At 26.8% G+C, this 72089-nt stretch overlaps 5 long non-coding RNA genes across 7 annotated transcripts; 3 read left to right on the plus strand and 2 right to left on the minus strand.

Annotated features, from left to right (window-relative positions):
• Positions 1-9459: 9459 nt before the first annotated feature.
• Positions 9460-15111, minus strand: LOC116415653 (uncharacterized). 3 transcript variants are annotated; one of them, XR_015292142.1, is made up of 5 exons: positions 15032-15085; positions 14649-14963; positions 14343-14549; positions 13323-14270; positions 9460-11974 (listed from the first exon to the last, which is right to left on the minus strand). It is a non-coding gene; the product is annotated as an uncharacterized LOC116415653 (long non-coding RNA). The 3 variants fall into 3 exon arrangements; XR_004226280.2 differs by having other exon boundaries at positions 14013-14270; positions 14649-15111; XR_015292140.1 differs by having other exon boundaries at positions 14649-15111.
• Positions 15112-16247: 1136 nt separating this feature from the next.
• Positions 16248-17817, plus strand: LOC147658758 (uncharacterized). The gene is made up of 2 exons (XR_015292143.1): positions 16248-16912; positions 17513-17817. It is a non-coding gene; the product is annotated as an uncharacterized LOC147658758 (long non-coding RNA).
• Positions 17818-20373: 2556 nt separating this feature from the next.
• On the plus strand, positions 20374-21299 carry LOC116415656 (uncharacterized). The gene is made up of 4 exons (XR_015292145.1): positions 20374-20640; positions 20742-20883; positions 20958-21022; positions 21097-21299. It is a non-coding gene; the product is annotated as an uncharacterized LOC116415656 (long non-coding RNA).
• A 241-nt stretch (positions 21300-21540) lies between these two features.
• On the plus strand, positions 21541-23069 carry LOC147658759 (uncharacterized). The gene is made up of 3 exons (XR_015292149.1): positions 21541-21754; positions 21901-22029; positions 22290-23069. It is a non-coding gene; the product is annotated as an uncharacterized LOC147658759 (long non-coding RNA).
• Positions 22644-26049, minus strand: LOC116415651 (uncharacterized). Its single transcript, XR_015292146.1, has 5 exons — positions 25912-26049; positions 25125-25380; positions 23946-24918; positions 23237-23482; positions 22644-23152 (listed from the first exon to the last, which is right to left on the minus strand). It is a non-coding gene; the product is annotated as an uncharacterized LOC116415651 (long non-coding RNA).
• Positions 26050-72089: the final 46040 nt, after the last annotated feature.

Raw genomic sequence — 72089 nt, forward strand, 5'->3', positions numbered from 1 at the left:
GCGGTTAAAATACTCCGAAATTTTTAAAAATCAAAAATATCTTTTCACTATTTTGAAGATATCGTCCACACCGTCAATGAGACAGAAACTGTTATATGATGGTTCGAAAGGCGAGCGTTTCTCGCTTGAAACGAGTTAAAAAAAACCTAAGTATGCCTACTAGAAGCTGAGATATAGCGGTTAAAATACTCCGAAATTTTTAAAAATCAAAAACACCTTTTCACAATTTTGAAGATAGCGTCCACACCGTTAGTGGGACAGAAACTGTTATATGATGGTTCGAAAGGCGAGTGTTTCTCGCTTGAAACCAGTTAAAAAAAACCTAAATATGCCTACTAGAAGCTGAGATATAGCGGTTAAAATACTCCGAAATTTTTAAAAATCAAAAATATCTTTTCACAATTTTGAAGATAGCGTCCACACCGTTAGTGGACAGACACTGTTATATGATGGTTCGAAAGGCGAGAGTTTCCTGCTTGAAACGAGTTAAAAAAAACCTAAGTACGCCTACGAGAAGCTGAGATACAACGGTTTAAATACTCCGAAATTTTTAAAAATCAAGAATAACTTTTCACTATTTCGAAGATTTAATAGATATAATGATTGTTTGATTCTTTTAAGGAATTATAACGTAAACGTGTGAACGTAACGAAAAATTATACGTAACTAAATTAATAATTTATCGAGAACAACTGAACCACGAATCTGACTCGTGTTGTGTTTGCGTTTATCCCGAATAAAATGTCACGAGCTAGGCTCATACTAATTGTTTGTAGCTCAAATTTCTTACCATCGAGTTTTACTCTTTGTTGTAAGACAAGGAGTTTAAATGTAACATTTGCAATAATATGTTTCGTGCCATAATTTTTGAAAAAATGTTAGTTTTTATCATCTGATACCAATACTCACTTAGAGTCAAGTTTTTCACCCGCGGCATTAACATGATGACCAAAAGTCTATTCATTTGATCGTTAAATGCATGTATTATGGATTTTGAAATTGTTCTTCGATCATGACAATAGCCATGACAAACATTTCATTTTGGAAATTTTCTAAATTCGAATTCAAATTTGAATTTAAATCTTGCTCTGTAAAAGTATTTTTGATCGTTTATTTTCCAAATTGTCCCAATATTAATGCTCTTTTTTATATCTTCCGAATCGGATGACGATAGAATGTATTGTTACGTTTCCTGTATTTCACCATTATGATCTTCACTCAAATCTGACGTTTCATCTATATCACTATCCTCTGTTGTAACAAATTCTTTAAAACTGACATATTTTTTATAGCTAAATAATATTATTCTTAATTAATAATATATAAAATTAAATTTTAAAATCCTTATAGGGCAAAATATATTTCAAATAGATAAATATTATGAATGTTTATTAATATATTTAATCATAAAAATTATGAATTTAAATATTTTTATATCATTGTAATTTTTAATTATGGTATAATTTTTAAAAAGTAACAAACTATGAAAATTCGCATGAATTGGAATTATACATGAAATTTATATTTATTTATGTTCCAAAATTCTGTTTCATAAACAATTATTAATTTTTTAATATAAGTTTGTAAAAATATTGAAAAGAAAAATAGTTAAATTATTTATATTTTTGCATTTTCAAATTAAAGAAATAATAAACATAAGAAAACTAACACTTAAAATATTTATATATTTCAAACGATTGATATATTTTTCTTTTATTTTTTTTTTTTTTTTAATATCAAATTTTAAACTTTTACATAGGTTATAATCAATTACTCATTATTTATTCATAGCAATGTTTTCGAATTATGCATTAAATTTCTTTATATTTTATATTGTATTTGTTAAAGCCGCAAGCTTTTGTACGACTTTGAATATTGCACGAATGGGGTGCTTAAACTGATATTACTGCTCTTACTACCGTAGAAACTATATAGTCGTTTTTCTTATGAGCGAACGAATTTTCTGAGTGAACGAATAGTGATACTTTAACTCTTTGCAGCTAACTGTGTGATTCTAACTGTGCTTTGATAAACTGTATCGTCGAGATCTATCTATCTGTCTTCTATGCCCACTCTAATTCGACCACCGTCTTCTATGGCTGCTCTAATTCGACTACCTTCTTCTCTGCTAGTTCTGATTCGACTACTATCTTCTATGACTGCTCTAGTTCGACTACTTTGACCGCGAATTTTGGTTTTTCTTCCAATTTCGTGAAAATGGACACAGAGAGGGATTAGAGGGACCAATCATCGTTTCGAAGGATGAGCCTTCACGAGGTCGCGTCGCAAATACAGCTCGTGAAGTGATCGCTGCTCTGGTATCTGTTCAAACTAAAATCTGTATAACGTTACGAAAATCATGCTCATAAATTACTGTTAGACTGTTGGCAGGAATTGTTGAAAGTAAAGCGGGTCTTAACAGTATTTTTAAATATATTATTAATTTATATGAATATTATTTACAAAAAATAAATTCAAAAGAGAAATTGTGTTAGAAAATAAATATACAATGACAGCAGAAAATAACATTAAACTTAAATAATTTTAATTTCGGAAATACATTATCTTTTATAATGGCATTCTATTTTGTTATATGATGGTATCATATATATTTATCATATATTTATAATATAAATTAATAATTTAGCACATCTGTTAATAATATTATTTAAACAATTTATTTTATATTCAGTTCTAGTAAATCAATTAATAAATACATGATATTAACAATGAACATGAATTTATTTGAAACATAAAGATTATTCATTATTTATTCATACCAATGTTTTTCAATTACGCATTAAATTTCTTTATATTTTATATTCTATCTTTAATATATTATTAATATATTCTATTTTTAAATATATTATTAATATATATGAACAGTATTTACAAAAATTAAATTCAAAAGTGAAATTGTATTAGAAAATAAATATACGTGATGGCAGAAATTGACACTTAAATTAAATAAAGTAAGTATGTATCTTAGCTTTTATAATAGCATTCGATTTATAGTATTATATATATATATATATACAATATATTTATAATATAAATTAATAATTTACACCTATTAATAATATTATTTCAACTTATGATACACTTGCATAATATTAATAATATTATTTCAATTTGTTTTATATTCAGTTCTAATAAATTAATTAACAAATATATGTATTGTGAATTTATTTACCAAATTAAATATTAGCAAATATATATTAGCTCTTATGATAGCATTCGATTTATAGTATTATATATATTTACAATATATCATATTGTTACAAATTAGTAATTTAGCATACCTATGTTAACAATATTATTTAACATAATTTGTTATATATTCAATTCTAATAAATTAATTATGGTACATATATGATATGGTACAATACACATGATACAATGGTATCATGAATTTATTTATCAAATAGATAATACTAATATTACTAGATATATATGATTATTTTTTATAAAAATATAAATTATTTCTCTATGAGCCGAATTTTTTCTTAAATATAAAAAAATTTATGCAACGAAAAATCAACAATTATAAATCTACATATGCAAATTTAAAAAAAATTTACTAGTTTAAGCAATTTTATTATAATTAATTCACTTTGTAATTTTGAAGTAACAACGGCTTATAATGTTTGCATTTTTGTGCAAAAGCTTAAGCGTGAAATTCCATAAAACAGTTTGCACTTGGCATTAAACATAGATATACGTTGCATTTTATTTTTGGAATTCCTTTACACCCCGATTTTTTGCAGCATCTTCTGTTGTCCGGAAAAATTGGCCAATGTGCTACTTCATCTTTTCGCACGTTTTGTATTGAAAGTATTGCATTTGATCTCCTTTTTCTTTTTTCTTCTAATTTTTTATCTACGAAAATCGGAACAGGATGCAATTTTTTCCTACTGATTCCTTTGTACTCCTGACAATCGAACAAAATGCAATGTCATTTTTAAATTCCAATAAATATTGACATTTGGGCCTATAAAATACGATGAACAATCTCTCTTATATAATAGCCACCATTAAATCTAATAGATGAAACATTATACAATAATATCATTTCCTTTGAATTTTTATTCGATACAACGCTATCAATAAATCGACCAAGTCTACTTCATCCATGTGTTGTATATATTTACTATATTTGGACGTTCAATTTTTCTTTTTATTTTTCTATTCCATCTCTTCACTACGTCTATTGACTCTGCTTTGCAAAATGTGCTCATTAAATGAACACTCTTGTTGTCGTACCACTTAATCGCATTTATAGTCACCTTGTCAAAACATGTAAAGAGTGCTTCGTAACTTCCTCTGCCTTCTAAACGTGTGTGCCTGCAGCCACTTTCAACTCTACTAACGAGGCAAACTAATCGTTTTGAGAAGCATCGCAGAAAGCATGTAGCTCCACGGTGGAGCCGTTGCTCACTGCACAGGGAATGGCAAAGTGTCTCAAGGATCCGAGTTCTGTTAAATAATCCCTGAATTGCGTATAAATATCTTGGGGTACTGATTCGTTCCCAGTTTCCAGAGCGCCTGAAATAGTAGCTTTGCGGGGAGAACTGCAGGACCCATCAACCCAAGAGGATCGAATATTCTCGCGGTTTCTGACAGAGTGGTCCGCTTCGTAATTCGGGTGGCCAGTGATTTAACTCGATAACTAACTGATCTGGAGCTGGTTCCCAGCGCAGACCGAGCGTACGAGGATCCTTCTCAGGTTGGGGGCCCACGATTCTGGACTCATCCGTGGTATTCCTGACAACTGAGGGTTCGTTAGAGGCCTATTTCTGCAAGTTCAAACCTGCTGCCTATAGGAGCGCCTGCAGATGCCTTTTGATCACGATTGCCTCTTTCACGGTGTCTGCAAGAAGTCAAGAGGTCATTCACGTAGAAGTCACGTATTATCGCCTCATTAGCCGCTGGATAGCTCGCTCTTCATTAGACTATATAGACTCATAGCTAAATAATATTATTCTTAATTAATAATATATAAAATTAAATCTCATTATAGGGCAAAATATATTTTTAATAAATAATTATTATGAATGTTTATTAATATATATATTTAATCATAAAAATTATCATGAATTTAAATATTTTTATATCATTATAATTTTTAAAAAATAACAAAACTATGAAAATTAGTATGGATTGAAACTATATGTGAAATTTACATTTATTTAATATCCTATGAACAATTAATAATTTTATAATATAAATTTGTAAAAATATTGAAGAGAAAAATAGTTAAATTATTTATACTTTTGCACTTTCAAATTAAAGAAATAATACGTAAGAAAACTAAAACATCAAATTTAATATCAAATTTTAAACTTTTATGTAGATTTAATCATTAAGATTATTCATTATTTTTTCATAGCAATGTTTCCAAACGCATTAAATATGTTTATATTTTCTATTGTATTTTTAAATATATTATTAATATATATGAATATTATTTTCAAGAGAGAAATTTTACAGGGGCAATAAGCTTTGACTCTTTTGGTCTTTTGATAGCATTCTCTCTTCCTTCTATCTTAGCTATGGAATATATAGCAGTTCTTACATCGTTTCCTTGTCATTCTTAAAGATCATATTTCATCAGAAAGTGGATAAAAGATTTCGGCGGAAGAAATTCATTTTCAACCTTCAAAAGAGCATCGATTATTCTTTTACGAAATTTCAGGATTCACACATTTTTACGAGCACCAAATGTAGACACTATGCATTCATTAATATAGTATCACAGATTAATTCTAGTGCTATCTTCCTGTACCATTTAATAGTTTTTCTTAATAACTATAATAGACTGACATTTGGAAAGATCGACTCCTTTCTTGGCTATTACATTATAGCTTAGAACATTCGATTTGTGTCCTCTGATAGTGATTTCTATATGGGATGGTATCATACATTCCTCTATTATTAATTCTTTCCCAGGTTTCATTACTTTCAGGAAGTTTCGGTTTATCTTTTTTTACAAATGTATTTATTTTGTGTAATGGAATATCGGAACAGACTTGATCGCCATCAGAAAAATACCAGTATTGAAAGATATCCAAAAATTGTTCTCGCGACATAGAATTTTTTATACGTTTATTCTTCGACCAATATAAGCGGATTTGGGGTACTTTAACGATATCCATTAACGAAATGCTTATAAATGTATGCATTTTATCTCTTGTTGTCTATTGTATTTTCTAAAAATTGATCAAAATGCTCGTGTCTCACATTCTTCATAATATTTGTTGGTTTCTGATACGACAAAGTCAACTATATCATCACTTAGAAATAACTTATAAATTGAAAAGAAATTCAATCATAATTGTTGGTTGATTGCAATGGTGAATAATAAATAAGAAATATATGGATTTAGCTGAAAGGATATATTTTGGTTATATTTGAAATTTGGATTTGTATCTACTTATTATCCATCTATTTAGTTGGGAATATACTAGATATTCCACTTACAAATGATGAATATTTTTCTCGATTTTTGATCTTGTTGATATGAAAGATGACAAATATTTTCTTATTTTTTTAACAACACCACAAACATTGATTTGCCTTGACTTCAAGTTTTCCAATAAATTCACGTTACATGGTAAAATATTATCAAAATAAATTGTGTGCTCTTTTCCATGAAGAAGAAGTAAGATATTCACAATTCCCAAGATTTTTTGTGATTTCATTTCCGATTTTGCCTGTATATAAATCAAATCTGTATCAATAATCAGATTTATCTGCTAGCATCCATACTTTATGTCTTTTTTTTTATTCGATTTTTCGGAAGATACTGCTTCAGTGTGCCACACTCTTTAAATTTTATCATTGATTGATCATGATTAAAATTTTTCTTAAAATTTTCTTGTATCTTATCCAAAAATGGATTTTATAGAATTTGTCATAATTAAGACTTTCTCTCTTTGGAATTAACATGTTATGATTCAAATGACTTAGAAGTCATTCGAAACAATTTACAGTCATTAATTGGCAGATGTATTTATTTCATGAATAAGATACAGTGTTCCAACTGTCTCTATAACTTGGGAGTTTGTTAATTCCCATTATAAAATTTGTTCCAATGAATGTGCGAATTTCTTTTTCATTAGTTGCTCAGCGTATAAATTTGTTTGAAAAACAATAATATTGACAATATCATCAGATATAAATTAACATCATGTGGAGATGGATTTGGAGGATCGGTAATGAATCGGACCAAAATGCGAGGAAAATATTTCTGCTGGAGTTACGAGTTACAAAACCATTTTATAGTTCTTTCAGATTCTTTCTTTCTTTTTTTTTTTTTTTTGAACTCATATGATTTTTTCCAAGTTATTTTCAAATTCATCCGAACTAGAAATTACTCGTAGTCGTCTTTTTATATTTGGAGTGAAAATTTCGTCATCATCAATTTCAGGATCTATCAATAATTTTTCATATTCTTGATCTGAAGGAATTTCTTCAAAAAAAACTTCATCTTGATTTTTGCTCGTCATTTTGAATCTAAAAGATAATAAATCAATGTAGTCAACAAAATAAAAAAAAACATTTTTATTACTTGGAATAAAAATTGCATAGTGGGATAGGTAAAATCCCACAATACTTTCATCGTTTATAAGAAAAATGAAATACTAAGCTTTTATTTTTATTATTAAACTTTTAATTTAAAAATAAACTTATCCCTCAAATACATAAAGGACAAATTTGTAGTAATGAGTAATCTTCACTTTCAACGAATGATTAGCTTCTATTAACAAGTTTGAATGTTGATCATTCAAAAAATATCATTTTGACATCTGTGTTGAATTACTGTATGAAATTATTAACTAGTTTAATGGATGAGGCTAATTTAAAACCTCTGTGCTTACTAGTAGCTTCTGTAATTTTTCAAGGTAAAAAAAATATCATGCATATTATTTGCGTATCAAAAAGTTGGGATACTTTTTATTCTGCCATGCCTTAAAGAGTTACTGGATCATCACTTCTTACGTTATTATTATTAATCCCCACATTGTTTCACCACGTTTCTCCTTTTTTTGTACGTAGTTTACAAACTCTTGTTGGATTTTTTTTTTTAATGGTCTAGAATCTATATGTTTCGAAAAATGACTTCAATGTTGCACGTGTAGTCGCGTTGATATATCTCCGTTCGATAATTGTCCTCGTCTTTTTTAATTTTGTAATAATAAGTTTTGTAATAATGCTTCGGCTATTTAAAGTCTATACTCGGTGTAATTGTGTTTCCATATTGTTCTTGTTGTACAGAATATATGAATTAAAAAGTGCCATATCACATATGTAAAAAAATATATTTTTGCTTTCAAGCATTTCTTCATAACAGAGAAGCACGCTAATATCTGATCTTAGCGATCAATATCAATCATTTCTCTGTTGTAATCAATAATACATTTTGGCTTGAAAGTAGAAGTTAGTTGACTTCCGTTTTGTTCACTCATTTCTACAGTTTGTAGTGCTTTGCAGAAATAATATGAACATTTCGTTTATCCGATATTTAGCTTCTCATTTTGCATTCCATATTTTTTCTATTGAAACGTACCGTCCCAATTTGTTCCATTTTCAACTAAAACAGTTAAAAACAGTTTCTGCGAAGAATACCATTATCAACAAGTATATCCTTCATGTAGTATTGACTTCGACAATTACATGACAATACTTTTAGATGTAAGAGAGATTTGTTTTATCATTATCTAAATATATTTTAAAATTACAGCATACTTATTGTTTTTGGCCCAAAATTCTTACCACCGAGTTTTATTCGTTGTTGCAGAACAAGAGATTTAAATGTAACATTTACAATAATATTATCATGCTATAATTTTTTTAAAAAATCTTAGTTTTTATCATCTGATCAGTCGATACGAATACTCATTTCGAATCAAGTTTTTCACTCACGGCATTAACGTTATGATGGCCAAAAATATATTCATTTGATCGTTAAATGCATGTATTATAGGTTTGAAATTGTTCTTCGATCATGATAATAGCCGTGAAAGTATTTCATCGAAATTCTCTAAATTTGAATTCGAATTTAAATCCTTCTCTTCAGTAAAAGTATTTTTGATCGTTTATTTTCCTAATTGTCCCATTATTAATGCTGTTTTATATCTTTGATGATGAATCAGATGATGATAAAATGCATTGGCATACGTTTCCTGTATTTCACTATTATAATCTTCACTGAAATCTAACGTTTCATCTCATTAGACGTAGCTAAATAATATTCTTAATTAGTAATATATAGAATGAAAATTAATATGGATTGGAATTATATATGAAATTTATTTATGTTCTAAAATTCTGTTCTATAAACAGTTATTAATTTTATGATATAAATTTGTAAAAATATTGAAGAATAATTAAATTATTTATACTTTTGCATTTTCAAATTAAAGAAATAATAAATAAGAAAACTAAAACATTTGAATAAACATTTAAAATATTTATTTATTTCAAATGATTAATATATTTTTCTTTTATTTTTTTAAATATCAAATTTTAAACTTTTATGTAGGTTATAATCATTAAGATTATTCATTATTTATTCATTCCAATGTTTTCCAATTATGCATTAAATTTCTTTATATTTTACATTGTATTTTTACATTATTAATTTATATGAATATTACAAAAATTTACAAAAAATAAATTCAAAAGAGAAATTGTATTAGAAAATAAATATACGTGATGGCAGAAATTGACGCTTAAATTAAATAAAGTAAGAATGTATCTTAGCTTTTATAATAGCATTCGATTTATAGTATTATATATATATACAATTATAATCTAAATTAATAATTTACAACTATTAATAATATTATTTCAACTTGTAATAACACACCTGCATTGAATAATATTAATAATATTATTTCAATTTGTTTTATATTCAATTCTAATAAATTAATTAACAAATATATGTATTGTGAATTTATTTACCAAATTAAATTTTAGTAATATATATTAGCTCTTATGATAGCATTCGATTTATAGTATTATATATATTTACAATATATCATATTGTTACAAATTAGTAATTTAGCATACCTATGTTAACAATATTATTTTAACATAATTTGTTATATATTCAATTCTAATAAATTAATTATGGTACATATATGGTGTGGTACAATACACATGATACAATGGTATCATGAATTTATTTATCAAATAGATAATACTAATATTACTAGATATATATGATTATTTTTTATAAAAATATAAATTATTTCTCTATGAGCCGAATTTTTTCTTAAATATAAAAAAATTTATGCAACGGAAAATCAACAATTACAAATCTACATATGCAAATTTAAAAAAAATTTACTTGTTTAAGCAATTTTATTATAATTAATTCACTTTGTAATTTTGAAGTAACAACGGCTTATAATGTTTGCATTTTTGTGCAAAAGCTTAAACGTGAAATTCCATAAAATAGTTTGCACTTGGCGTTAAACATAAATATACGTTGCATTTTATTTTTGGAATTCCTTTACATCCCCATTTTTTTCAGCATCTTCTGTTATCCGAAAAAATTGGCCAATGTGTTACTTCATCTTTTCGCACGTTTTGTATTGAAAATATTGCATTTGATATTCTTTTTGTTTTTTCTTCTAATTGCTTATCTACGAAAATTGAAACAGAATGCCACTTTTTCCTTTGTACTTATTCCACTTTTTCTACTTATTCCTTTGTACTCCTGACAAAATGCAATGTCAGTTTTAAATTATAAACTTTAATCAATAAAGTATATTGATATTAGGGGCTAGAATACGATGAACAATCTCTCTTATATAATTTATATATAATTTTGTATTGTATATTTTTACTATATTTCAATTTTTCTGTTCCATCTCCTCACTACGTCTATTGACTCTGCTTTGCAAAATGTGCTCATTAAATGAACAGTCTTGTTGTACCACTTAATCGCATTTATAGTGACCTTGTCAATGCATGTAAAGAGTGCTTCGTAACTTCCTCTGCCCTTAATTTTCATTACTTTATTTGATGAAAATTCATAGTTTTTTAGTCTGTTTGACTGTACAGTTACAACGCTCTAAATTCCCAAATTTTTCTAATTCAGTTACTAAAGGAACGTTTGAAAAACAATTTGTCAACATCTGATGGCCGACAATTGCGCTCATCATTAATTTTAATGCTCTCGCTTCAAAATTTTTTAAACCACCTTTGTGCAGTACGTTCGTTAATAGTTCCAGGTCTAAACGCCTCGATATCGCAAACCCGCAACTTTCCGATCTAGTTTAAACTGGAATAGGAAAATTGTTCGAATCTGTTTCTTGTTCATATTGTTTTCAACATCCTAAGGAAAACTAATTTGAAAATAAAATTAATATTTTTAAATCATAATTTCATAGAGCGAAAAATGCATTTTAAAATTATATTCGAAATCAATGCAATTTAACTTAAATAAAATAGAAAATAGAGCATTTAAAATCAAAAATCGTAAGAACTTTCTTTCCAACCCAATAAAAAAACAGCAACTAAATAATTGTTCAAGTTCATTCACTGAAACATCTATGGGTTTTGCTGGATCACACTGTAGTGCATATGTATTGATATAGTCAATTATATTATTTATAATTTCATTATCAAATAATTTTTGGAAATAGCTAACAGGTAAGTCCTTTGGGGGCCTTCAAAGCAATCTCCTTTCGAAAGGCAATGACAACTGTTGTATTCGTCTGGGATAATGATTGCGAAATAATATTTTGTGATCCTGAATTTTCCTCATCTGATGATGATTAAATAATTCATCGCCACTCTCAGTAATATTTATGTATCATCGGTAAGTACAATTTGGATAATCTTCATCGGACTCAGAATCTAATAAAAAATTTTCGGATCTATTACCGCTAATGCGTCCTCTTTTATTTTATTATTATTTATGTGATTTTGTATCCATATTTTGAGTATATGTTATATAAATCTGAAAATAGAAGAGAATACAAATATTATTCTAAATATACCGAAATTTACCCACATGTTCAAATACTAAACAGATGGTGTCCAGACATACAAATGGCTTAGGATGATGCTACAAAGATGTTTTTAAGTGAAAATTTCTATAACTATTTGCTTTGCACATTTAAAAATAATTCTAGACTATCAATATAATCTTTCTAGCTATGCCAGTCCAAATCAGCATCAATCTATTTGAAAGGAATTACTGCGGAATAGTTTCCTGAGAAAACAAAGAACTTATGAGCAGCGTAATCCGTCAGATTCATTCTAGGAAGCTTTGGATCAAGTGCCGCTCAACCAGGAGATTGGTCCATAGCGTACTTGTGTGCTCCATTGAAGACCCACACGCTCACGAGTTGAACATGGAGGAGGCTTCAGAGGACACTTGGGAAGAATCTTTAAAAACCGGCGAGAACTTCAAGAAGATCAGAACTATTTCAGAAACCATCAGCAGAACTACTTTAAGAACTATTTTAAGAAATACAAGAATCACAGGAGCACAGTTGACTATTTGAGAACCATATAAGAACATACAACATTTCAGAAACCATCAGCAGAACTATTTCAGAAGATACTTCAGGAACTACAAGTACAAGAATTCGCAGAACTCTTTGAACTTAAGATCTAGTGATAGTATGGACCATCATTGGCATATGGACTATCTCTCTGATCGTCTTGTTAATCCGAATTTGTAACTTTGAATCCTGTGATAGTGTATAGCATCATTGGATTATCTTTGATCGTTTAATGAATTGAACTTATCAATAGCAAACTTCGTAATAATTATTTATTATTATATTCCATAACTCCACGAACGGGTTGGAGATAACATCCATTCTATCTTGAAAGTCACAAAACTGTATCATATACAAATAGTAAAAATGATTATCGAAATGCAAACAAATAAGTTATTATTGATGTACAAACCTAGAACTATTATGTACTATTTTTTTTTTTTTTTTTTTTGTTTAGTAAATACCGACGGAAGCACAAATAATATCAATTGCACAAAATAATTATGTTGGTTTCTATCTGCAGGCATTTGATATTTCAAGTTGATGATGCTGACAACCGTCATCAATATTGTTATTGGTTAGCTCAGAGACATTATATAATTAAGATGTATACGTTATGTATATGTTTTGTGAAAAAACTAAAATTATTTGGTAAAATATTGATATATTAGCATGCGATCTGAAAGTTACACGGGTCCATAGAGAGATATTTTAATTTTTACCCAATCAATAATACTTTGATATAATAAATAGAAGTATTATATAATGTTAAATAAATAGGAAAAAAACTTTTTATACCATTTTAGACATTTTCTGGATAAATTCAGTGTGCTAAAAACCATATCAACATGATCCACAGAAATCATCTTGATGTTAATCTACAACACTTTCTGGTTTTAAGTTTGGCGATCTTGTAAGATAATTTCTTTGACCAGCTTCTATCATTTTAGATTCGTGATTCAATAACATCCACACATCTCGCCATCTCAATACCAATAAATTATCTGTATATCAGTATTCAAATTTTCTTTTTCTCGATTTCGATCGAGGATATTTCTTTTATTTTTGCATACTGTTCCAAACGCATTTGTTTTATATTTATATTTAATTGTATAATCTTTCCCAAGATATTGACGTAAAATGCTAAGAATATTGCATTTGTCGCGCATAGCCTGATTATTGTACCACATCTCACATAATATTATTTTTAATAAAGATTAAAAATAGAAGCGGACTGAGTATAGATCCTTGTGATACTCTAGCTTTGATTAACTTGAAATCTTTTATTGTCGATTTTAAACGAAAAGAAATATTTTTTCCATGTAGAAGTATAATAATTTGATTAGTGCCTTTATTGCTTCACAAGAACATCTCAAATTCTAGGAGTTTGTTGCACATTGAGCATGCATTCTAAGTCATGATGGGTCTCTGAATAATTTGGGATTGAAGATGATATCTATGAAAAAGCCATGCAGTCTTCATTATTACTTCGATTTTGTCAAAGATGTTGGCACAAGATGCTAGTTAGAGTGGAATATCTTTGCTAGAGAAACTGCTTTTTTAGCAAAGTTTACAATTTCTCTAAAGAAATCGTTAGTTTCTCTAATGGTATTTTCTTGACCAAGACCAAAAACTTCAGCTCGTAGAAATATAATGAGGATTGTTTCGGAAGAACTGATGTTGAATTATGAGAATTTGTTTCATTCCTGATTGTCCCTTGGAGTGCATCATTGTATAGTTTTCCATCTAAAATTATAGAATCATAAAATTTGGCCTATTTAATGCTGCAGGATTATTGATAATATTAATCATCGTTACAATATTGTCATCACTGATCCTTTAAGTTTCTGACATTCCTCCGATTCAGTTAAGTTTGTAGTTTGGAGCAGTTTGAGAAGTTAACTATTCACAGTTTGCACATTAAGGAGTATCTGGAGCTTTCACACAATTTTTAGTCATATGCTCTTCTCCAGACTTGACACATTTTGGTAACTTAAAATAGTTCTCAGAAGTATATCCTTATGCCTGGCAGTAGAAATATTGGATATAATTTTTATTCTTATAATATTTTTCTCAATAAACTTTGAAAACTTTGAAGTAAAGTAGAAAACTGATTTTTCTCACCTGGGCAAAAGTTGTATTTGCAGGAAAGTTAATTCGATAGATTGAACTGTTTCTGTTGGGCCTAAGTGCTATACAGTTTACAGAGTTGAGGTTATAGACTTTTAATTCTTCGGTTATAGTGTTTCGTTCTACCTGAAGCAGGCCCTTTAGTATCAATGAGAATTGCTCTTGGTTCGGGAGAACGAACGTGTGGAATTGAATCCCAACTTGGTTGAAAGTCATTTTTGCTTCAGAAAAGATTATTGAAGTGAACCTTATCTGTTTTTCTATGTTGTTTGAGATGAAAATTTTTCCCGATGGCTCTTTCTAATTAAGCTGTAAATTTAAATACGTCATTAGTTTTGATTTTGATATAAATGATCGGTTGTTATGGTTGTGATTACTGTTGATTTCTATTGTATCACTTTTTCCACTGTTAACTTAATATTGTACTAAAGTCACTTCTATTAGTCACTATGTCACTAGAATCATTTGGTTAAACGCAAAATTAATAAAGTCACTAGAAGTCAAAATGGTTTTAGACATTTAGATTGGTACATTTGGTATAATTGGTATAAAGTATATTTATACATATTATATTTATATATATATATATATATATATATATATATATATATATATATATCGCTATTTTGTGAGGTCGATTGGATCTCAAAATATTTTTTTATTGAGATACACTAATTCTTTTATAAAGAATTTAGAAAAAATACATAGAAGAAATTTATCGTGATGCGTCACATCCTCACACGACAATGGTAATATTATGATTTGGAATAGCATGGCAGTCTGGGAATTGGCTTTTATTAAACAATACGATGAATAAATTTCAATATCTTGATATTTTAAAAACAAATTTAACTACAAGTGTTACAAATATTAATTAATTTATTAAATAAATAAATGGAATAATATAAAGGAATAATCAAATTATATCAATAAAATGTCAATATCAATAGTTGAAAATTAATAGTATATATTTTAGAAAAATGATTATTAATTATTCGAGATAAAAAATTAAAAGAAAAAATGATCCAATTAATACTTGAAAATCATAAAATCCTGTGTGCTATGAAAAAAATTGAACCATAAATTCTATTATTAAATAAAACAGAAATAAAAATTTAAATATTAAATTAATTGTAAAATAAGTTTCTAAAATAATAGTTAAAATTAAATTTTTTTCTTAAATTTAAATTATTGTTAATTAGACACTAATGTAAGTAACTATAAATCCTGAGCAATATCGAGATTTTAAACATATAGAAAAGATTGTTAAGAATTTGTTGCTATAAAATAAACTGAATTCTCCACAATTTCCAGATTTTAATGTAATAGAGAATTTGTGAAAAATATTAGATTTAAAATTATGCAAAATAAAAATTACGAACAACGAAAATTTTAAAATCGAATTACTAAAAATATGAATAAATATTTCTTTTTCAACAACATATAAGTTGATTAAATGCCAATATGATTAGCTGCGATAATTAAAGTTAAGTGAACCAACAAAATATTAAATGTACGTAATTTTATTAATAAATGAAAATAAATCATTCTTAATTAATTATATATATTCACTTTTGATTTATATTTTTACAGATTTCCAGATTAATAAATAAATAAATGTATAAAGATATAATCAAATTACATCAATAATTATTTATTAAATTGAATTATGTTTTTTACTCTTAATTTCTATAATTTGTTTTTCAAATAATTTTTCAATAATGTAATATACATGTAATAATTGTTAAATAAATCCCGTGTTCTCAAGATGTATATTCATGATATGATAATAAAAAAGAAAACCAGCGTATATGATGGAGAAGAGAGAGAAAAAGGAAGAGCGAGAAAAGGAAAACAGGAGTGGATGCATGCTGGAGAGCACTCTGATATGTGACTACATTTTGTATTTTTTATATTTTTGAATCTATTCGATATTAAATTTTAATATTTTATGCCAAAGAAGAAAGGAATTACTAATCCTGCTATGTCTCAATCTCTGCTATACATCTCTGCTATACATGCACGCACGCCGCACGCATGGACACACACACACACATATATATATTTTTTAAATACCAGTGAAATTAAAATCTGAAATAAAATTAAATCTGATATTGGGAACAAATACTACAAAATTGGCATCAATGATAGAAACAAATTATAATATAAAAAAAAAAAAATAATGGAACAGTACAAAATATAATTAAAGGATACAACAAATGGCCAAAATAGATGAAAAGATAAATTAACAAAAGAAGGTGATTAGAATTTGCAAATTTATACTATTTCATAAATAGATATATTAATAAAAATGAAAAATTTTGAAATAGCATAATATTTAAATGAATGTAAATTTATTATTTTTAATTCTAATAGAAAAAAATGGATTCTGGAATATAAATGGATTCTAAACATTAATATTCAAATTTAAACACAGAAACGGCGGTGTAATAGTGTGGATATTAGAAATTTATTTGGAATTTATTGATATTTGATATATTATCAAAATATTTATCTCAACACTTTATAAAAAAACTTAATATCCATAATGCAAAAAAATTAAATTTAAAAGAATCATTTATCTTCCAGTACGATAACGATTTCAAATACAAAATGAAAAAAATAAAAAAATGAGTGTTATATAAAATGTTCTAAAATTACATATAGAAACATCCGTTAACTAAAGATTTCTGAAGTAATTTCAAGCAAAATTTTTCCACACAAATTTTTCACAGTTCCATACTGTGAACCCATGATTTTGTAAAATTACAATCGATAGAATTCCATATTTCTATAATTTTTTCTTTAAGCATTTGCTTTGAAGATATTTAAAATTTATTTAATTTTCTCTATTTCAGCCCATAAATTTTCGATGGAATTTATATCTGCGGTGGAGTATTTAACATATGGTATATATTAATTATATATACAATCCATTTTTTCATGATTCACACTGTATGTTCAGATAGTTAAAAGTAGTTGAAAGTAGAAGTCTTCCAACAATCCCAATTTATAACTTTGAGATTATAAAAATGCTCTCATTTAGTATCAGTATTTACATTTCTGGCTAAAATGTATGAAAATTATCAATAATGTATGAGTATTCGAATGCTTTTGTATTATGTGCGTATTTATAATAAATGTATTATAATTACTCCTTAAATTGGTGAATCATTTTCAATTTTTACTGACATAATCTTGAGATTTTATACATCTCTCATTGTCTTAAACAAATTTCTTGGACATGTATATTTCATTCATAAAAAATTGCAAATATAATAAAACTTTTGTTACTGTATATATACTTTTTAATGGATAAAAAAATATTTGTTATATTTAATACACTTGTAATAATAAATATATAGTATATATTTTATAAAAAAAAAAATTCAATATTTATAACGCGAAATTATTATCTGTTATCAACGAGTCGTATTTTCAAGAGCTTCGTCGGTTTCATTGTTTATATCGACTGTTTACATTGAAGCTGATACTACTAATAAATTACTAAACTATCCAGTTGTTAACTAGAGATGGTATATTTAATGGGTATAGAAAAAAAATCGAGAAAGATGATTTTGATAATCGTCGAAACTGTAGAATATTTCGAATGAGCCAAAACATGCTATCTTTCATTTCTCCAAATAGAACGAGTTAAAAACAGATTTTTCTAACAGAGTGAAATCAACATCGAAAGCTTTTATTGAATTGTTGAATCAATTGAAAGACAAATGGATTTGAGAAGTTTCGCTCGCGTTGCTCGACGCATCACGAAATCAAAGAAAGGAAGATTGAACGAGGAAGAAGCATTTCCACAATTAATAATGGATATCAGTGATAATCTTCGACGCAATCTTGAAAATTTTACTCTCATTCATTGAGTAATGCGATTATATAAGTGAGAAGCAAGTATGTCTTATGGTATTTTTAAACATGAGTTCCATTAGCATGGAGATAACAGAATTTTTCCTTCTCACGAAGAAAAAGATTTTTATATAATTTTTTAAGATTCTTGTTTTATTTTTATCATTTGTGATAATGTAGAAAATTTCATCTTGTGTTATTAGATCTATTCAATTCTTAATCTGGAATATTTTGTATGATTTTCACAGATTAGAGCTTGATGTGGCCTTAATGATACAAATAGTTAGAAGTAAAAATCAGTTTGTTTATCTTGATAAGATAAAAAGAAATCCAGATTGCTTTCCAACAATATCTTTTTTTTATTTTTTTGTTTCTTTTTTGTTTTGTTTTTACAATGAAACAGTTACTGTCGTTTCATAACTTCATTAGGTTTGTAGTTTTGTTTCAAATTATTTTTTCCTTATTTTTATTATAACAATCAAACAAGGAGTGATAATGTTATAATGAGCGACAAAGCGAGTAATGAAAATAAAATTATTCAAGTGAAAAGAAAACGAAAAAACAAGATAAGCAATAGTAAAAATGAAAGAGATTGAAATAAATACAACAAATAAGTACATGATTTTTTCAAACTTAATAATAAATAATAAATTTATTTAAGAGGAAAAATATATAAATATTGAAATTTATGTCTGTTTTAGATAATGCCTAATGGGGAGAGTTTTTTGGAAAATAAAAATCCTTTCTATTTGTACATATCGCCTTCTTTCGATTTTTGGTAACGAAAGATGATAATGCATGCATTCTAATTATTTTATTCATTAATAACAAAATTATAGATTTATTTGTAGTAGAAACAAACAGATATGTGCAACAAAAATTAAATCTGAATTAAATCACGCATCTGCGTGAATGCAAATTAATTCCGACAAAATAAAATAATTTTTGAGATTAATTTTGTGGATGGATCTTGTAAGACTAAATGCTTTAGCGAATTATTGGTCAAGAAATTGATTGTATAATTTTGATTTTGATTTACCTGGAAATCGAATTACATAGTAGCAACTATGTCGAAACAGATTCGAATTAAATTTTTTACAAATTTTTATTTTATTGATAACTCTATTATTATTGAAAGTGATCGTCTTGGAAAAATATTTCCAACAAAAAAATATCAAGAAAAAATATTCACATCAGGAAAAAACATTATTGAAATAATAATTCCGTGGCGTGAAAGATTCGTATTCAAGCAATACGTACTAAATGAAGGCCACAAATACAGTATAAAATTATTCGAATTCTTTTGAATCATATACATGATCGATGAGAATTTATTATGGAAAATCAGTTAATGGAATAATATATGCTTTTCAAGATCGAACACTGTATATCGATAATTTCTATGAATTAGCTATTTCATGTCTAAAACAGGAGAATCGCATAGTTGGAACAGTAAGGAACAAAAAAAGTTCATCCCGAAAGAGTAGGTTAAAAAAGGAGAGATGATATCTAAAGAAGATGAAAATAGTATCCTTGTATCCAAGTGAAGAGTTTCTAAAGACGTGAGAATTTTGTCAACATACTCCATCATGATATCAAGTACAAAAAATATAAACATCAATGCAGATTAACCGATAATCATGAGGAAAATTAAAATCTATAACAATTCTTGATTATAATACAGTGTTAAAGATAAATCCAAGATTCATGTGGTCAGATAGACTGAATTCTATTTTCAACAGCTTGAGTATTTTTAATAGTCTAACAATATTTTACAAGGTATCCTTCCATATTCTTAATCAAAATACAGATATACAACAATGGCTGCTTAATAAGTCACGCTTGCGCACCTGCTGTCTTGCGATGGATCACCATGAAAGCAGTCGCAAGTAAGGTGCGACTACGACGCCTATTCTTCAAAATCGCCCTTCAACGCGAATATTCGTTCCTTTAACCTTCTCTTAGTTTGAATTTTCATGAAAAATAATGATTGGAGAAAAACCAAGATCCGCCACAGTCTTCAGATCAGATCAGTTAGAGTCAATAAAATCAATCGTCAATAATTAAACTAAACCATCAAAATTCAAGCTCATAATATAAACGATTATACAGTCTTACAACAGTAAGTGGTCCTTTGAATAATATTTATCATTCAATTTTGGATTTTAACAAGAAGAACTTTTAAACTTTAGAAAAAAGTAATTTTTTTCAATTTTTTTCTAGAATGGAAAACTGCATCTTGTATCAAATGACTATTGAAGGCAAAATTATAACTCGATTGGAATTTTTAAATGATACAATTCAATCGATAACGAAAGAATGAATAGAAGGAGAACCAACAAGATTGTTGGGTGAAATGCAACAGGTATAAGAAAACTTCCTGGAAAAAGTTTGTATTTATGAAAAGATCAGGTACAATTTGTAATTTCTGTAACAAAGGATTACACGGTATATGGATTACTAACCATCGATGCTGAATAAATTATTTATGTGAATAACAATAAGTAAATATTAAACATTTCTAATAACTTTTCGGATAACTATAAATGTTTATAATAATATTTGAATTGTATTTCAGTGATGTACTGGCTACACGAATTACTTGTTTTATAGCAAGTAATCTTCCTAACGTTTGCTGCACATCATGGGATTGTCATTTAGTTTTGTATTTCATTATTAAAAATACATATAATTAATATGTATTAATATTACATATAATTAAAATGTATTTATGTATTATATTTATATAATATAGTATTATAATATAGTATTTACGTTTAATATTACGTGTTTTATGTCAAATTATAACCAAACGATAATTTTTATTTGCAAATATTGTTTATAAAAGAAATTTTCTATTTTTCCTAACGATTTTGAATAAATATTATTAATATATAAATGATTTTCAAATATTGAAATATAATTAGCATTAATTTATTCTCCCTTTATAATCGCAATATGAATTCCTTTTTGAATTTTGTAAATATCACTATTACTTTTTTTTTTATGATTTTTTTTTGTCAAGTTTTACCAAATTATATCAAATTGGTATTTTGCTTATACACAATCAAGCTATATTCTTCGCTTAATACAATTATTTCGGTACTAAAAGAATTAAGTAAAATATTAATAATCTAATATATCTCATATTCAACTATTAAAATTAAATGTGAAAAAAATGTCATAGTTAACGCAATATGCGAATAAAGCATGTTTTGCATATATGTTAAAAGATGGTAAGAATTTAAAAATATTTTATTTATATATACTTACCTCTTATAACTTGTTTGATGGATTAAATAGAGAAGTTCGAATACATTTTTCTTTAATCAACAACCTGATGTCTGGTTAAAAAAATTTTTTTTGTTTCCTCCGTGTATAGCGTTATCGAAAGAGACTAGAAAATATTCCATTAATACCTGAACAATCATAACAACATATTATAACAAGATGAGAGATATAGTTAGAAGAATTATTATTTTATGCCACACGTTTCGATTATGTCAAAGAGGTAAATGAAAGTTTCAAGATGCAATATCGATTAACATATAACATAAAAAGTATTACGAAAAACAGATTATGCTAGATTTAACGAGCGTATTTCGGAATATTATCATTCATTATAATAGTTGTTCCTAATTAAATTTGTGGAATTAATTAATCAAACTATTGAGAATTTAAAAACTGGTGACTGTGGAAGAAAAATTTCTAGAAAAATACAAACAGTTCTAGAGAGAAATCCAAATTTTAATGCTATATCAAAAATTGCAGACATGTTGAAAGACTAAAAAAGCTTGAAAAACAAATTGAAATATGACCTAATTACCTCTTGCGATGTAAAACAATCTTTTTTGGATATACAAATTAATATTAATTGATAAGTATCATCAATTTACAATCGATAACTTAGAGAAAGCTGTGGTAATTCATTGTAATTCGAATTAACAAATAAAAATAACAATATAAATCACCATGTTTCGTGCATATCCTGCAAATTTCCTATATATTTATTTACATATTTTTTGAATATTTGTTATTTTGACTTATATTTTATTTTCATAAACATTCGCAGTCTATTACCATAATTGAAATCAAAATTAACATAAAGAAGAAAATTAATCAAAATTAATCATTTCAATTCATATGTATTTAGATAAAACAGCTCATCAAAAAGTATGAATAATGCGATAAGAATCCAGTTTTATATAATTCGCGAAAATAAGCCAACAAAATGTATTATTATATTATGCCATTCAATAAAATCATTTTTAAATGCTACAGATTACAAAATCATGTAATCATGTAATCATTCTTGAGACTTTTCTATTTACAGAAGAATATAGACCATGTGGTCAAAATCCATGTGCAATTGTGAAAAAATTTAATTAACTTATATAATGATTAGAAATATTATTATTTATCTACATAAATAAATGCAATATATTTGCAATTTTTAAAATTATATCATGAATGTTATTCATGTATATTTTATATTTTTATACAATATTATATATGCTCCACATTATCAGTCATAAAGATTTTTTTCACATATGGCCTCTTCGTTTTTTTCAATTATAATAACGTTGGATTTTTTCCCTTCAAGCAGTAAAAATTGAACGGGAAATTTTTATATGCTATGAAAATTTTGGAATCATTAGATTAATTTTTTTAATATATTAAAAATATTTTACAAAATTAATATTTTTTAATATACTTACTTAGTTTCATTTAATAGTTTCTATTTTTTATGAATCCAAAGTATCAGTCCATTTTCATCGAATCATTCTTAGTAAATGTATTTGTTATATGTGATTATCATTGTCGTCGTGACAATTTTGCAATCACTATGTTGCATCGAATTTTATCTTTTACATTCCACATTAATGCAATCAAATGCATATTGAATTTGGTATTTTAATTATTCCATGTGAATTCTACTAATAAACAATATTTTTCATTGCATCCTAAAAAAGAAATCACGTTAAATGTCTGGTAAATGATTACACATTTAAGAAGAGCAAGTCCTATCAATCATGTTTTAAACATTTCATTTATAAATTGCTATATTGATTGAAGTGTAATGATGTATTATTGTGCATAAAATAGATAGAATAACGTTTGTGATATAACTATAATTTATAAAAAAAAAAAATAAGCGCACCATCGCATATGGATTTTTATAACATCAGAACACTTTCTGTGTGTCGAGTATACTAGAAAAAATATTTGAAAAAGTATTCTCATCCAATAAGTAATACGCTCCAAAAATATCGTCGAATAATATAGTCATTCCATTGAAATACTCAAACATGGCAATTTTAAAAGATTGTTGCCTTCATCTCGAATTAATCACATGTGATTAAATGATATATATTAAAATTTGAATAATTATCTTAATATCTCAATAGCATAGAAAGAATTCTTCACCTTGGTTTACAAGTTATTTGCTTCATATTGTGTTTGTAAATATTCCAATTCTTTTATAAATGATGGAATAATTTTGTCTAGGATACATCTTCAAATTTCACTTCTCTTACATGTTTTATAGATATATTTTTTGTGATATCTGATTTGGAAATCTCATTTGAGCATACCATGTTGAAAAAATGCCAATTAGGAAATGAGCAAAAGTTGAAACGAGTTAAAGAAAGCGTCTAGAATTTAATAATGCGTTTCGATAATGCAAATAATATTGTTGCTCGAACATAAACAATTTCTTGCCTGGATCTGGCTTCGCATATATCTATTCGATTCAATAACCGCCGAAATTAAAGAAAAAGATTACGTAATGAAATGTCACGATATTTCCTTGTTTGTGAGAAAATATCCGTATTTTTGCAACATTTGATACAGCTAATCTTATTATTCGCAATCATAAAATTGGTATTATTGATTCAAATATATTCTAATACGAATTTTTGGATTTGATTTAAAACTGCAATGAATAATTTGATAATCATAGTATCGACGACCATTGAAAAACATACATAATTATATACGTTATATAAATTATAAATGGATGCATAATTAGTCATCGAGGCATATATGTTCAATATTGTTTCTCCTTTATATAAAATCCACAATAATCAATGCTGCAGTTGTAAAGGAAGGCATCTGATGAATAATTTTCAAAATTGTTGTCACGTGATGATATTTCTGGCATTATTAGCAAGATGATATCTTCTGGTTGCATTTTATAAAAAATCGTCACGAAATATGTCTTCTTCAACAATTTGTTATATAAAAACTTTGTTCCATTTTCTAGATCGCGGATTTCTTGATTGGAAATCAAAATTCGTTGTCTGACATAATCAGCCATTAATGATCCTCCTTCTTAATGATAATTTTCCTTGAAATGGAGGCAATATGCGATAATTCTTCTTCATAACATTGAAAAAAGCTGTAAAATAAATTGTTCTTATAATGTTCTTATAAATATTGTTCTGATGAATTCATAAAAAAAAAAAAAAATATTGACGAGACAAATGCATATTTTAATTTTATTTGCTTTGAAAATTAATTTAATTTCTTCAATGAATTTTCTTCTCTGGTATGAACAATTATAAACCGATGCGAAAAATTTATATTTCTTAAAATAATACCAACCTATCTTCGATTCATTAACATGCATTAAAACATAAAATATTATTTATCTATGTTTCAATATATATATATTATTTCTTTTTTGAATTTTATTTGAATTATTTTTAAATACTTTTCCTTCTACGTAACAATATTCGATTTTTCTATTAACATTATAAATACTGTTGCTTTTCTTCCATTTATACTTTTATCTTATACTATACTCTTCAATAATTTGCGAAATTTGTTGGATATTTTCTATTGAAAATATATTTTTTTCCTAAAAGCGATTAATAATTTTAAAGCCACTGGCGTAGATACAATAACGTTTCAATATAGAAATTATAAAAGAGAAATTCGATTTTCTATTTTCCTTTATCTTTTTTATATCCTAGAAATGTTAATTTTTTATCTTTTCTGAATTTAAAATCTTCGAATTCTATTAATTGATTTAATATATATGTCAATGTAATATGCAAATTGGCATTCTGTTCAATATCAAGAAGAAGTTGATTCTTTCTTGCTTACTTTTTGATCCAAAGTTTCGTAGCCTCGCTACGAATCTTTTGCCCTTCTTTTTTACATACCTTTTAAATACATACCTTTATATTTAACTTAATAATAACTAATAATGAAATAAAACTATGGCAAAAATGATTAAAAAAAAAACATTATTACCATGTTCTAATATTATATATCTCAATATTAATGCTTGAAAAAATCAGAAAAAATAAAAAAGTAAAACAAAAACTAAAATACATAAACAATACAAAACAAATACAATACAAATACAAAAACTAAAATTACTTACTAGGGAATAAATTGTGAAATGATTTGATTAAATTAAAGAATATACAGCAAAAGAATAATAAAGGAAATAGAGATAAACTATGTTATATATGTACGTCGTGCCGATGTTTTCGTTCTACTGAGCTGGGCTCACTGTGTCGCGTCTCACGGCGGTTCAAAAAAAAGGACGGACAAAACAGAATCGACACAGCGATCACGTCCAGTGACTTAATTTATGTATAAATACAGTGGCGGTATATTTTGAATAAACAATTCTGTATTTGGTCTTCTCCATATATAATTTCGCCATTCCAGTTAAAAATATTAAATTTAAACTCATAAAAAAATATCAAACTCTTCTTTTGATTTTGCTTTCTTCTTGCTACTCTACCATGAAAATTATTATTTCCTAAGATTCTTCGACATGATTAGGAATGAACGTCTGTCAAATATTTCTGATATCATTTCTGATACCTGAAAGTGTAAATATAGATATAATAGGATTTTTTCCTCTTTTCAATTAATTTTCTTAATCGAAACGAGTTTTATTCACAATTGTTTTTGATTTTTTTATAATGTAATGTAACGTTTATAGAAAATGTAACGTTTAGATTTATTTTTGTTTACAATTTTTGCTATCTTATGATTTGATTATGTACGATTTTCCATCCTTATGCAGCCAAAGCATAATTTCTCATTCACACTTTTGTGTTTCAGACAATGTCTAATTCGTTTCAATGTCGAAAAGAAAAATAAAAAAAAATCATGTAGAAGAAGAAACCTGTTACCAGGCTTATACAAATTTGGATAAATAGTGATGAGAAAGAGAAATATAAATAGAATTGCATCGTCAGATTCAGATTCGAATATTGTTAAATACAATCATAGCAATCATGAATATAACAAAGATATTATTGAGAAAGGAAAGTTAATTATAACCGATTCAATTTAATGAATAGAATGAATTTGCTTTGTGATATCAATGATATGTTTGCTTTGTTCGTTGACGACGAAATCATAAACTTGCTTAGATATGCACAACAAAAGTTAAATAAATTTAAGATAATTCTATGTTCACGGATGCATAGATGGACATCAACTAATTCTGAAAAAATAAAAAAATTCTTGGGATTGATGTTGTGGATAGGATTTATAAAAGTAAATTCTGTAGCTAATTATTGGTCGAAAGGTATAATTTTCAATTAACGTGTATCATTTCGACAAACTGCAAAGAAAATATAAAAAAAGCAATAAATACTTTTTTAAAATCAAATTATCAAATTATTTAAATTATGCTCAAGCGAAGGATATATATGGATAATGAAAATTTACTTTAATAGGTCAATTGACTAGTTATTAGAGAAACAGGATAGATACATAATATATATCTACAGATTGCAAAGAAATTTTTCTACCAAGGATGAACATTATATATTGATAATTTTTATTATTAGCTATATTTAATTTAGTTATATCATGTCTAAACTGCAAAATTCAATAACAAAAAATTCATCCAAAAGCTATTCTTCATTGCAAACTAAGAAAAGGAGGAAAACGGGATTGTTGTATTTAAATGGAGAGATAGAGTGGAACATGAGAATCCACAAAATACGTTCCTATCATATTACCAAGTACAAAAAACATTCATAACATTCGTGCTGTTTCTATAAGCCAACAGTCATCCGCAAAATTGAAACTGTTCTTGAATACAATAAAGGAAAGTGTGGTATAGATTATTCAGACAAAATGTTTTTTTATGCTTTCACTACAATTAAGAATTAAATAGTATCGAAAATTTGGAATTCAACTTCTTCTGGAAATTTCAGTTGTAAATACTTTTTGGTTTATAAAATTGCAATAAAGAAGAATGTAAATATTAGAAGATTTAAAAAATTATTAATTGCAAAATTATTAGGAAAATATAACAAAATATAACCTTGTTTTTAACGAAGTCAGCATAATATCGCAGCATAATTTGAAAAAATGATTCTGGAATAAACATTAGACGCGCATGCAAACTATATTATATTGAGATAAGAAAACATCAAACTCGTGAACTGAAAATCGAGCTAAACATAAACATCGCGAGTGAGATTCCTTAACTGAAAATTAAGTCAAACGTAAATATCGCAAGTGAGACACGTGGAATGATTTTTTGTCAGTTAGAATTGTGATTTACTTCTTACGCCACGAGAAGATCACGATTCTTATAATCTATATTGCAAAACAAACGTGTTAGTGATGCTTTATTTTTTAAAGTAAGATTTAATAATTTTATTTTTTGAATAAATCTTTATAAAATGCAAGATATGTTTACATGGAAGCAATGATAACGAATTCAGTGATAACGACGTGTTTGTATCAATAAGAAAACGTCTAAAGCGTTTAATTATAAATGAGAATCGTTAAGAGAAAAATACTGTACTTTAATTTTTGAAGTAAAATTTAATAATTTTATTTTTTTAATAAATCCTGAAAATACAAGATACGAAACGTTTACATGGAAGCAATGATAATGAATCCAGTGATAATGACGTGTTTGTAATAATAATTCATAATAAGAAAATGTTTAATTATAGATGAGATTAGTGAAGAGGCAGAAAGTGAAAAACGCACCAATAATTTTAATAAAAAATATTCTGAAATTCATGGCATAAAAGCATTTATTTCAAATAATTTAAGTGAGATCCAGGACTATTAAAACTATTTTCTGTTATTATTTAACAAATTTTAGGGAAATACTTCTTACCGAAACAAATCCCTTCGCACGACAAGCGAAAAAAACGAAAGTGGACGACATTTGATACGAAATTTCATTTTGATGGTTCAAATAAAAAAATCAAAATATCCAAATGTATTCGTTTAAAAGAGCAGTAATAGAAATGCCAATATTCACAAACATAATGCCTTTTAAAATATTTTGACAAATTTCGAGATTATTACATTTTTCTAATAACAAAACTGCTGAAACGAAAAATTTACAGAAATTTGCACACCCAATAAATATATCATAGACGAATCCTTAAATATAAAGAATTGAAATATAAAGAATGTTTAGCATATAATTCAATCCGCGATTTGGATTAAAAATTTATAAATTGTGCGAGGAAAGTACTGGTTTAAAATATATACTGGCCAGGACGAAATTGATTAAAATGATAATCGGAGAATGTTGTGATGTCAAAATCTATAATAAAGAAGGTAAGTAACAAAGTGTATATTTTGTTTCTGGACAACTGATAGTCCTCACCTAACCTCTTTTTAAAATTACACCAGAAAAATACAAACGTTATCAAGACAATAATACGCAAGAATAAGAAAAATATTCCAGAAGACATTCAAAAGAATAGAATTTTGAAGAATGTGGATGGAAGAGTAATAATTTATTAGTTCTGAGATGGAAGGATAAGCGCGATATATATATATATATATATATATCAACGAAACATGAAAATATAGAAATGGTTGAACAGTCGGACAAAGAATTAAAAGAATGAAACCTATGAATATAACCTAAGAATATAACCTATAATGAAACCCAAACTCCTGGAACATAACAAGGGAATGCAATTGATGACCAAAAGTCATTAAAGGATATTGAAGACTTTTTTTTTACATGTCAGATATGGCTTTGTTCAATATTATGCATAAAACGATACACAATCGAAAAAGCGAGACATATGTTGAATACCAAATAAATGTAGCAAAAGTAATTTTACAAAATGTCCAATTACCGGACTACAAAATACGTGGAAAATTGAGGTGAAACACGTCTTCGACTCAATATTGCACAATATTGGGTCCATTTCCCAAAAAAATATCGATCCTCGAAAAAAAAAATCCAACAAGGACTACAAAATTTGTTATAAATATGAAACAAAACAAAAGTGGGAATGCACAAAGTGTAAAGTAGCTTTACATCTACTATGTTTTCGGAAGTATCATATATCATGCGGGATTATTAATTTTTAAAGTAAGTATTTTCCTATTAGGTACTGATTCAAGGTGAGCATCCCTTATAATTAAATTTCTTGTTTATAATATGTCATTTATTTTTAGGCATAGTATTATTAGATATTCCTTAGAACAAAGGCACAAGACTGTAATTTCTATTAAAGTATTGTTTATTTATGAAATATAGTTTTATAGTTAGTTTTCTGGCAAAAATCCAAGCGCAACAAAACAATCATATCCGCATAGTGTCGTCATGGATGATCTATTATATGAAAGCGATTTTTGTACAGTTGACAGTTATTAAATTAGTTTACTGTTAGCTAAAGAACTTTTGCAAAAAAAAAAAAATTTTTTATATGGGACTCTTCGAGCAAACAGATCATTGTTGCGAGTAGAAGCGAGAGTAAAACAAAAAAAGGGTAATATAATTGAACAAAATCGATATTAACAAAATTCCACAATATGTAAATTCCACAAGTGTTTCCTTATGAAGATCACTATCAGAGGACACAAATCTGTGCAAAAATCAAATGTTTTGAATGTAGCAGATAAGAAAGGAGTCGATTTTTCTGACTGAATGTCAGTCTACTATAGCTATTAAGGAAAGCCATTAAATGATACAGGAAGATAGCACTAGAATTAATCTATAGTATATATATATATATGTTAGTGAATGCTCATAAAAATGTGTGAATCTTGAAATTTCGTAGAAAAATAATTGATGCTCTTTTGAAAGTTGAAAATCAATATCTTCCGCCGAAATTTTTTATTCACATTCTGTTGAAATATGATGAATCTTCAAAAGGACAAGGAAATGATGTAAGAACTATCATTCCATAGCTAACAAAGAAGGAAGAAAGAATGAATAAACTTTGTTTCCCATGTTTTGCAAAGTTTCATAAATGAGTAAAATATTTCAATTATAATTATTATTAATTTTGATTATTTCGTTTGACGAACTTGCTTTTTTTTTTTTTATAATGAAAACTACTGTGAAAAGTAACAATTTAATTTAATCAACAGTATATATTATTATCTAGCTTATTTCCAGTTATCCAATTCAAAGTGAAATATAAAAATCACCGGTGGTTCACATCGCCAAGTGAAAGCATTATGAACCGCCGGTGCTATACGTCCGCTTGAACGTGTTAAACGCGCATGCAAATTATAATATTCAGATAAAAGACGTCAAACGGATCGATCAAAGACACGAGGAAATTTAAGGAAGATAATAACTTTTTGCTCAAATTGTCCTGATCAACCTGATCAGTTTTATACAGAATGCTTTGAATTTTTTAAATAACTTTTTTAATAAACCATTTTTGTATTTTTTTTTATAACAATTCAATAGTTTTATCATACCTTGTGAAATATCTACAAAGATCCTTCGTAAATAATCAAATAAGCGTCACCCAATGAGAACTTTTGCTGTTTCAAATTTGTTAATCTTTATTTAAATTAATTATTTTTGAACAGATTTTATCCCATCCTTTAAAATGATGAAAAATAAGACAAGAAGATATATTAACATATATCAGAATTATTCAGAGCTATCAGAAGATGAATAGATAAATTTAAATTTGGCACAAGAAAGACGTAATATTCAATACGTTCAAAGAAGATGATTCAACTGAATCTGGAAAAGATATCAAATTACATGGAATATTCATAATTTCATTACAATCATTCAGGAATAAAAAACATCAATTGGTTATTCGGCATCAGTTTTAGGTTTTTTTAAATTATTCTGTTCCAAAAATTCTATAAATTTCATTGTTGGCAAACAACAAACGATTATGGGAGTAGAGTTGATGAGAATGCTAATACGATAAATTCTCGAAACAAAAATTTAATTTTTGGCTTTTTTGCCATAAAATTATCAATGTCGCGAAATAAAAAATTGCGATATTACGAATACTAACGACTGTTGAAGAGCAAAATTTGTAAAGAAGTTACGAGTAGAGATCGATTTTTATATTTACTAAAAATTTTACGTTTTAATACTAATAAAGTGACAAATTATACGGGAAACTTGCGATATGCTTAGACAAAGTTTTCAGAAGATATTTCATTTTTTGGAAAATTTACGTATCGATGAGAGTTTATTCCTGTATAAAAAAAGATTGTCGTTTAAACAATACATTTCCTCTAAAAGAAACAGATTTGGGATCAAGTCATTTATTTTATGCGATACCTGGATTTATACAATATTTTATAATCTAATGAAGCATTGAATACCGTAAGCTGGGAAAGTGAAATTATTGGCAAATCAGGGACTATAGTCGTGCAATTATTGAAACCTTATTTAAATGAAGGTTTATACATCATACATGGATAATTGCTACACAAGTCTGGTCCTTTTTATCCTTTTACATAAAAATAGAATTAATGCTGGTGCAACAGTAAGGAAAAGGCGACATGCCAATTATATTCCACATCCAAAATAAATTAAAAAAGGATGAAGCGAGTTTTCGTTCCTCTTTTAATGGTATGACAAGAGAAAAGTATATGTGTTATCCACTTTTCACGCTGAAGAATTTGTTAACACGAAGTCATTATCGCACACAAGAAATGATAAAAAAAACCAAAGTCAATTATAATCGATTAATGGGAACTCTGGACAAAACGGACATGGTTATCAACACCATTTATTCACAACGAAAAAATATGAAGTGATATAAAAAATATTTTTTTCATTTAATAAATATATGGAACACTTATTGCTTATTTCACCTATTCGACAACTTTTAAATCATTATCTACAAGGAAATAACATTTCGAATAAATCAGGACAAATCAATCCACTTTGTCTTACTGGAAGACACTTTCCTTCATTTTATACAAATGAAAATACAAAATGAAAGAACCCCTTTACGAACTTTTGCGAAAGTTGTGTTCAAAAAATGACAGAAGAAGCGAATCGTGATAAAGTGTTTGTGATGTTGGCTTATGTTTCAAACAATATCATACCCAATACCATTATTAACAGTTATTATTACGATATTATTATATTCTGTGATGTTATTTAATTCCAAAATATAATTAAAAGTGAGTGTATTTAGAAGTTATAAATATCTCTTTTTGAAAAAAGTTTTTTTTCAGTCACCTTCTAACCATTGCATTGCAATGAGGCGTTGACGATCTTTTTCGAACACATTTTTGGCGCTGGTGTCGTAGAGAAATTGCCTATAATGAAAAGGTTAAACGGTGGTGGCAGTATAATAATATGGAATTGTTTCAATAACAATCAAGTTGAAAATTTAATAGCAGTGAATGAAAAACTTATTGCTGCAAAATATATAGAATTAGTTAAGGAAAATTTATTTTTTATGGAAAAATTCGGATCCGAAACATATGGCAAGAAGAGTTAAGCAACTTTTAGAAGAAAACGATATATCAGTATTTTCTTCTAGCCATGTAAAAGTTGATTTAAATTCCATCGAGCATCTATAGAACGAATTAGGAAGATAAATACCAAAAAACCAAATTGTCGCACAAACATTAACGAAATTAATAAATTACAATTAATAAACAGTAAGCCTAATCGCTTACTAGAAGTAATAAAAGCAAAAGTTATCAATTTTTATATTAATTATTTTAAAATTTTCTATATAGTTTATCACAGTGTTATACATAATTTACATGCAGCGTCCACTTAATTTCCGATATTAAAAAAAATGAAAAAATGTGCCGATTTTACTGTTACGTTACAAAATGAAATGTGTGAATTTTTATCGTAATGTGTGAAGACTATAATAAACATGTTTTTGCTACAAATTAGTATTGCATTGATACTTATCACAATATTTTTTATATATATTCTTTTGCAAATATAAACGTCAATTTAACATGTTCGTCGCCCAGCTTGATTCAGTTTCTGGCAGGGCCCAAATATTAATTTGGAAAGCCAAAACCAAAAATATCAACGATGTAATTCGAATAGATGCGTGATCTGTGAAAGTTTGAACTATTTAGTTCCAGAGAGCAACAAGTTCTTTGGAAAGAGGGATTTGCGAGAGATCTCACTGCACTTATTTCAGATCAATCAGTCAATCAATACTTTTTCTGACAAAATATATCAGTGATTTTTTACCCTTAAAATGTTCTTTTAGTGATAAAGAATAGTGATAAAGAAATAGTGAGTTTTAAAAAAAAGATTATAAATAAAATTTCATCGAGTTCAATTCTTGGATGATGAGAAGTCATATGCGAGTGAAGATCTTAACAAGATGTTAGAAGAGCTTGCTACAGACGAAGAAGAGGAAATACTGATGATTCTTTGGACAATATACTGTGGAGTTTACTAACAAACAACAGTCATTTCCGTTCACTGGAAAAAGTGGATTTCCTTCTGTTGGATTTACCATCTGACATGAGTGAAGTTTTTTCATTATTCTTGGATGAAAAAGTAATAAGCGTTTTAGTCACAGAAATTGATAGATATGGTGAACAAAGAGTGATACCTTTTGAAGTAGTTTTGTGCGTTTTGTGATCACAGATCTAGGTCTAGGTAACATTAAAAACATTGTTATGCAATGGCTAACACCGCTCTTTGTTTAGGAGATTATAGAAAAGACGCTGTACTGTTTGTTTACCATGCGATCTTTGTGTACACCCAGCCATCGCCCAGGTGTCGAATTTCTTTGTCCTTGAATCGTGTTGCATTGCCTGCGATGTTATTGGTTACTGGAGTGCCCCACCAAGAAACTGTGACCCTCCCAATTAGCTAGAAAGGAATTCAAACGAAGATGCGATTATTTGTATGGGAGACACTGTTTTAATAATCAGCGCTCAGCAGAGTTAACTGATATAATCTACAAGAAGAATGTATTATAATCGATTTCAATCACTATTTTCAAATTTGTATTTTGCAAACAACGAAATCATAAAAGAAAATAGTAGATTTAGTGGAAGAGTTTTACCATTGATTGACAGACAATTATCAAAATGTCTTTTCAGGTCAAGATATTGTAATCGACGAAGCGACTATGGTTCCTTGGAGGGAACGATTAGTATTCAGACAATACATAATCAAATTAAATCAATTAATACAAGTATAGAATCAACTATTCAAACTTTGTTTTACCGAAGGATACACATGGTCGAAAATGTATGCTGGTACAAGCGCAAAAAGGAAAGTTGGCATAGCCAAAGACGTCTGCATTGAACTTGCAGACAAATTGTTAAACGAAGGACGTACTTTGTTTGTGAACAACTTTTATACAAGTTACCAAATTTTTAAATATTAAGATACATGTTGTGGGAATTGTACGTTACAACAAAAAATTTATGTAAAATTTTGTTTTACTCACTGAAAAGAGATGAAATGATAGCACGGGAAGATCTCAACGTGTATTGTAATGCTAAAATGGATAGATGTTGGAAACATCATCAACAAAGCATCCGTCCAAGCTTGGATTCTATTCATCACGGTCGTCCTCAAAAAATGAAATCATTAGCGGTAATTGCATATAATAATGAAAAAACCGGCATCGATAAAAGCGACCAGATAATTGCAACAACATACGGAAAATCATCAAGTGGTATCGCAAATTATATTTTCTTTTAGGAACAACCATTGTAAATGCATATATTGTATATCAAAAAGCTACAAACAAAAAAATGGAGATAAGAAAATTCCGGGAACTTCTAATTAGAAAATGATTTTCCTCGGAAAATACTATTGCAAAAGAAAATGAAAAAAGCCTATGAGAAGAAATTGTCGAACGTCAGGAAGCGAGAAAAAGTGTTAAAATAATTACAATCAAATTGTCCAAAATCTTCACAAATGTGTTTAAATTATTTTATAATCAAATGTAATATTTTATCATAAATATAAATTAATAAAAAATATAAAATATAAAAATAAAATTTAGTTAGGGTATACTTGGATATATATCACATCTTAGTTTTCATTAATCACTTCTAACACCGATTCTGAGTCAGTTGTTCTCAGTGTCACTTTTACTTTTTCTTAGCTCCCTACTTAGTTCTTTTCAATCGTTCGAAGACGTTTTCAAAATCAATCTTAACTATTCTGGTTTGAATATAAGTGTCTAATTGGCTGTCCAATTTCAACAAGTTTTTTTCAATGCTTATTCCATTAAATTTCTTTTAAAATTCTGATTTAAAATCTTATTTTTCTTGAACAAGAAGACATGGATCAAATATAGTGACGTGACGTGGCGACAAACGTATTATTAAATAGCGATATGAATGTATACACAACAACGAAAATTAAAAAATTTGGAAGAATTGTATAGAAGAAGCGTGGAAATCAATATCCATAAATAAACGTATCAAATTGATTGATTCTATGCCATGGGGATGCTGTGATTCGACGAAAAAGACTAGCCACTAAATAAATACTGACTATTCATAAGTTTAAAGTGATATTTCATACAAGAATATGAAAATTTGTCACATATATGTAAGTAATTGTTCTTCCAAAATTACTATTCAATATAATAAATATTTACAAATTGGTTAAATTCTTGAAATAAATAAAAACTTCTCAAGCATATAATGGATTAAGATTCAGATTTCGAGAAAAGATGATTTCTATAATTTTTACCATCTTTTCAAGAGACTACTTTGGATTAATCATTAAAATATTACGTGTATGTAAGTATATGATCGCCACATCAAAATTATTACCAAAAATTGATTTTAGCAAGGAACTCGAATCTTCAATCGGAAAACACTTTCATCCCAAATTCCTTGGCGACCAGATTCGACTCCATTTTGAGGATGTAAAAATCTTCTCCAAGGAATCTTTTATAAAGACAGCAATCAAATTCCACACATATCCATCATCCAATGAAAAATCTGTTTCCGTTATTTTATAGAAATCCTCAACCATCAATTCTGAAACAATTATGGACGAAATAAAGAAAACGAATTTAAACTTAGATAATTGCATTCTCCTGAAAATAATAGGTATTTCACAAAATCATTTTTTCACCTGATAATAACTTGGATAAAATTGTGCTGGATGTGATCACTGGATTTGATGGACCATACATCTCGGGGAGCGACTTAAATGCCAAACATACTAACTGGAATAATTTTCATTAAATAATAATGGTAAAATCTTAGACGAGATCCTTTCTTAAAGAAACTTGGATTTTGTATCAAAATGTGCATCAAAAACGCACTTCAAAGAAAGTTCTTTTATCCATTTGATGGGATTGGAAAGGTGTAGTCTACCATGAACTCTTTCCTCAAGGTGAAACCATTAATTCTGCCAAATACTGCAATACAGCTTGATAAATTGAAAGTCACCATAGCAGAAAAATATCCAGAATTGGCGACGAAGCTTCGTTTTTCAATATGCAAATGTTGCATTGGCTGTAGGAGAAAAGCTGTTACAATTTGATTGGGATCCTCATCCTCCTCAGATCTTGTTCTATGTGACTTACTTGTTTCTGTCATTAAAAAATTTCATGATAAATAGTTCCAATCCATGAGCGCAATCCAAAAACGCATCTCATATTTTGCAAGTAAACTCCAACAATTTTGGAAAGAGAGAATAATAAGGATTCCTGAGAAATGATAGAAGAAGATGATAGAGCAGAACGATTCATATATAGCGCAATAAATCAACTTTAAACAACAAATATCGTGAATTCATTTTGTATCAAAAAAAGGAAAGAAACTTATGAGATATTTCAATACTTTCAATTTCATCAAATTTTCAAATTGGATTGACTAACCTCCTCTATCAGCAATAATAATAGCAATAGCAATAACCACAACGATAGTAATAGTTTCATTTCCCTTTCTTCCTCGAATGACAGCATTCCATTACATGAATACAGATCTTCAGAAGAGGTTTTCTCATTATTCAATTGGATCAGTTGGAAAGTGGCAATAATGATTGGATATGCCATAAGGTTGCTCTGACTATTGCACTATAGTGGCTAGGATAATCTACCATTAATTGGATTGAAAAAGGAACCAAATCTCTTTTCTTCTCTCTTCCTTACATCCACTTGGAAAATTGGATTTTTGAAAATTTTCTCCCAAGTTTGGATCATGCCTAAAAAAAAATCAAATTAAAGTATCATGTCTCTATAACATATTAATTGTTTTTCACTTATAATTTAGAACCGTCACACACTTCGTGTTTGAACACGGACTTTGTCTGTAAAAAAAAAAAAGCATCTTTATATAAACTTAACATTATTATCTATAAAAAAAATATTGACATGGAAAACATGGATTTGAATTAAATAATAAAAAATAATAATAATAAATTCTTTTGACGTGCATTAACGAATTGTTCTAAAATCAGCCATCACAGCAAAGAATCATATTAATCTTATATCAAGTCGACAAGCTTCGAAGACTTCATGTATTCGAAATAATATTTTACAAATTGTGTTTTAATGTAATTAAGCATTTTCGCTTCTTAAAATATTTTATAAATAATAAAATGGCAAAAAGAAACAAATATATCATGAAATTAAAAGTAACGATGACGAATTTTATTTCTTTGAACACTGATTTTGATACAAAAAGTGATAACTGTTGTTTTGAAAATATTTATAGCTATTCTGACAGTGACATAGTTCCAGTGAAGCGACGAGTGATGGAATTAGATGCTATTTAACTGGTACCATTCAAAGAAACAGAAAATATATATTTCAGATGTGAAAAAACCAGCTGTAACAAAAAATAATAATAATATTGCTGCCTATCGATCAGTGATATTTTATTATTATTAAAAAGGATAAAAGAATAGTTATTAAGCAGCTACGAGTATGAAAACTATACGAAAAAGATTAAAAGAAAGTAACATCGTCGACATTAGCAAGCCAAAAGTTATTATATATTACAATTTAAATATGTCGATAACGTTGACCAATATGCAAGTTCACATTGTTTTTTGAAAAAATCATGTAAACGGTGAAGAAATATGCACGATCAATAGTTACATCTTATATAAAGATGTCAGTTAGAAGAGAAAACAAGATGCCTATATCACATTTTATATTTGTCCGGAAATTGGATGGAACAACTTGATTTTCGTGATGGGACATCTTCAAAATCAGGAAGATCATTAGATAAAGAGAAAACATTTATAAAACTACATATATACTGTGAAGATGTCAAATTAATTATTTTTGTGGCACACGTTCTCGAAAACTAGGGCTTCGTTGGAAAGTCCTTCAAAAGATACCACACAATGGAGAATTATAAAATATAATGTTTACATAAAATTAAAACACATTATTGTGTTACATATATAAAAAAGATAAATTTTCTTTTTCCTTCACAATCTTGCATATTATGTATTATTGTTCGTTCAACGAAAATTAATTCTAATCTATTTATAAACTTAGTATGAAGAGTCAATGTATCTATATCTCTGTTATCAGATTATTCGTGTTTATTCTCTTCTCATTCTGAGTTGCATAAAATACTTTTTGATTTCTTGTTTCTTTTCAAAAATCAGAAAGAGAGATTTATTTATTATTTCGATCTAGACAATCTTATAATGGAGCAATTCAGTTACATTCGAGTTGATGAGAAAAATTCTAGTTTAAAAGAAAAAAGAATAAAGTTTATTCTACGGATTGGAGTAATGTATTTTTCTCGTCTTTTTTTTTTTTTTTTTTTTTACGACAAAGAAAAACATATATAAAATTATAAGATTAAACAGACAATTCTTGATCTATTATTTTTCAAATATAAAATTTTATAAAAAATTAAGTAACTTTTTAACGAAAAAATTATCCTTTTAATTTTTTATAGATATATGAAAAATAATAATCAAATTAGGACATATTATTAAAGACAAGTGACGAAATGGAGCGTATCGAATATCATTCTCGCTCCTGTTTCTTTCTAGCTCTGCACAGTACATCATTAAATATTATTTAATTTTACTGTAAATTTTACAATATACAGTTTATATTAATTCATCTTCCATTTATGAGTGATGAATAAACTAAGATTTTTGATATTCTGATCCAAAAAAAATCGAAGTAATTGAAGTCAGAAAATTTTACCTCTCATGGATACGAATTATTATGAAAATTATTATTTTCTTTCAATGAATACTTTATTCGAAATTTTACATATTCGAAAAGAATCGATGCACGATGGTGTTCAATAAACTAAAAAAATAAGATAATAAAAATAATATTTTAACAAAGAAAAAAATGGATGCTGAAAATTTATATTTACACTTTCCATATTCGAATGAAGTAACGTTATTAACGTCTTGAGAATAACAATGCTCTTCTCATATGTGCTGAGTAAATATTGAATGCACAGTAATATCAAATATTTTAACAAACGTACAACATAAAATATCATGGCCAATATGAAACTAGAGCTGATCGATCGTCATCGAAATTAATAATTATATCGATTAAAAGCAAAACTTAGAGTTATCATTGTGAAAATAAATCTAAAAAATTAATAAAATCTCAAATTGTAATAATACGAAACAGTGATGGGCAAAATTTTAACAATTGAAGTTAAGAATGAAGTTACTTCGAAAAAAAATTATTGTTCGAAGCATCGAATAATTGTTGTAAACTATAATGCTGAACGACTCGAAGAGCGATCAACTATAGCTACGAATAAAAATTTCTAAAAATATAATCTATGACTTCGACTCGAATTTTATCGAAAGTATCGAATAAGTCAGAAACAAAAGAAATTATATTTACGTTATAAATGAAATTAATATTTTAATTATATAAATAATGAGTAATTTTCATTTGAAACGGATGAACCAATAAAAAAATTTCTTGGTGATTATTTAAAATCCGAACCGAACTTAGAATATAGAAAACATGGAATGCAATGTATATTTATAATAATACATATTATAATATATATTTAAAGTAAAAATGATATCGATATTCATTGTAATTTTGACTACCAAGAGTCATTTTTTTAAATTTTTATATTTCGTGATACTTGCTGATACTTAATTAGCTCATTCATTATGCGTCTTAATTGCCTGCCATTATATTAAAGAGAATTGGAGACAAGAAAAATGACGAAAACTAAAACCGGAGAATTTTTAATACGAAAAAATGTTAACTTTTATAATATATCCAGAAATCATCAAAGTCAGTGAGGATACAATTATTTCTTAATAATTAGCATTATTTTTTACTTGGATTTGGAAATGAAAAACAAATAATGAATAAAATGCATTTTTATTGATGCACACGACTATATTTAATGCGATTATATAGATGATTATAGTGACGCAGTGGATAAAACAAGATAATCACTTATCAATTGTTCATCATCTGCTCTTTGATTTCCTAACCTAAATATTGAAGACATAGACTCTATCCTTTCCAGACGTAGAAAATTACTATGACGATTATACAAATTGGAGAACTGAACAAATAATCAAACAAGACTTGGGAGAATTTAATTTAACACGATTGATTGTACGAACTAACAAACCATTACTCAAATTGTACAAATTGACAATAAGAATAAACGATCCAACTACTTCTAACCTAGAAAAAGTCCAATTCAATTATAAACGAAATGTTGGATCATTATTACGTTTATATATTTTCTGCCTCAAAACCAATCAAGAAACGAGTTTCGAAAGGATATTAAAATATCCTTTCACCAGAACACAAGCTAAAAGACTTGATTAAAATTTTTATTAGAGACAAACAAAATGATTGGGATGAAAACTTCAAATTGATTTGTATGGGTTCTAATACATCAAACCACTTTTGGATACAAAGCCAACATGTTTTCAACTATCCCAGCTACACTTATTAACATTAAAAAATAACTCTTTAAACTCTGGAAAAAACGACATAATTACATTCAACAAGCTAAGATATTAGAAAACAGTATTTAATTAAGTTAAGAGAAACTATATGCGGTGGTCTTATTTTTCAGACTACTTGTTCCAATTTTAATCAATGCAAAACTTCATTATCTTAAATACAAATCCAAATGGACCAATTAGAATTCGTACACCGTATCAAAGACGTTAGAAAAACACTTACCAAATCCTTGGATATATATATATATATATATACATATATATATATATATATATATAAATATATATCATTCATTAGGTATCCATTGTACAGATGTAATAATATTTGATCTTTTACAGAAACGTATACCAAAGAATACCTGTATCATGTTGCCTCATATCATGCAGATTGAAATCAACAATCTAAGGAAATTAAAAGTATGAATACCACCTGGCTACCAGGCTATACCAACCCCAGAGATCAATCCAATCGACCTGGAAGAAACGAACATCATTCAAATACAAGATCTCCTCAAAGAAACGTACGTGTTGAGTGATCAAAACGAATCTAAGAAGAAAAAGGAATTGTGACATGATAAGATATGATAATCACTTATCGATTATTCATCATCCTGTTCATTATACATTAATTTCAAAAGAAATATCCCATTACCAAAATTTTATAATGGTTTAAATACCTGTCCCAAAATAAGAATGATGATTTCTTCTTATAAATATCGCGATCATTCCAAAGACTCTGTACGATTCTCATTTATTCTTAATAAAATTTACATCCAATCATATTTCTATTGTTCCCCTTCTATGAAAGTCGACACTTGGAAATATTAATCATCGAATCAAGAGTTTAACTCGATTTCTTACGCTTATGATTAATCGAATTAATCATTGGTTTACCAATTGTCTTGTCCAACTCAGAATTCAAGTGAATAAATCTTACGAATCCTCACGAATTTCCACGTGACACTGTCTCAGAGGCACCATCCTATGATCAAGAAGATTTATCACACACGATTAATTCCTGATAATCATCAGTTCTTGGTATTTGTTTCTTCGTATTCAGGAATTTCCTCGAATTTGAGGAGTTATATTGCAAGTGGAGAGACTGATCACGATCTTCTTCATCAAAAATTAAAGAAAATCACATCTAATTAACTCTTCTCTTGTAAACACGTACTCTGATCATTGGATACGACAAATAAATAGTTTTGTTGTAATAAATTGTGCTCAGATCAACTGACTGACATTGTCGTTAAGAAAATACAACTTCTAAGCGCTTGAATATACACCATTCGAATTTTTCAATTTTTCCAACGTGTAAAAAAGTGTAGATAATTTATTTGATTAAGGAAGAGTGTTCATCATTCACTTAGTTATATTGTAAATGAACTAGTCTAAAATAGTAGTGCTTATGCTATTTCTTCATTTTACCAAAATGTGTTTTCAAACACGTTAAATGAAAAAAGTGATATAGACCACTTTTTATAAATGGTAAATATTTCTCCATTGAGAGAGGAGAAATCAACAGTAAAAAAAAATAGTTCTAATATGTATTAGGAAATTATAGATCACATTAATATCCAACTTTCATTCTCATTTAAAACGAATTCCACCTAAGAGAATTTGAAGAATACGAAATTCAAGTAAAACACTTTTTATAAATGGTAAATATTTCTCCATTGAGAGAGGAGAAATCAACAGTAAAAAAAAAATAGTTCTAATATGTATTAGAAAATTATAGATCACATTAATATCCAACTTTCATTCTCATTTAAAACGAATTCCACCTAAGAGAATTTGAAGAATATTCAAGTAAAACAAAAATAATGATATTGAAAGTCCTGGTATATTAAACAATATCATTCAAAGTGATACCATTCTCATCGATGAAAAATCAGAATTTCAAAAGCTCATTGGGATGTTAGCTCAGTATAGGTACCGTTAATGATCCTAAATGCAAATGTGATGAGAAAAATGAAACTTTAGACCAAGTATTTTGGCGATGTTTCCTGTATAATGAGCCTAGAGAAATTTATTAAAAATTTGCAAAAGGAAGGATTTCAACTGTCTTTAGACGTTGACTCTTTGTTCGAGCCAAACATTAAAGCGTGTATATCCATGTTAACATTTCTCAATAGTTGCAATCTCAGGAATATAAACGCTTTCATGTATTATCACTCGTGTACTGTGATTATTGTATTTCCATGCTGAAATAAATCTTCTAGGAGATATAAAGGTTGGGTTCATTGTTCCAATGAATCACAGAACATTAAGTAGAAGAATAAATGCCAAGTTTTTTTGCAACAAAGTCAATAATACGAGAAAATTTAAAAAACATAAAATTTATTTGTACAACAGTAGATATTTGATCAGGAAGAAAAACGAAGCTTTTTCAGCTATAAATAACATATTGAATTATAGGAATGCATTCTTTTGAAAGAACTGTAAAACATATGTACATATTTTTATTTATTTTCTATTTAAATTCACGAAAGATAATCGCTATTATTACTGAAAATTTTTTCAAAAGTGTTCGAAATATTTGACATGAACAGGACATCAATGAATAAAATATACCAGAAGAAGGAAACAAAGAAGAAAAAACAAAAGAACCAGTGGAAGAAGAATCTTAAGAACGTTTCTTAATTTTCTTCTTCCACGATATTTTCCTTCAGCTCATACATTAATTTTGTGATTTTGAACACGATGCAAAGCATCCAAAGAAATGAAACACTTCCACAAATACAAAATAATGTAATAGAGAAACATAATACATTATGGCAGCAGAAAGACCAAAGTCTGCTGAATGTATCGAAAAAGTTATTTTAAATCTTAAAAATCGTTTTAAATATGTGTTAGAAAAATAGTGTAAATTTGAAGAACATTTAAAATGTCACCAATCACCAAGCAATAGATATATTGCAAGCTGAAAAACATGTATTTTACGGCTTATTATTGTCATGTATTTTAACAGCAAGGAGAAAATTAAGGAATTCGATTAACGAAAATATGTTGTAAATAAATAAAAATAATTTGTCGATTCCTCTTACAAAGTGTGGAGACTGGTGTAAGGAATTTTTCACTCTCGAAAGAGACGAGATAGACGCAATAGCAATATCACACCCTCGATTTAAAAATAAGTGATTCGAGTGAATTAGAATTACATGAACAAAAAAATAGTAACGAACAAATTTAAAGAAAAAAGTAATTCAAGAATTAAGAAAAACATAAAATTCATCAACATCGACAAGTGGAAAAAAATTTAAAATGCTCGAAATCATGAGTTACGAGTCAATGACAACAGTGGATGGGGTCAGGAAGTGATCTTTTCTTTAATAAATAAATAATAAATTTTATATATTTTCATTTATATCTCTAATTTTTTGATATTTTACTTACAAATATTACAATATTTTATAGATCAGAAACATTGATTGGAAGAATATTTGGGGGTAAAAAAAATTTTTTATCAATACAACATAGTGCTGCCATCTTCAACGCCAGTTGAGCGATTTTTCTCGTATGCGACCATAATGCAAAAAGCAATATGACATGTTCGAGAAACGTGACATCTTAAAAACACTTGCGTTTTTAAAAATGTCGCAATAATAGGAAAAAAAATAAAGCTGATGAAATAGAGGAATAATTATTGGTAATATAAACTTCGTGCTAATTTTAATAATTTATATAATAATTTATATTTTTTTCTAAATCATTATATATATATAATATATAACAAATAGGAATTGATGGAGATGGCATATTTCAAGAGAGATATTAATATGAAAAAAGTTGTAAAAAAAAAAAAAAAATAATTGAAGAGATAGAAAAAAAAAGCAGACTAATACGGAAACGTGAACATAAAAATTAATATGAAAAAGGTAATATTGCTCTCATATTAATTTTTAATAATTTTTTTTATATTTTGTACTATGAAATGTTTATAATATTTTGTTTACAAAAATATTGGAAACAAGGCCTATCTATCTACTTCTAAGAAGAGTAAAAAAAAGATAAAAGACAAAGAAGATACAGAATGGCCACTGAAATAACTTGTTATAATTTGTTCACTTTCGATCTTTTTTATTTTCTTTTTTTTATAGGTTATACAGCATCCTTTGAAGATTAAAATGGCTACGTACGATGTCCAGCAACGAGAAAAACTCATTAAGTTTTTCTATTCCAATGAAAGATCAATTTTTGAATCTCAGAGAAAATATCGGCAACATTTTAATATCAGAGTATTTCCTAGCAATAACGTAATTCAGAACCAATTGAGAAAGAAGTAAATTAATCGAAAGAGATCCTAAGCGCATTGACACAATGATGAAAACTTAATTAAGACACTGTTGAGGATCCATCTGTCGTCGCTTTGCTCAACTAGACATCGTCAGAACATTACTTCAAAAGATTCTAAAATTGGATTTAAAAATGTTTCCATACAAGATCCAAACTTTATTATCCCAAGAAATTCACTCACTTGCGATACGCCATTCGATTTCAACATCTAGCCAGAGATAATAACAATTTTTTGAACAACTTGATAATGAACGATGAAACTCATTTTCATTTAAATGAGTACATCGAAAAATAAAGCTGTAAATTTTGAGGTACTGAGAATTTCAGAAAAATTATATCACTATCTCTAAAAATGCACATTTGGCTGAAAGATTATAGCTCCTATTTCTTTGAAAATAAGGAAGAAAAAATCAATGGAGCCTTGTATAGGACAATGCTTGAAAATTTTTTACAAATGATCGGAGCTATTGCGCATACTGTTAAAATGGATGGACTTCCTAGGAGAAATTTTTGATGAATAATTTAAAAAAAAAAAAAAATTGAATTTCTTTGATCTCTGTGTTCAAAAAGAAGATGAAACTACGAGGAGATGATAGAAGAAAAATATAAAAAATATAGAAAAAGAAAAGCAAACAGAAAAAAAATGTAACGACATAATGTAAATGAAATATAAAAATATAATGAAATGTAAAAATGTATTCCAATCGTAAATAAAATATATATAATTCCAAACTGAAGTTTAATTCATACTTAATTTTTTAAATTCATTAATAAATTAAATTTTTATTAATAATAGCTTTTAAATTAATTTTTATGTTTCTTTTCTTTTAGAATTCGAATATTGTCATTATACAAAATGCAGCAATCAAAGATATCTGAAGATCATTATTTATTTTTTCATCTAAAATAAAAAATATTATCTTATCTCCAACTTAAAAATTACTTCGTATTTACAATTAAAATATAAAAATATAATTAAAAAATTAATTTTATTCCTTACATATTACTTATTATTTAAAATAAAATTTTGAATAAAAATTTGTTTTTTCCAAATAAAATTTAATCATTATTATTTACAATTAAAATATTGGTTTTATTTATTATTTATGAAAAATAATAAATAAATAATTTTTTATTTTTGATTTATTCAATGTCTTCAATAAAGTTGAAATCACAATTGCATTAAATAACTTTTTTTCGTATTTATAGTTGACTCTTTGAATAGCTTTGGACAGTCAATTCGACGTTGACTTGTGATTATTCGAACATTTCGAATAACTTACGTAATTTTATTTGAAACTCATTACTTTTTTAACTCATTAATACTTCAAACACTACTATGAAATAATGCTCTGTATTGATACTTATAAAAATTTTGTGTAATAAAAATCTTCTGAGTCTATTAATTTCGTATTCCAAGCATAATTCATCAGCCTTTGCTCATGCTACAATGAATTATTAATTCAAAGACAGATACAGATGAAGAAGATATTCACAATTTGATACAAACTTATAAAAGCACAAATCCTCTTATTTTCATTTTTTTCCCTTTAATTTAGCCATCATTTTCGAAAAATGATCAAGAGATTTATGACCTGTTTATTCGAGAAAGATTCCTCGTATAGAAAATTTTTCATTATTTAAGCCTCAATTAAGTCAAAGATTTAAAGGATGTAAGATAATATGCTTCAAAATAACATTGTTTTTAAATAAATTTTGGCAATATTTGAACTTGTATACTTTTTAAGATACTTCAACTTTGCTGGAGCGCAATGTGATCACAAATTCAAGAATAAATATATTCCAGACATTGCTGACCAACATCATCCTACACTCGAAAAAATTTATGATAAACAGCTTCCAATTACATTTTTATATCAGATTCGAGGAGATATCGCAATTTAAATATCTTATTAATCATCGAAAAACCGCCATTGAACTGGATTTTTATTCATGAGCCTTCATCGAACAATAAGAAAAAACTTATATATTAATTAACACATTCGTGATGAACAAATCGTACTTCAAATTCATCTATTATGACATTGTGAGAAATTCGAATCTCGTATAGACAAGCTGCAATTATGATCCATTATTATGAGAAAATGCATCATCCAACCGAGTCAATCATTCACATTGAACATTGATCCTTCAAGATCTTTGGTGGATTTCAAGTAATTAGAAGGTTCAAGAAGACAATTGTGTCTGGCGTGACTCACGTGAGAAACGGGACGATGTTTTAGCAGATACAGGATTCCTGCAAACGTGTCTTAATAAACATTTCGAAAACCATTCAGTAAAAGTTTGTAGTAGAAAATAAATCACTTTTTTCCCAGTACATTCTGCGTCGAAACAGTGATCCATTAAAGGATTAATGGCAAACTGGAACGATGAACGTTCGACAATTAATAATGGCTGGCTAAAAAAATTTAAAAATTGCTGCGATGGAAGAATCACTTCAGTCGATTTCACTTCGAATGGAGCTGAACCAAAATGTATTGATTGGTAAATTTGAAGTTGTGCAAGATCAGCATAATGTTGATTTCGAAAACGTGTGCTTCGATATTATCGATAGAGTATTTATAAGAGAGTATAATATATTTTAATATAATGAGCTCAGAGTGGAATTTATTAAAATTTGAATAAGGAAGCATTTTCTCAATAGTTGTAATCTTAGAGTATAAGCACTTTCGTGTACTATCATTATTGTACTTTCTTGTTGAAATAAATCTCCTAGGAGATTTAAAGCTTGGGTGTTCCCCCAATGAATCACAGAACATTGGGTAGAAAAATAAATGCTACCAGTTTTTTGAAACAAAATTTGTACAACAGTAGATATTTGAAAATCAGGAAGAAAAACGAAGCTTCTTCCTGATATAAACAACGCATTGAATTATAGAAATTGGCCTTCTTTTGAGCACAACTGCAAAACATATATTCAGAATTCTATTTAAATTCACGAGAAAGATAATCGCTATTATTACTGATAATGCGACTAATTTTTCGAAAATATTCAAAATATTTGGCATAAGCAGCACATCAATGAATAAAATAGTAAATATACCAGACGAAGAAAGCGAAGAAGAAAAAGAATCGATGGAGAAGAAAAGAATGTTAAGAACGTCTTTTAATTTTCTTTTTTTCCACGATTTTTCTTCGTCGTTCAGCTCACACATTAAATTTGTGATTTTGAATACGATGCATGGCATCCAAAGAAATGAAACACTTTCACAAATACAAAATAATGTAATAGAGAAATATAATACATTGTGGAAGGCAACAAGAAAGCAAGATCGTATATTCCTTCGAAAATTTCGAAAACATGCGCTTCGACATTATCGATGAAGTTTATGAATAGTTGCATAGGTGTTGTCAAATTCGTTGGTGAAATTGTCCAACAATATTTCAGTTTTCATGGCGGATTTGGAGAATGGATCTTTTTTCGCAACAATTTCGAATCGATAGTGAACTCTTACAAATATCAAGAGATTGCATTACGTAAAATTTGCACGAAGAAACAGTATTTCGCTGGCAATATCAGACGACAATTACTTTATCGCGTGGAAATTATTGCGTAAAAATAAACTCGTTGATCACAATGTGAATGAATTATTCGAATTATCTTCGATATCAATTTGGTGAATGCCTAATTGGAGTTGCAAATTCAAATTGGGCAATTGAGAATTTCATTCAAATTTCAGTTCAAAACAAGTCGTTATAAATATCTCAGAACTTTTTATTAAAACAAACTCGTTGATCACAATGTGAATGAGTTATTCGAATTATCTTTGATATCAATTTGATGAATGCCTAATTGGAGTTGTCATAAATTACCAATTCAAATTGAGCAATTGAGAATCTCATTCAAATTTCAATTCAAAACAAATCGTTATAAATATCTCAAAACTTTTTATTAAAACAAACTCGTTGATCACAATGTGAATGAATTATTCGAATTATCTTCAATATGATGAATGCTTAATTGGAGTTGCAAATTCAAATTGGGCAATTGAGAATTTCATTCAAATTTCAGTTCAAAACAAGTCGTTATAAATATCTCAGAACTTTTTATTGCGTGAAAATAAACTCGTTGATCACAATGTGAATGAGTTATTCGAATTATCTTCAATTTGATGAATGCTTAATTGAAGTTGCAAATTCAAATTGGGCAATTGAGAATCTCATTCAAGTTTCAATTCAAAACAAATGGTTATAAATATCTCAGAACTTTTTATTAAAACAAACTCGTTGATCACAATGTGAATGAGTTATTCGAATTATCTTTGATATCAATTTGATGAATGCCTAATTGGAGTTGTCATAAATTACCAATTCAAATTGAGCAATTGAGAATTTCATTCAAATTTCAATTCAAAACAAATCGTTATAAATATCTCAAAACTTTTTATTAAAACAAACTCGTTGATCACAATGTGAATGAATTATTCGAATTATCTTCAATTTGATGAATGCTTAATTGGAGTTGCAAATTCAAATTGGGCAATTGAGAATTTCATTCAAATTTCAGTTCAAAACAAGTCGTTATAAATATCTCAGAACTTTTTATTGCGTGAAAATAAACTCGTTGATCACAATGTGAATGAGTTATTCGAATTATCTTTGATATCAATTGAATGCTTAATTGGAGTTGCAAATTACCAATTTAAATTGGGCAATTGAAAATTTCATTCAAATTTCAATTCGAAACAAATCGTTATAAATATAATATCTTAGAATTTAAAGAGCATCAATTAAGTATTTCGAAGCCAATGTATTGCCATTCCACGTCTCACATTGGATCACAAAAACAGAGTGGAATTGCGATAAGTTGAGTTTTCTGATGCGCTCGAACGGATTTACTCGTAAATATACCCATGAATTTCTGATAATTCGAGAGACACAAATCTATTATATCGATTTTTTCAAAAAAGATTAGCCTGCCGTGTTTCGAATTAATGTTTTATTGCTAGCAAAATTGCTTCTTACGTCAACTTCATGAACGAATAATTGGATTGACTTCATCATAATTATATTGAATAAAATATAATTGATGGAAGATCGAATATACTTTATCATGTAAATTGCTTCGCGAAGTGAGTGGAAATTATGTTTCCTTCAAGGAAAATCTTGTCACGAGAAGTGGAATTATTTCAAGATTCGCATCTTCGATGGAATGATCCATGACTGATCGCTGTGAGACGAATGATTTTCACCATCGATCCATTATTTTTAAAACTGCCCGAAAAATAAATCTCAATTTGCACGATGATAATAAGGCAGAGAAATCAAGAATTTCCAAGCATTCGAGTTATAATGTAATACATAAAAAATTTTTGCAAAGTAAAATTAAAAAAAGGATAAATGTAGAACGAGAAGCTGCAATGGCATACTGGCATTGAAATGGAAAGATAAACGAGACGTTTATATTCTATCTTCAGAACACAGCTATAATTATCAAAATCAGACAAAAATCAATTCAATGGTACTTCGAAACCAAAATGTGTCATTGAGCACAACAAGGGAATGATTGGAATTGATCGGCAAGATCAAATGCCTGTGATGAAGAAATATGTGAAAGGATACCGAAAAAATTTCTTTTACCTGTTTGATATTGCTCTGTTCAACTTCTATATTTTATTTTACATTATTCAATAAAATAAATTCTAGCAAAAAACAAAGTTACGCTGAATATAGAATTGAAATAGCAGAATCAGATTAATAAAAAATATACCGTTACCAGAATGTAAACCAGAAAAGAATAGAGATTTACCAAAAAGATTGCAACAAACATTGGACCAAGAGTTACAAAGTTTGCATAAAAAAGCGTAGCGAAACAACGTGGAAGTGCAAAACATGTAAAGTTGCATTGCACGTTTTGGAAAATACCATACGATCGAAGATTATTAAATTTTTCTAAATTTTATCAAGATGTTAAAAATTCAAAATATGTGTTTATTCAGAAATTGCAATAAAAATGTTATTTTATGATATTTATTCGCTTCGAGATAATAAATTTTTCTTGTTCAATGATCATTTGATAGTAATTATTTATTAAACATATCGCAAAATAAAATTATTTTGTACTTTATATTGGGTTGTTCGGGTAAAAGTAATTCCGTTTTTTCACACGAGTGTCGCTAGTTGAATGTTCATCCAGCCAAACTTCATTCTAAACCGTGTTGTTATTATACATTTTAAGAATTGACATTTATTTATAGGAAAAATTTGTTTGATTCTGTACGATTGTGTGATAACAAAGATGCAAGAGCAAAAGCAGATTTTAATTTCTATATTTTTTTTTTTTTGTGTGTGATAATACATTCTTGGTTTATCCATGTATCACAATAATAAGTTGTTTCATGTCTTCCATCTGATTTGTTTCGGCAAGAACAAACCTTACAATCTTTTTTTGTTCCAGTTAAAATCACATGGAGCTTCCCATTTAATCGAATCTCATCATAATTAATAATTGACATCGAAGCTCGATCTCGCGGTTGTCGAAAATCTCAATCGATTCATTAAAATTTTTATAAATTGTAAATGGCTTTTCGTTCTTTTTTTTATTAACTTATAAAAAAATATAAGAATTAATCATCACCTCTTTAATTTTCTCTATCACTAATTCCTTCGTGAATACAATTAATCTCGTTTCTCAACAAGTTCAAAATTAAGTTCATCTTCACTTGAGCTAATTTCATTTTCGAAATCCATTTTTTTTTTTTTCTTCTAAACGAAACTATAATACGAAACTTTTGCACGATTGTCGAATCTGAACTAACGTTGCAGACATTGTCAGGGCCATAGTTTTGGAGGAATACCTCATCTCCATTTTGAAGAATAAGTTTATGACATCTTCTAATAAAAAAAAGATAAAGAACCTATTCGCAAACCAATACTCTTATTAACCTAAAATAACGAAATCCATAAATAAAGAGACTCTCGAGCATAAAGGGTTAAATCTCTAAACGAACGATTGTTGCATGTTGATTGCGAAATTATCATCAATAAATAATATTGTTCACTTACTGTTTAATGCACATGATACAACGGAACTCAAACATTTCAATGATTCAGTCATCTGCAGTTATGTCCAACTTCTCATCCTCTTTTAGTACAAATGTTGATTGTGAATCGTTCCTCGTTAAGAAGCGCAATAGAACGATAAAAAGTAGTTTGAAGTTCATGTTTATTTGCTTGTAATTAATTACAAAGACAATTCATTTAAAAATAAGCATGAATTTCGCAAGAGAAGTTCATTTTTAAATTGTTTGAGCAAATTTTTCTCACGTTCGGCAATAATTTTATGATTAAATTAAGACTTAAGATTCTAGGGAGTTAAATCAGCCAAGACATCTAATATGAGAAACTTCAGATTCGAAAAACTGTTGTTACGGGTTGAGACTTGTGTGAATTTTGAATCTTATTCGATCCTTCGATTCTTGGGAATTAAATTGGATGTTCAATGATCGATATAACATATCTTGACGTCATTGATGTCAAAATGAGTCGCTCGAGTTGGCTTCAGTTACTCCAAGCAAACGGTTGCACCAGCTCTAGGAATAAATAAATCAAAAAGCAGTATATTCATTTCTGCAATGGAGATGCTATTGCATTGTCAAAACGACTGATATTTGTATTCTATCGGTGAGATATTAAAAAAAAAAAAAAAAAACACATTGAAAAAAAGCACTGATGCGACTCAAAGACTACAATCATTGACAATTTTGAATAATTTGTAAGATCCTACCTCACGTAGAATAAGGAGTAATCGAATTTGGAGGTATTATATTTGGATATCTTGATCTTGTTTCAATATTGTGAAAAATCACAATAATTGTATTTAAAAGAAGTTATAAAATCATTATATATAACAAATTTTAATCAGTTTTAAATATTTTATTTTATACTGTAGGAATGTAGTTTAAGTAATACATGATATTTATTAGATATTTTGTTAGTAAATATAAAAAAATTATATATTTCTTTTCATTCACGTATCCATTGTAGTTTTGCAAATCTATTTTACTCGAATATCTTCGTTATTTCCGAATGAATATTATTCCATTTCGTTTCTGGAATATTCTATAGGATGCTTTTTTGATTTTGGACATTTTTTTCTGATTTCTCTATCTAAATCTCATAGTTTCTCTATGGAATTTAAATCAGCGATATAATAATTATTTTTATTTCGAATTTTTCCTCCTAACCCTTGTAAATAATTTTTACGTGTGTTGAACAGTTTATGGTATTATCATTATTACAAATGTAAAATTGTTGGCAATTATACGATATCCGGAAAAAATGGCATAATTTAAATATTCTTCTTTCTTTAGAATACCGTTTATTTTATATAAACTGATATAAACTGTTTTGATTAATTTTCCTTGTGGATCTGTCGTTCAGATCTAAATATTTCAATATATATTTTCCAATATATTTTTGTCTAATTCTGATTGTTTTTGTTTTATCTTGTTCTCGTTAACAAAGGTTTTTCTATGGCAATATACCCACGAAATCCTTTTGCGAGTCGACTCTTGCCACCAAAATATATTCGCATTCACTTTCATTTATTTCTGCTATTATCTCTGGAACTATCTCGTTTATTTCTTTTGTTCCAATGCTTTTTCAAACCTTTCAGTTTTATTTACCAACAAACAAGATGATCTTGCACAGAAAATTTTCTGTACAACGCATATACGATTTCAAAATTTGCATTTTATTTGCATTTCAATGCTTAATTCTTCCCTTCGTTCATTATTCTTGGCCACACACAACAATTAGGATTAATTTACAAATCTATATTCTTCATGGTGAAATTATTTTCAATATTATATTATATTAAAGAAATACTCTATTAAAGAAATTAAATTAAATATGCAAAAATATAGTGTAAACATGATATAAAAAATTTTTAATTATTTACAAAATTTAGTTATTATATTTAATATCGTTATATTGAATATATACTAACCGTATCAGATCCAATTAAATGACTGATTTCAAAATGTGATTCATGTTATAAATACTTATATTATTAAATTATATTATTTGATTAATCAATTTCTCTACTTTTTTTAATTTTTTCTTTTTTTATTAAGGAAAATTCATCGTCTGGTTTTGTTCATCACGACATTTACATTTCTTTCTAAACTTCTCTGCCTAGAATCTGAACTCAAATAAAGATCCAACTAGTTATAAATAAGATATTCAAGGTCAAAGTTAGTTAAATTAAATTTCACATCGATATTTGTAACAAAATCGAATGCATCGATGAGTGTAACATTAAAACATTGAAACACATATAACAATTAGTATAATTATATCAGTAGTATCTTTGTTGTAATAATTTAATTATAACTTTTCTTTTTAAAAGGATTAGAATTGAAGTCTTTGTGTAAGGAAAAATTAAAAAATTAGTAAAAATTGGTCAATTTATTTCTATGGTGAACTCTGAAACTATCTTTAATTCGAATTTTTTATTTGTAATCTGTGTTTATTCTAACGTACCTGCTTCTTTGCACGTTTCTTTGACATGCATTGAAAGAGAATGGTAATATATACAGAATATATGATATAAATTAAAAATTATAATTACTCTCTATCTGTGAATTATTAAATAAATTTGATTCCAATTAACCAAATAAATATGTCAATGTACAAAATGGTATATAACACGTGTTTTTAAGTATGCAAAGCAACATGCATTTGCATGAGTTTAATCATTAAATTCCAATATCTATTCATATTTCTCCAGCCTTTGTTTTCCCTCTCATAATTAAAAATTTGATATTTAGATCCTTGTCAAGAAAACCCTTTTTTTACATTTAAAAAATTTCTATAATTTTTCTTCTTCTCTTATATCTTTAGCAATGATCCTTTTTAGAAATTTCTATTTCAAAATAGACGAAATATATATCTGAAGACATAATATTATTGGCTTCAAAATTATAATATTATATTCAAAATTATTCCATTTGGTTCACAATTAGAGAATTTATATTATCGATAGTGATGGTTGTGGTACACGATACATTTCTAGATATAAAGTAGAAAATTTTTATTTCAGTTTTATAAATTATCTCATAATCACGCTATATTTAAAATATTAATTTCTAAATTAATTCTAGTTTACATTTTTTAGTTTTAATCGATACAGCAATATAATTCTTTTTTCTCGCAGTAGAAAATCAAGAAGTACAGAAATATTTAAATATAAAAAGATGACAAAAACAAAATATAGAAGATTAAGAAAAAATTGTTTTAAAATACAGTATTTATTACTGTAATGTATAATTCATTATCTATAAAAAATAATATAGTTATCTATTTATCGAAATAGATTAGATTTGCAAAACTTGATACAAAAAAAAAAAAAAAATTAAACGCAATCTAATGGAACACATCTATTTATCATATAATCACACATACACAAAATATTCCAAAATTTGGAAGATCCAGAAATTTTCGAGGTAATTTCAAGCAACATTTTCTTTTGCAAAAAATTTCGTTTCGGCTTTGTTAACAAATTATTAACAAAAAATCGAGCCACGACAGTAATGTTAGTTAATGTTGTCGATGGAGCATGAACAAATCCAAACAACGAACACGTCTCGAAGAAAATGTGTTGAATATAACAAATATTTAAAAGAATAAATAAATAAATATAACATTTTCAGACATTTTATAATGATTTTATATTTTTAAGAATTATTGGCAGATTATTTCTAGAAGATATCAAATTTAACGAAACATCTTCAAATCTACAGCAATCAAAATGATGCAATTTTTGTCCATTTTCTAATTCAACAAGTGAAACGAGCAGTTTTTAGATTGCCAATTCTTCAGATTGTTGATAAACCAAATAAATCGTCGTTCTAACAAAGTTGTAGTTTTAACAGATTCTTCATATACAAATAAATTGATAGCACAGAAACATATCGTGCTTTGTAAGCTGAACTCGAAGGGAGAAGAAAAAGAAGATTCCTTAGAGACAAATAACAACAATTTTAATAAATCTTTCTTTCTTTAAAACTCTTTGAAAGTGTTTAGAAGGATTGGACTTATTGTGAATGATATTATATACAAAGTGTCCCAAAAATGTTGCAACATTTACATACATTGAAGATTTCTAAAGTATTAATCGTTGTATCTTTGTTTTGAAATCCATTTACAATTGTTATGATAATACATCATATATACTCTGGATTAGATCATTCACCTCAATAATACATATTTTATAATAAGTGTTGAGAGGCTCGATAAACAATAATTGAAGACGAATAAAAGAATAAGAAATAAAAGTAATATCATTTTCTCATTTCAGATTTATATAGGACTTTTTTCATGTTCATGTTTTTACATGATCATTGTTACATCAAATCTTTATAAACCCATGATTCTGCTCCATTTGTATGAATTAAACGAAATAATCATCCTGAATTTATGTCTTTTATAATATTTGTAATTGATCAAAATGCAATATCAATATTTAGGCAGTAATGTATAGATAAAATAAATCCTGAAACAAAGTTTCAATATATAATTAATATTTATAGATTTGTGGGTAAATAAACTGTTGATATAATATTATTTTTAAAAAATCATTTGAACTAAAAAAATTTCTATATTTTTTCAATAAAGGAAAGTTTTGTTATTAGTAATAAAGTTATGATTAATATAAAAATTATTAGTAAAAATAAAACAATATTTGTATATAATATATATTAATAGAACATTTTCTAGATAATTTGATTACTAAAATTATTAAAATTAAAGATAAAATAATAAATTTAATTTTAATAAGTTTATTTAATAAAGAGATAAAATATGAAAATAAGTAATGAATTTATTGATTTAGGAATATATAATGAAATTGAAAGAGAAATTAAGAGTAAATAATAAGATAAATTAGAAGTAAAAAGAAGTATAATTATAATAATAAGAAACGAGAATATAAGTTTTGAAATATAAATTGGAATACATAAACGAATTAAAGGATCGTATCAAAGTTCAGTGATACAACATAATAATGCAAATATTATACTTCTTTGATTTTTACGTTTCGATTTTAATTCTAAGCTAAGCTCGTTCACTTCGAGAGTTGGCACAACTCTTCAAGTTCCCTCAAAAATGTTTAATTAATTTGCCAATATAATAACTCTATCATGAGTATGATATTAGGATACGAGAATTTTCCCATATAAAAGCTTCATTTGAAAACACACTTGTACAATTCAGAATAATTTAACGTTTCGAATTAACGTTTGGAATATTTTACAGATTGGAAGAACAAAGTCGTATTTACACATAAGAAAAGAAATTAACCTATGCTCAGAACCACCATGATCAATATCTGATTATAAAATACAATAATTGAAATATATAGCACTTTTTTCATTATTATTATTACTATTAGTTCATAGTAGTGGTAAAAATTTCTTTCTATCGTACAATGTGGATTTTCATCATGCCCACGTGAGTGAGTATTAAGTGAGTACTTCACCTCGTATTGAATATAACTTTCGTTTAATAATATTCGTTTAATAAAAATTGTATCTTCGAAACATTTTCTTCTCTACTTTTGTATAAAATAATGAAAATTTTGTTTTATTATATCATGTTTTACTCTTGCTGAACAGAAAAAATATCGAAGGAATCCATTTTCTATACATATTTATTATACAATTGATCAATTCTTTATCTTCTTTTTTTTTTCGTTCTTTTTTTCGAAATTAGGATTATTTCTATATTTTTATCAAAATATTTTTTTCATATTTTCCCACTTTAATCATATGCTTGGCTATGTGTTCATTAAAATGTTTTTCAATTCAGTGTTTTATAAGATGAAAAATATTTTGTACACGATATTCGTCTTTTTATTCGAGATTATAGATTTATAGGTCCTGTAACAAATCTAACATAAATTTTTTTGTTATAATGGTAAATGATGTAGTTAACTGTAATTGTATAAATTGACATTAAAAAATAACTAAAATAAATGTAATTTTGGAACATTATGGAAACATAATTAAAAAAATTAAAAATATTAATTAATAATTGAAAAATAGATACTGAAAAAATTATTATACGAATTATATTATATCTATCTGTAGAATGAATAGAAATTCTAGAACGATACATTTCTTGACGAAAATGTCTGATCATTTTCCTTTCTTTCTCATATATTTTATTAAATTTTATTCAATATCGACGTAATAAAATATATAAATAAGATTGTTAAAAAAGTAAATAATGTATGAATATGTATAAAAATTTTTGTCGCTTGCCTATTCTTGTGTTTTTATTTACAAAGGATAAACGAAAAGAGAATCATACAGAAAATTTTAGAACGATTAAAAAAATATTTTTTCTATTCTTTTTCACATTCTTTTTTATTAAATTTTTTATTACATCCAATTTTAACTACTAGCATTATTCCATATTAGAATTACAACGGTTTATTCGTTAATTTTCCCCCCGAAATTATTATCAAAAATGAATTTGTGAAGAATTAATTTTGACGATTTTTTCATTATTGTAAAGAATTGTAAAATTGTGGATTGATAAAGCGATTGAATATGTATATTGATATTTTGTTTATTGGTTTATCTTTTGTGAGTTAAAAATAATAAAAAAAAATTGAAGGATATAAAAAGAAAAATCCACGAATCATTTTAATTTTTACGAACGAAAGATAGAAATAAAAACGAAAGAAATTTCAAAAGTATATTTTACAATTTTACGTGTAATAAACGATACTTTAAAGAATAAAATGAATTTCTTTTTTAATGTATGTTTATTTGAAGTATTCGCACATTCGAAAAAAAATTTGTAATGAATTTGAGCATTTTATATTGTTTACAAACCAATTTTTCTTCAATTCGACGATTTGACAGTAAGAATAATTAAATATGAACGAGATAAAAGTAATCGTAGTCGACTTATTGATCAAAATTCACTGTATTTGGGTATAATTTCAAATTTGAACGATATTATCACTTTTATCAGAAAAGTTTTTCAAAATGTAGAAAATTTATTTTTCAACGCATGCATGCTTTTATGAATATTTATGAAATATTTATAACCTTTTTTATATCTGAAAGAATTATTCGAATGAGCATATCGTGCGAAGAAAAATACAATATTTTTAATACAAAATCTTATAGGAGATAGATTTTATCTTGAATTTTGACACATTGTAATTTCTCCTTGATTTAATTATTAATTCGAATCAAATATCATCGTACAATGGAATATCATGGAATTTCGATAGTGATTTGTTCGAGATAACTTAAAAAAAAAAAAAAAAAATAACAAATTACATGGATTTCATAATTTGCGTTATTAAATGATAAAATTCTTTCTATTCTCTAAAACGATAACGTAAACATTCTTACTGTATATCACATGTTAAATTACATCGAAATTCAGAAATTGTTATGCATTTAATCGAGTGTCTCATTCTATCCAATACAAACTTAAAATACTTGCATTATAATTCGTTAACGAAGCTTCGTCTAACATATCGTTTTTATATCTAAAATTCGTCTTTCAAATTATGAAATTATATCCTAATATGCATGCTATTTCTATCGTGGAGGCATTAAGCATATTGAAGTAAATGCAGTGGAAGGCAGTTTTAACAATATTAATACATCAGCTTTTGGTTTATTGAAGTTTTCGTTTCATTTCTTTGCTTTCAAGTACAATCTATGAACAATTGAAAAAGTTATGATGCAATTATAAATCACAATACTTAAATTTGAATCAAGACTGATAGAATAGAATTGTAATTGGAGTCGAAAACAAAATCAAAACGTGATTTATAATGTTCATGTTCACGAGTTATTGTAATTAAGACAAACGAAATTTACAAATTTCGATGTTTAAACACAGAGTGTGCCAAAAATGTAGAAATATCCATTAACTGAAAATTTCTAAAGTAATTTCAAGCAATCTCGAATTTGTTTCCAAAAAATACATGTGATATGATTTAACGAGTATTATTATTAATAATTATACTCATAATAATTGAATTATTGGCTCTTATCAGTCACATCAATTCAAAAAAAAAAAAAAAAAAAGGTACATATTTGCAACAGCTTCGAAGAAAATAGTTTTTAATAAAACTACTCCACTTAATTTGTTGTTAACATTAAATAAAATTTGCATATTTATTTAGTAAGAAATGAAGAACATTTACCATGTTCTTGAAACATGGAATGATATGGAAGACAAATATATCCAGAAAATCCAAGAAATTCTGCAAATTTTATATAAAGCAATGAAGGAAGAAACACGTTCCTTGCCTACATTTTCTTCCTACGAAATATAAACAAAAAAAAATTGTACTTTTGCATTACAATTTATTACTTATTTTTCTTATTAGAAATAATATTATTCCTTTGTTTTAAAAAGTAAAATGTGAAAAAAGCAAATGCTTCAACATATACTTTATTAAAAAGTTGTTCGAGAAATCGTCGAACATTAAAATGATAATATCATCGAACAGTAAAATTTCCAGGCAAGAAGTTCGTTGCATCATCTATTTACAAAATTACTATACTTTGCCGAACGAAATTCGTCGTTGACTTGAGTCAATACGATTTACAAGACGAATGTCCATTTTTCATCAGGAAGAAAATCGTCAACGTTCATTATTCTCTTTCAATGGGAGAAAAAGAAAGCGAGAAACATTTAAAAAGTGCGTTAAAACAGTAATCATATCGAATCGTTAATTTGTTTTCGAATTTTGTCAATTTGTGCTCGAGTAATTCACTTCGATCGAATTGGAAAAAAAAAAATACAAACTTCGCTTTGTTGACGAAACCGATTTATCAAGTTTGAAAGAACTTTCTCAAATAAAAAGCTTATCGCGGTGGAAGAGCCAGATTTTTAAAATTTGAAAATTTTGAAAATGAAGCTTTGATCGATAATTATAATAAAAGTTATAAAATTTCAGAGGAAAATAAACAAGATGAAATTGCAAAATGCAAGACATTTCTTTTGGACATAAGTTATTTTTTCGTATATTTTTATAAAAAAAAAAAAAATATCGAATATGAGCTCAGAAACTGTGTTACAAGCAATTATAAGAAAATGTATAAAATTTTTTTATCAAGTACCGTTGTTTCTTAATTCTGTTTATTTTGTATTTTTTTTTTTTTTATTCATATAAATTCACATAAATATAATGTGTCTTTATGAAGAAGAGATCGTCGAGAAGAATATATTTTTGTAGAACATCGAACGAAAAAACGTTCATTGTGTAATTAAACTCGACGTAAATTTTCTTTATTGACTTCCATCTTGTACATCAAATTCTTCAAACAATTTTAACTCATAGAAATCCAGCAAATAAAAATCTGGAGATCTATTGGATCTCATAACTGTTGATACAAGATCTTTCTTATATTACCACGCAAAAAACAGAAGAAGAGAAAAAGGTGTTGCCTCTTCAATATAGATATAGATATAATAATACATTTCTTCTCTCTCGTGTAATGTGACTTTGTTTGTGTAAATTATGCAATATTATAATATTATTCTTCATACTACATTTTCTTCGTATACAAAATATTATACAATTTTCGCCAGTTTATTAAATCTTATACTTTTTGCCAATTTTTTTCTTTTCTCTGTCTTCTTCTATTCTATTTCTCACGTTGGAAGAGAATATTTCTTCCTCTTGGGGAAGGAATTCTTTAGGAGTTCTCGACTTTCTTTGCATCACTTGATTGGTATCATGCGTTTATTAATCGTTAGAACATTTCTTCATTCGGTGTTCGACAAGAAAAACGCTCTGCATACACAACAATATAATATTCTTCTTTTTTATTCCAAATATATTTTATACATAGGTTTACAGATCTTGTAACGAATCTGTAAATGTTTATTACAGTTGTAACACATGAATGATGCGTAGTTAATTGCACTCGTGTTCCTTTTTCACATTTTAAATTTTTTATTTCATCCAATTTTAACCGTTATGATATTATTCCACAATTATTATAATTTCTTTTTCGAAATTATACGAGTTTGTGACAAATTAGTTAAATTTTCAACGATTGATAGCAGCGATTGAATATTCTTTTATCTTACAAGGCGCGAAAGAAACTATGTGAAATTATGAGAGGAGAGAACAAGTAAACGTAACATTTTGGTAATTCATGAAAAAAATCGAATGTAAAAAAAAATTCATAAATTTATTATGATTACAGCAGTTAGAATATAAAAATACTTCTCAAAAGAAATTGCAGAAATATACTTTTACAATTTTACTTTAAAGGAGGGAAAAGGAATTTCTTTTTTAATACGTGTTTCTATATAAAAAAATTTGCAATAAATGTAAACATTTTACGAATCAATCTATAAATTGATTACAATTTCTCAATTTCTTCAATTTAACGATCTGTGAGCAACTTGAAGAACGAGATAAAAGTAATAATCAGTTGATCTACCGATTAATTTGTGGGAATATGATTCAAATTACTTTGAATAGCATTACGTTTCGTTATATTTTTATCAGAAAATTTTGGTGGTGCAGTTTTTGCGAATATTTATAAACATTTACACGATGCGTATCTTTTTTTGTGCGAAGAAGAATTGTTTAAATGAGCAAGTTGTGTGAAAAAAAAAAAATACATTCAATCTTTCTAATTCAAAGTCTTACAAACTTCTTATGAACTTTTAATTTATGAGTTTTCAACAGGTAGAAAGATGAAGTTTAACTATCACTTTAAATCAAATATCATTCAATCATTGTACATTCGTTGTAATTTGTTCGTTTTTTCAAAGACGAAGTGCATGGAGATTTTGATTTGGGTAATTAAAAATGATAAAATTCTCTTTAAACGAATACTGCACATTAAATTATACTAAAATTCGATAATAACCATTTACGTATCCAAAATCGATTTTTATTATTTTATTACTGTCACACATCCAATCGAGTGCTCTCACTTTCTGTTGTCCTTCTAATGCAAACTTAAAATGCTCATAATGCTTATAAAGGCTTGTTTACAAAGCCTTGCATACGTGTATATTAATTTATTTTACAATTTTGATGTTTAGAATTCATTTTTCGAAGCTTTCACATTTTTGTAATTTAAAAAATTTCCTTTCTTTTTCTTTTTTTTTTTTTAAATTAACATTATTTTTAAAAATCTATCAATAATTATCAGAAATACTTTATCGTGTTGTAAGATTAAAAGTTGTATACTATACAACTTTGTTACATAATTTTCATTCAATTGACCGATTCGATCAAAATTGAAAATATCTTTATATTGATTTTTTTGATATGAAATATGATAATATTGTATAACAATATGAATTAAAAATAATTAATTATATTACACGATATATAATAATAATAGATTTAAGAACACACGAAAATAAAATTATACATTCGCTGCGCTTCTATCTTTGGCTATTCATCGGAGATGTCTACAAAAGAAGAGACAAACTGCAGAAGACGTCGAATATTTTTTGTTTATCGCTTGATGATTCCTTATTTGAAATAAAATTTATATTATTTCCTTCAAAAATAATTTTTCTCGACATTCATACCAATTCAAAAATGGATGAAATTTGTTGTATCCTTTGCAAAATTTTCTTAAATAATTTTGTCGTCAAGATCGAAAATATTTGTTGCGGATTTCAACTGCTTGCTTCAATTGTTGTCTGATAGAAAACAAGATTTATTATAATAATATTACAATAATAAATAAATAATTTGCGCGAAAAAGAAAAAAATCGCAGAAAGAACATTTTTATCGATGCAACACAAAATACGATTGCAATTTATAATTTTAAGAAAAGTGGTGGAAATTTTTATAAAAAATATTTAATTTTAATTGACGAATTTAATTATTATTATACGATTATTTTAGAAAGAAAGAAAATTTTTTGAATCATTGTGATAATAATGTCATGATTTGGACTAATATTGGTTATTATTTAAAATTTATAGTTTATAAATTAATAATAAAAACTATGTGCCACACATTAATGAACGAAGAAACAAAGACGAGAAATTGGTAATAAGTTTATATTTCAACAAAGTAATGCTTCAGTTCATACTATAAAGTGAAAAATGTATTTGCCACGGTAAAAAATTGTCAAAGAAAATTTGCAAGATCTGTGTATATACGATTTTATTAATTTTGTTGAAATATTACGAATAAATTAAAAAACTAGAAAAATTTAAATCAAAAAAAATATTCAAAAATTATATCAAATTTGATAAAACGATTGGCCGAAAATGTAAAATTAAAGAGGATTACCAAAATATTTAAAAAAATAGTAGTTTTTGAAAATTATGTTATTACTTTGTTCACGTTTTTCAATCATTGGAATTATAATTATGAATCTTTCAGCTCTGACAAAACCTAATTAAAGAATATTTTTACTACAACTATTTGGAATGAATTATATCATTCATATGATATAAAAAACTTTTTTTTTTTATATCAATATTACAAAATACAGAAAAATATAATGTTATTTTTTTTATATATAGTATCATCTATGTATCTCGAAACAAATTAGTAAAATCGAATAAGTATAAACAACAAAATAGGGATTCAACAAATGTTCAATATGTGAAATAAATTTGTTGTATTATTATTGCAATTTCAACGTTTCATCCTTGATTATGAATTCTCTCCTTTATTCTTTTCAATTCACGAATCGTTACTTTTTTTATTATAAACTTCTTCCAGAATTTCATATCTTTTCTTCGCTCACAAATACATATTTTTGATTCGATTGATGATTGTGGAAAGGATCTATATTCGCTTCTTTTACGATCTATAATAACAACAAGTTTAAAATATTGTATATCTTGTTGAAATTAATCCAGAAACTCATCGCACAACAACGAAAGATAGCAATTTTAATTCTTTCGTTTCGAACGTCGGATATGTTCGTATGATATATATATATATATAAATACCATCTGTAGTCAATGATAAATTCTTCGTTATCGGCAGAACATTTTTGTTGATTTTATTGACATATCGGATTGATCACGTATTAAAACTACTCTTTGTTGTCACGACATCAAAACGTATATATTATATTACATAATATACATCAGACATTAAAACGATTACCGTTTCATTCCAAAAAATCAAATCTATTTGACAGTTCATATACGTTTTTTGTCTTGTAAATATGTGAATATCTAAAAAAAATATATCAACTGTAATATTCCAATGTTTTTAAAATATCTAATATAATTTTGTATAAATCTTTTCATATCAAAAATGTGAATTATACGTGTTACATTAAAGCAACGTTGTTGATTGTTTTATTAAGCACAATTGATATTTAAGACTTAGAGAAACAATATATACAAAAACAGCACTGTGCACATTTCGTTCAGTGATGGCACTTTGACGAACTTACCGAAGCAAAAGGGTTAAACAAGCATATTTAAGATAATAAATCAAATTTCGTCCAGAAATTTGAATAAAGCCACGTGCCATTCTCAATAATGTCATTTCGTATATCATTAGTATCTATAGATATTTGCGTCGATCATTGTCTTGATTATATTATTTATAACATATTCTAGACATTGTATTGAAGATTGGTATTGAAAAATGGTTTCCAAAAAATCTCTTCGGAATTTTGTCTTTTCGTTCTCTTCAATAATTGTTACAATATCTTCGTCCAACATATTAAACAAATTATTTTTCTTGCAATATGCTTTCCGATATATTACAAAGAATGAGAAAATACTTGATAATTTAATGTTGATCGCTTATCAAGAGGAAGCAAAGTTTAAAATAAAAGAAGAAACAGTGGCCTTTAAAGCCCTTAAAACAAAGATGTTTAAATGTAATCTTTCAAGACGTTTAACGCAAATAGCAATAGCATGCAGAAAAACTGACAGAAAGATAAAGAGTTAGAATGTGATTTGAAAAAGAAATGTTACTCTAAGCAACAAAATCAAAGAGGAGCGAAACAGCAAGAAACTAAGAAACTAAGAAATAAATTTTTTTATACAGTAAAACACGAGTTTTGAATTCTAGCATGACGAGTAATACAATAAATAAGATCACTTGAAAATGAAAAACAGAAACTGAAATAAATTCTGCAAAGAAAAATCTATCATTGTGTAAATACGAAATTTATATTATATTATTATTATGTCAATAAATAAGTATATCTTAAATATTTATTGTTGTGTGCATTTTTTAATTCATGTATAAATTCACTGAATCGTTAACAATAACATTTAACATTATAATTAAACATTAGATAGACTTATAATGATTATGTAATTGACATTTTTTTTACTTACAATTGTGCTTATTCTTGTTGCTATTCTTAACAAGAGTCTGTAAATTTCAAACGCACTCTTTTGCACTTTTGACATCTTGAACGCGTTCTATTACGTTGCATAGCCAATTGAATAGCCATTTTAGAAGAAGAGAAATCAGTCTTGTATCTTTCTTGTCTTTTCTTATGTTATTAATTTTCATTAAAACATTAACTTCTTTCTTCTTCTGATAGAATGTGCACAGTTAACCATTTCTTACATTCAAAAATTTTATTTAACTCTGTATCAAAGTGTGAATTCTATCTAATTAAAATTTAGTTTTATTTAATCATTGCTTTCTTCATAATTTTCATCAGTTTAATATATAATAATAATTATTAAATTATACAATAATATAGTATCACCAACTTCCTACAATGAGGTCTTAAGGAATTTACATGAAAAAAAAAAAGAATAATGTTTTTTCGTTTTTGAGTAAATGAGTTTGAGTTAAAGACTCGTTGAATTCATGTATATTTGGCTACATTATAAATCAATATTTGTTGCATCTGTACATATAAACTTCATCAATATCGTGACTTGTTATTATTTGCATGACAAACTTCAATCTTTGTCGACATTAAAACAGCAACAGAGAAATCATTGATATGATTGAATGCAAGTGTCTGCAGCTATGTTAATTATTGTAAAGATAGTTGATTCCAAATCATCGACATGGAAGAGCTGAGCGAATACTTCCAGAACACGAATCGTTTAAAGTGTTTCGTTAACACGATGGGCATTTTCCATCATTAGAAGAAAGAAATATAGAGAATCAAATTTTGCAATCAGAATTCTAGAATAAGGAAATTTATTTTTACAGATAATGTTAAAAAATGTTTCTCGAATGAATTTCATTTTTATCACACTCCACATTGTTTTAAGAAACAATTAAATTGAAAATTTGTGATTATATTTTTTCATTACTCGATATAACAATAAATTTCTAATGAAAAATGAAAATCCTTATATTATATCACATTTCCAAGTTCGATGGAATAAATATTTAAGCTGGCATAATTGGAAAACAAATGTTGATCTCTTTTTTCAAGTAACTTTTCAACAAATGAATATTCCACCTTGAAGATATAGTGTCGTGTATCACGATTCTTTCTTTAATGCAAATGAATTTTTACCATATCAAAGATTAAAAATATATTTATAAAGGTTCGTCAAGTGTTAAAATTATGACTATGATACAGTTGTATGAAACAGCATGCAACAGCATGAGAATGGAACATTTGATGAAAAATTCGACTCTTTACAGAGCACATTATTAAATTCTGAAGAAATTTACTGGAAGAAAAAAAATTTTGAGCTTTAATAAGAAATAATAGCCAACAAAGAGATGCTGTGATTTATTTTTGAACCAAAATCAATATTGGCTCTAAACTGCAGATATATCGAATATAAGAAGCAAATAAGAAGAAACAAGCAAAAAAAACCTTTTAGATGAACATAGAAAAGGACAGAAGAAATCGAAAGAATTTTGGAAATCGAAAGAAGAATAAAGTTTTGCTATGGAATCGAAAAGCCGATCAGATGTTTCTAAATTGCATGAAATAATAGCATCTCTAACAAGAGCAAAGAAATCGAAGAATGCGTACGTAGAAAATTTAAAAAATTACGAGGAAAAAATTATTGATTGTTACAAAAAATTCAAGGTAGAAAAGAGATTATTATTCCATCAAATAAGTATTCCACGTGACAACTACTTTTGCCAAAATAAAATTATTTTACAAAAATTATTAAATCATAATCGACTTATTTTTACTCTACTTAGACAAAATAGAAAATTCGAAAATTTGCATGAAAATATGAGCATATTGAAATGATATGCGATGATTCACAAAAAAAAAAATATAAGCAGAAATTTAATACTGAAACAAATTTCGATTCACAAAGTTCTGTGATTGAATTCTGATAATAACAATTTTACAAATCTATGTGTTTTATCTTTTAAAATTTTTGTAACTTTTAGGCAAAAAAATCCAATATCGTCATTATCTCGCTATCATTGCCCCATTCGGCTTCAATTTGAAAAGGAAACAACAAAAACTATTCAAATTAATTACATTCAAGAACGAATTAATGATTTGAAAACTACTAAAATTGAAAGTTATAAAAAAACAGTTTAAACATGTTTTAATTTAAATTTAGATGTTAGATAAAATAATAAAATTTAACTTAATTCTTTTAAATTGAAGAATTAAAGGTGGATGTAAAAGTTTACAATGCCTACTTCAATAATTTATAAAAAAAATTCAGCTCAATGCTATAAAATTTAATCTATCAATCTTACATACTAGAATAAGATTCTTTGAAAATTTTTTGTTACATTTAGCATACAACTTGCCAGTCAAAAAATGGCAAATAAGAAGAAAAATTGATAAAAATATACTAAATTCAAAGAAGAAAAATCTAGGATAAATTAAAAAAAATATTGAGCTTAATAATTGATTAAAGATAGAAAGCAGAGAAAAGATAATACTTCAAAAGTGTATTATTTACCATTAAATACATGAAGATATATTTTACTAAAATAATTTTGTAAAATATGATTTATAATATAATTTTTAGAAAATACAAACGATGTAATACAAGTCAAAGATTTTTCATGAATCATGAATTATAGACTGAACTAATAGATGTTGATTTATGTTTACTAACAAGATATTAATTATATTGATTTGGATCTGTTATTTGTATGAATGAACTCAATATTATACAAAATACTAATTCATAGGCCAATAGTAATGCAAAATGCATTAATACCAATTGAATATCCGAAATAGGATTAGACAGGATATCAACTTCTTGCTTGATTTTAAAATTTATTCAATTGTTACTCGTTTTAATTATAAACTAGATTATTACTCACATCGAGTCCATTCACTTTTAGTATATAAAAAGACAAGTAAAAAAAAATCACAGCAATTTACAGGAAGCAATGGAATATTCTTTCTGAATATTTTGAAGAAAACACAGATACATTGAATGAAGAATAATTAAAAGGAAAGATTAACAAGTAAATTGAACCTACAAAATAAAATCAGCTATTCAACATTACTCCAAAACATATGACATGTTTTGATTTTTATTTTTTATTTTTTATATGGTCAGAGTAATTATTAAGATAAGATAATTATTAATTAGAGGAAGAGATAAGAACCGAAGAAATCCGGATTTGTATTATCAAAAAGATTCCTGGCGGACTTTATGGTAATCGAGATTTTAAAAATCGATTTGAAAAATTGCTGCTACAATTGCGACGCTTCAGATCACAAAACTATTTCAAAATTTGCGCAAGCATAATAAACCTGCCATCGAACAAATCTTCTACCAAAATAACATCTCTGAAGAAGATGGGAAGAAGTATCAGTAAGAAGTAACAATCAGAAGAATCTGGTCTCAAAAAGATCAAATCAGACAGAGTGCATGACTAATACACAGTGACTAATCATATTCTGGTCCTTCGGATCAATCTTATTCATTAAACCATGTATTATGGCAATGTTTCCTGTATAATGAGCATAAAATGAAATCTATTAAAAATCTGCAGAAGGAAGGATTCCAACTCTTTAATACTTGAGCCAAACATTAATGTGTACACATGTTGATGTTTCTCAATAAATAATCTTAGGGTATAAACTTTCATATATTATTATTGTATTATCATTCATGTACTATCATTATTGTATTATAATTAATGTTGTATTTTCTTGTTGAAATAAATTTCTTATTAGAGATTTAAAAAGAGAAGTTAATGATTAGAAGCGAGTTTAAATCTCTATCCTTCTATAATTTTTGTCAGCATTTGCATTCCAGGGAAGATCAATAATCGATCTTTCGTTTTCCAAATTCTGTAGTTGTTTGATATTTATCGTATCTCAGGTTGAAGGATAATGAAAGAAATTTACAAACACATAGAAATGAGAAGCTCTCACAAAGCTTCTTTCATGTTGTCCTGTCGTTGAAATATTTTTTCGTTTGACAGATGGAAAGCACTCTGCATACACAGTATATGTATTATTCGCATTTTTATTCTAAATATTCAAAGTTACAAGGTCTCTTCCTTGAGAATTCCATTCGTAAATTTTGATCTAGTCTTTCGTAAAATTACAAATACATATAAAAAATTGTTTTTTATAGTTATAACTGTAGATAATGTAGTCAACATTTAGCAATCGAACACGAGATGTCTCTGCATGAAGTATGTCGCTGCATGACCGACCGAGAAGATGTCATACTTTTTTCCTTAACGTGATTTTCATCTTTACTTTTTCTCTTATTATTAATCAATCTTGGAATTGGAATTATTTGCAATTCACCGAATAAGAAAATTTTCTGCTTTTACAAAACATAATTTTTAATAAAATCTGAAATATCAAACATCAAATAAATTTTATAAAGTATAAAAAAGAACCGTTAAAAATAGTGGAACAATGAAAGTTTGAATGGATATAGCATCAAACTGTTTTTACAATTTTAATAATAAGTTTAACCACAATGATTATTATTATTGTTTCTGTTTGTAAAAGTAATCCTTTTGACGAAGGACGTATGTAGTTTCGACTGTGATGTGGACGAAGATATTATTGTCAATCGTTTTTAATGGACGAAAAGTGATGTGAAACTTGTATTAGAAGCACATAAGTGAATCTTAAACAAATACAAGCAATATAAATTAGTGAAATAGATTAATATGACTGTAAGAAATGAAAAAGTTCTACCTTTTCATATATCACTGGATGAAATTCTTGTGCAAATGCTCAAGCTAAATTTAGAATTTTAAAGTATATTCAAGAGGAACAAATTACAAGACACAATTTTA

The sequence above is a fragment of the Apis florea genome, unplaced genomic scaffold, assembly GCF_048593485.1.
Source record: "Apis florea isolate Af1SG1 unplaced genomic scaffold, ASM4859348v1 contig_1653_pilon, whole genome shotgun sequence".
Taxonomy (NCBI): domain Eukaryota; kingdom Metazoa; phylum Arthropoda; class Insecta; order Hymenoptera; family Apidae; genus Apis; species Apis florea.